This window comes from Haliotis rubra, unplaced genomic scaffold, assembly GCF_003918875.1.
Source record: "Haliotis rubra isolate DU_JTF1 unplaced genomic scaffold, ASM391887v1 Scf1432, whole genome shotgun sequence".
NCBI lineage: Eukaryota > Metazoa > Mollusca > Gastropoda > Lepetellida > Haliotidae > Haliotis > Haliotis rubra.
The window spans coordinates 110,981-183,069 of NW_025765373.1; the positions used below are offsets into that span (position 1 = coordinate 110,981).

At 40.9% G+C, this 72,089-nt stretch overlaps 1 protein-coding gene across 1 annotated transcript; it reads right to left on the reverse strand.

The window, feature by feature from the left end:
• Nucleotides 1-12,273: 12,273 nt before the first annotated feature.
• Nucleotides 12,274-37,349, reverse strand: LOC124269277 (sodium-dependent noradrenaline transporter-like). The gene is made up of 12 exons (XM_046704283.1): nucleotides 37,194-37,349; nucleotides 20,943-21,074; nucleotides 20,143-20,434; nucleotides 18,496-18,628; nucleotides 17,669-17,803; nucleotides 17,325-17,428; nucleotides 16,909-17,033; nucleotides 16,180-16,292; nucleotides 15,707-15,835; nucleotides 15,221-15,320; nucleotides 13,647-14,143; nucleotides 12,274-13,128 (listed from the first exon to the last, which is right to left on the reverse strand). Exons 1-11 carry the CDS (start codon nucleotides 37,306-37,308, stop codon nucleotides 14,004-14,006), a joined length of 1,518 nt encoding a protein of 505 aa, XP_046560239.1. The 5' UTR covers nucleotides 37,309-37,349; the 3' UTR covers nucleotides 12,274-13,128; nucleotides 13,647-14,003.
• Between the last annotated feature and the right edge of the window lie 34,740 nt (nucleotides 37,350-72,089).

The window sequence follows — 72,089 nt, forward strand, 5'->3', positions numbered from 1 at the left end:
ATACCGTTTTTCGTCTCTTCTTCAAAAAGTGACGCAGGTTGTTTTGGCATGCAGCCCTTCAAATGTTCATATGCTTTTATCTGTTTTATGGGAGATTGTCGGAATCGCATTGATGAATCTATTGGTGTATGATACATGGATAGTATCTTTGGTTATTTAAATGTTGGCTTGAAGGGGCAATGCTGTTCCTATACATCGTGTTTACGGTCATCAGCGCAATACCCTGTGTGTTTCTGGAGATGGTGATTGGTCAGTTCTCTCAGAGTGGACCAATTAAAGTCTGGAATTTGTGTCCACCCTTTAAAGGTACGATGTCTTTCAACCTGATCTGTTTTTCTGGAATGAATAATAATTGTAAATTTTGTTGATGGTCCAAGCTTAAAATTGTGTCTGGTTACTTTTCTTGGTCCTGACTGGACTGTGTAATCTCATTGCGAGATCGGAAAGAGCACACGAAATGTAAATAGCACCAAGAACAAAACTCGTTTTGAATCAAACACTTGATTGATCGATGAATCGATCATTTGATCAATTAATCGTAGTCCATCATAGTCATCCATATGGGATAGCCTCTCACGTACATGAATCTTCACATGCGTTATATAAACATTATATCTGGTCATGATCGTCGCTTGTGAAAGAATACAAAATATACAAAGCAAGAAGAAATGAACCCGATCAAATATGTGTGTTACATCACAGTTGATCAATTAATCGTATTCCATCATGGTTATCTATATGTGATTCCCTTCCACGGACCTTCATGTGCGTTATATAAACTTAATATCTGATCATGATCACCCGTTGTGAGAGAAAACAAAATATACAAAGCAAGAAGAAACGAACCCGATCAAACATGTGTGTTACATCACAGTTGATCAATTAATCGTATTCCATCATGGTCATCTATATGTGATTCCCTTCCACGGACCTTCATGTGCGTTATATCAACTTAATATCTGATCATGATCTCTCGTTGTGAGAGAATACAAATACACAGAGCAAGAAGAAACGAAACCCGATCAAACACACATTAAACCTGCGTGCTTCCAGAATTCAGACAAGAGCAAGTAACCAGTACCCTTTTGTCCAGGTATCGGCATTGGGCAAGTAATCATCAACCTGCTCTACGGCGCATTCTATTCTACTCTTCTTGCCTGGATATGCTACTACTTCTACTACTCGTTCTCCACCAACATACCCTGGGCTCACTGTGACAATCCATGGAACACCCCCACCTGCATATCCAACGACAACGTCGACGATGCTTCAGCAGTAACCAATGCTTCAAAGATCATTTACAACTCTTCTGCCTTGGCGAATGGTACCAAGCATTTGAACGGGATGACGTCGGCTGAAGAATTCTGGAAGTATTGATGATTTATCATTTTGATCTCATTTAATGTACTGTAAACGTCTGGAACGAACACACTTAAAACCAACTGTCGTAAATATCGAACTTTGCTTGGTCTTGGCCACTGGATGAATATCATTGACAAAACGAATTTAACGAATTTGAGCCAGTAGTCCTTCTGAGGTCGTTATAGTTTCCTGATACTATAATCTGGATTATCTAAAAGGAGATCTCTAGCAATATCTCTCAAACTGTTACCTGCAATTTCAAATGAAATTTTGAAATATTTAGCCTCACGTTTCATTTCCTCAGATTCCGAGTTTTGGAGATTACCGACAGTCTGGAAGATTTCGGTGATATGCGGTGGCCTATTTGTGGCTGTTTGGCTATCGTATATGTCCTGGTGTACTTATTTCTGTTCCAAGGGCTTAAAGTTTCTGGAAAGGTAAGTGAATCATGCATTTATTCCTGAATGCCTCTCTAACCATAAGGCCCAGACAGTTTTGGGAGACATAAACATAAGTTAGACATTTATGTATGTCAGATTCCTTATTAGGAGAAACAAAGGTGAATGATGACAATTAAGCACATATTCACATTCCTCATTAATATAACACTTTCAAATGCAATTCGAAAATAAGAAGACACGGTTTGTATTATAAACAGTACATATGTATGTGCATAACTAATTGCTTGTGTGTTTTTATTTGATCTGACAACTCTTGTTTTAAATTCCAAAGATATATTGGTTTAGCCCGTGTGTCACATTGGAAATAATATTGGGATACTAAAATGTGAAAATGTACCAATTGCTTTGGACTGTTTTTTTTTGTTGAGAATGGAATTGTGTATCTGTGTGAACTTGGTCTCGTCTCTATATAGCTGAACCATTAACAGTATTTTTGCATTCGAAGAATTTTGTGAATTTTGTGAAACTAGGAAACCGACTTGTACATGTGAGCATTGTTTCAATAAAATCTAAATTGTCCTACAACATATAGAATATACGAGGCAATGTCTTGTCACTGTTACTTTGTATGGAACAGGTGGTGTATGTCACAGTAGCCGTTCCCTACATCCTCATCACAGCTCTCCTCATCCGGGGATGTCTACTTCCGGGTTCAGGTGATGGGATATATTACTTCCTTTACCCACACTTTGAGAGGCTATCGGAACCTGAGGTGATCATCATGTTTAAACAAACAGCTCAATAATTATGTTCTGTGGTACTCCATATTCTTGGTGCTCCGTATGATCCTTCTAATAAATACAGTACGGGTTGAATTTCTAACGGCTGACCACAAAAATGAGTTGCTTCACGAAGCTCTTAAAAAGTATCCGCATATTTTTTATCTTTACTTATATGATATCAGTAAGCTCTCGGCGTGACAGTTTCATAGTGAAGGAAAGCCAATGTGTTCAACCCATGAAGATCTAGGTTAGAATTGGTCTTCCGCAACCCATGCTTGTAAGAGGCGACTAACGGGATCGGGTGGTCAGGCTCGCTGACTTGTTTGACACATGTCATCATATGCGTAGATCGATGCTTCTGCTGTTGATCACTGAATTGTCTGGTCCAGACTCGATTATTTGCAGACCGCTGTGATATAGCTGGAATGCTGCGCCGTATAAACAAGAAACAATAAAAAACAAAATCATTGCAAACATATTATTTGTAGATTTGGATTGAGGCTTGTAACCTTTCCATGCTGTCAGTTGGAACTACCTTTGGATGTCTGGTAACAATGGCTGGCCGCAACAAGTTTAACAACAATTGCTTCAGGTCAATAATGTTCTATCATTATGCCTACAAATGTTATTTTGTACCTTCTACATTCCAACTACAATTCAAAATCAGCGGTGATATGTTGTATTATTTATTGCAGAAAATCATTGATGATACCTGATGCTAAGCAAAAGGATGAACTTTTTAAATGCATCCAAAACTTAAAATAATCAAAATTTGTCGAAGCATCAATTGTGATGTCGGTAATACAATACTGTAATACGACCCGTGAAGATTCGGGGAAGAATAGATCTTCAGCAACCCATGCTTGTCGTAAGAGGCGACTAACGGGATCGTGTGTTCAGGCTCGCTGACTTGGTTGACACATGTCATCGGTTCCCAAATGCGCAGATCGATGCTCATGCTATTGATCACTGGATTGTCTGGTCCAGACTCGATTATTTACAGACCGCCGCCATATAGCTGGAATATTGCTGAGTGCGGCGTAAAACTAAACTCACTCACTGACTCTATACTGTAATACATAAAAAGCACATATGGTCGACAAATGGTTTTTACATGATGATCAGTATGTATGGGTTTATCATAAGGTTTAGCTGGTGTACATATGCTATCATCATCAGACATGATATCTTTAATAACATGTCCTGATATGCAATGGTGAGTGCATTGACTTGATCATTTTGTTGGAAGGGATTTAATCTTTGACATTGGGGAAAAGTTTCTGCTAATGCAACCTGGATGTATACGACATTTAAAAATAGTAATGGGTGTTATTATACTGCGCTGTAAGTAGCCATGAACAAGGCGTATGCTCAAAGCGCTAACATTATTACCCCGGTCAAAGGTTCAGTGTGCGCTACAACGCAAGATTTCTGCGAGGCGCTAGAAGCTTAGCAGTCATATGGCGATCTCGTCCCACCGGGGAACCATTCACTGCCGTGTGACCGTCATGCCGAAGACCAGGGTTCGATTCCCGGCATGGAAACAATGTGTAAAGCCTATTGCTGGTGCCCCGCGTCGTGATATTGCTGGAATATTGCTAAAAGCGGCGTAATACTAAACCCACTCACTCACTCTCTCACTGCTGGGTGAACGGAGGCAAGTTTGATTAAAGCCTCTTTCTTCAGGTGAGGCCATATGTGCTATATATGCTTCATTGTGGGGCCGGACAAAAGGCATAGAAGTTCTCTGGTGTTAAGCTGACAAACTGGCCACCAATCCAATCCAACATTGCTTATGTTCACCTGGTTTATCACCTGTCCCGTTTCAACGGGACCACACACCACCACATGATACATGAACAGGGAATTAATTAATATCAAATGTAAAATCACTTCCAACAAAATGATAAAACGTATGCACTGATCATTGCACATATCCAGAAAAATATACATTTCGTTCTTTGTAGGGATGCTTTGAGTGTAGTTGCAGCTGACGTCGTCTCGGCTGTTTATATCGGTCTTTCCTTCTTCGCCGTCATGGGTCACGTTGCTCACCTGCGTGGAGTCACTGTAGAAGCGTTTCAGTCATCAGGTAATGACGTTTGTTGGTCCAGTAATTGCCACGATGAGTGAGTGAGTATGGTTTCCTGCAGCTTTATGTTAATGTCTTATTATGATAATGGTAATAACTAACCTGACAAATTTGTGAAAAGTAGCAAAAACTTTGTCACAAAAATTACTAGTCTTGTATTAAAGGACTTTTTTAAAAATTAAATCGAACACTATTTCTGGAATATTGATGACACTTGTGCAGTGTGTCCATGTGCTTATGTTCACAAAGCTACTCTAATACTATATTTCCAACTCTGTGTGTTCAACACTCTTTCTTACAGCGCCGTTGAGCACCATATAGTGGAAACTAGGCGCTATACAAATCCATTGTTATTATTATTATCTTATATAACTTTGTCATTTATGAAAACTTGTCAGAAATAATATAGTTATTGCTTATGTAGCGGTTATGACGCAATGGTTACATATGCCATGGAGGTTATTAATCAATTTCACAATGTTTGTGAAAAGAAATGAACATCAGCGAGACATCATGCATTGTAGTTCTTTAGGTTAACACCAGTGTTTCGGTATGTATTCTTAAACTATCAAGCTTCAATGATGTTACTATAACAATTTTCTTTTTCCATTTGCTAAGGATTCAACCTAGGTTTCATTGTTTACCCGGAAGCGGTGGCGTCACTTCCCTTACCGCAGCTGTGGTCATCCGTGACTTTTATCATGATGTTAACTCTCGGAATCGACTCGTTGGTAACAAGTGCTTTCCCAGCAAACTTTGGTTACAAAACCTTGTTCCGTTTGACTCATTATATCAATCAGTGGTTTGTAGGATCCATACATAGCAACGACATAGCTGAATGATTATTGACAGCGAAGATGACGGTTATTCATGAAAGATTTATGAGGGTTTTTTATTGCTAGAGAAAGGGTGTTTTGCCTTTCAATTAAATGATTCATCATAACTCTTGTATATGCAGGTACCATGCCTTGAGATCGCAGTCACAGCATTGTCTGATCAGTACCCCTGTCTTGCACGCAGACGTTGGTTAATCATCGTCATGGTAATATTTCCATGCTTCGTCGTTAGCCTGCTTTACATGTCCCAGGTGATTATCATTATATTGATATCTCTTAATTTTCGGTGATCCATTCACTTAATCGTAACTACTATTTAGCTTTTCATGCTAAGTGGATTCTGCTTCTTTTGTACAAGTGAGTGAGTGAGTGAGTGAGTGAGTGAGTGAGTGAGTGAGTATATGCATTGCAAATCCCCCAATCCAAAGTTACAAATAACATGTTTACAATAATTGTGTTTTTTCATTGTTTCACTCAACAATATTCCAGCTATATGACGGCGATCTACGCAACTGGGATACGATGACATGTGTCAACCAAGGCAGCGAGCCTGACCACCCGAGCCCGTTAGTCACCCCGTACGCCAAGCACGGGTTACTGACGATCCATTGAGAATGGATATTCCTGGCGTTGACCTTGAGCATCCCTAATATCACGGTGTAGCACTATTCTTACAGTTCGATAAGTTGGTGACAGGAAAAGCATCTCACCTTCAAGTCAGATGCTTCACTTCAGATGTTCTAGTTTGTAGTCGGATATCCGATATAATCCCCTTTCTTGACAAGTTCCACTTAGTTTCAGATGAACACAATATCATATCCTCACCAACTGATCATTTAACTCGTAGTAATGCTACAGTAGGAATTGTACAATGGACAATGGACTGTTTTCAAGTTTGGATGCTGTTTGGTTTTGTTCATGGTACAAAGGCACATGGTTTCGTCGGACAACAAAGAATGCTACACAAATAATGCAATTGTCACTCTTTCATCTTGTGCTATGCAATATTAACGCTTTTTTATAAAGTATACCTCCACACTAAATAGGCCACATACTGCCTACGATCATCTTATTGTTTGTCTTGTATTTATTTAAATTTCTGCTTGAATGTACTTGTTTGCTTAACATCTGTCAATTTTGATATGAGCTAATACATTTTTAGCTCGTTGGAGAAAGTCAAATGTGCTTATGAGCGTCGTATTGTGTTTCCAGCAATTACAACTGTTTTCAGGGCGGTATCTATGTCCTTACTTTGGTGGACTGGTATGCGTTTTTCCCCTCAATTGCAGTCTTTGGAATGCTGGATTGTTTTGTTGTCAGCTGGATCTATGGTAAGAATATTTTGTTGAAATATTAAGGCAAACCGTGTTTAGGGGCTGTCAGATTTATAGTTACCTTATTCCATGGTGCACAACTACTATCGAAACATCTGTCAACAAAACGAGGCGGTACGAAGACATAGTCTTTGCTACTTGTGATCACCCATTGTTTTGCATGGTAGTATCTTCTTATGGTTCATGCACTTGGTCTGACCTCAGGCAAGTGACTTCGTTCAAAATTGCCTCAGCTGTGAATGAGCAGAGGAATGAGATGACTATGAACCTTCTAGCGTAGCACAGGCAGCTTGGTAACAACGTCTGTTGATGTGACACATCTCCCACCATTTTCAACCTGAGGTCGTGTGGTTGTTGCAGGCACTCACAGACTAGGGAGGATCACCAACATGATGTGGAAGCAGAGTGCTCCTCGGGTCATGATCTTTAGCCTCAAATACATCTGTCCAGGACTCCTTCTGGTAGGTACAGTGATGTGATATGGTTTTTGTTGGTATATAGGTGAGAGCGGGATGACATGTTCATGTTGGTATATAGGTGAGAGTGGTGTGACGTGTCCATGCTGGTATATAGGTGAGAGTGGTGTGACGTGTCCATGCTGGTATATAGGTGACAGTGGTGTGACGTGTCCATGTTGGTATTTAGGTAGCAGTCGTGTTACATGTCCTTGTTGGTATATAGGTGACAGTGGTGTGACGTGTCCATGTTGGTACTCAGTTGACAGTGATATCAGATGTCACAACTGATGTTGTATATTTGTATTTTTGACACTGACGTCAAATGTCCTTGTTGGCATACAAATACTCTGACCCAATGTTTGTGCATTGGTATACAAGTGATAGTGATATGGTGACAGTAATAGTATGTTCTTTATTGGTATACCGGTGACTTCAAACTTAATGAACACTGATTAACACTGACACTAACTGAACTATTGCTAACTACATCAGTTGAGTTTCAAATGTTAAATGTTCATACAGATCATCTTTGGCTATTCCCTATACTCCTACCGACCCCCTAAGTATGGAGACTACGTCTACCCTGCGTGGGCCACAGGAGTTGGCTGGCTGATATCCTGTACATCACTCATCCCTTTGCCCGTTGTCTTCATCTGGACGGTGTACAAAACAGAAGGAAATACAATAAGAAAGGTGAAATGTAATTTGGCATGATATGATTCGGTATGCCTGTTTGAGAATCTAAGACTTCCTGTTTTACATGCCTTTGTATCCTGTTGATGTTCTTCATGCATGCGTGAACTTTGTTATCTGCGTGAGTGAGTGAGTTTAGATTATCCGTCACATCGGCAGTATTTCATGATGAGCCATGTTCTGACGAGAGAAAGCCATACATCAATGACAAATACATATCAACAGTATAAAAGTCTATCGTCGGAGGACAGTATAAGAATCTAGATTATCACAAAAAGTTTCTAAAACTAGTTTGAGTGTAAACAAAATGAAATATCAAATGATCAATCGGCAAACACAATATAAAAAGGGACAGGAGGTTAGGCCACCATACTAGGAACGAGCGGGGACTTACAATACTTCTGTTATCTATGGACAGTTGATAGACTGTCCACAGCTGGTATCACAAGTATGACGAAGTTATAAATACAGTTACACTGATTTGTTGTGTTTTTAATCAATCAATTTCTATCAAAATTAAATAAAGCCATATTGGCGTTTTGTGTATTTTTATACGTGTACATTTTTCATCATTATTCACGTTAATCATCCTATTTTGTAGTTCAATAGCTGTTAAGTATATATCAAATCCTAAATCCTAAATGCGTCAATGTTTATGTCTTCATTCGATTTTTTCCAGAAACTCAAGAAGTCGTTAGAACCCAACGCTTACTGGGGACTCTCTTCATCTGTGTCAGATACTTCCCGTGAGGAGACCATGGAGACAATGCTTTAATTTAATTTACTTTTACACAATTTAAAAAAAAGAAATCGATATTATTATTCTCACATGTGTATAGCGCCGATATCCAGCTCAGCTGTTCAAAGGCGCTTTGTTTTTCACTCGATCACTGGATGTCAGTCTCAACGGCACCACGTATTATCAATCTCAACTCTCGATCTCATACAACTCTTGCAGCCACTAGACGCACCGAGGTAGTGTGGCTTTCCCCATCCTTAAGAGGTACGCATTCACAGCTGGGTTGACTGAGACACATGGTCACAGTATTTTGTCCATGTTTATTGCACGTTGGTGTACCCGCAACTAGGCGTTTGCACGTATTCATGTGTTCCCAATCCTTACGAGATACGCATTCACAGCTGGGTTGACTGAGACACATGGTCACAGTATTTTGTCCATGTTTATTGCACGTTGCAGTACCCGCAACTAGGCGTTTGCACGTATTCATGTGGCCACCATCTGGTCATATACCAACGGATTCGTGAGTTCCTTTAAGTGCACAGGGTCGTGTACTGTAAACTAGGGGGTGTGACAACACTGGAAGAGTCTGCACACAAAGTTGACTTCAAGGTATTTACACCCGGTCACAGGTTCGCTCGATCCCGGCACCTCCAGCTCGCTGGATCACTAGCCTGGCGCTTTAGACAGTTCGCCCACCACGTCCCACTATGCAACATATATAAGTGTTTATGAAGAAAATAGCCGACTCATTACGAGTGTCAGCCAGCTTCTTCAATGCTGCCTCCGAAACGTGTACACTATTGGTCGATTACCAATTTCGATAGTGTTTCTGAGTTACGTACGGCTTCGTGTTTCTTTCTTCCTATAGGAAGGGTATATTTCGTTGCAGTACAGTATTCATTCTAATCTACCTAATCTTAATTAAAAAGCCATGTACATATAGTCGTTATCCCTTATGATATTATTATGGTATTTTGTTGTTTTGCATTTACTTATAAAGTACCCATGAAGATCCGGGTGAGAATTGATCTTCAGTAACCCATGTTTGTCGTAAGAGGTGACTAACGGGATTGGGTGGTCAGGCTCCCTGTCTTGGCTGAAACATGTCATCGTATACCAATTGCGTAGATCAATGCTCATGCTCTTGGTCACTGGGTTGTCTTGTCCAGATTCGATTATTTACAGACCGCCGCCATATCACTGGAATGTTGCTGAGTGTGGCGTAAAACTAAACTCACTCACTCACTGGGTATTGAGAAAAAAAGGAGGCGACAAATAGTAAAAGGATTTTAGCTTTATTGACATAATAAACGCATATATGCAGATGGGTAAAATGCATTCCAGGTTAACTAATGCATACTATCTGTGTGTGTAAGTAAATTGACCGGCAACAGAACCTCTTGTAAATGTGTAGAAACGTTGAGTGGTGCAAATGATTTGTACTAGAATTGAGTTATCTGGCTTTGCTGGATACATGTACGTACAGATTTGGTTGTTTAAGATGTTGCTGGGCGATACAGTTTATCAACGGCTCCTGTGCCTGTACAAGAGCCACGAGAAAACAGCCTAATCTCTCCATACACTGATTACATTGGAATGTTTTTTGGAAGATACGTTGAGAAAGGGAGTTTAATCCCATAAAAACATTTACAGCATAAACGTTATGAATATTCCTCGACAAGTGCCTCAAAAACACTTGCCATGTTACAACTTTTGTAGTTTCTGACAGAATGCATCCACATTACATACTTGTATACGACTAAGTAAAGTAACAAATGTAAATAACTCTGGAGCCGAAATTGTTACTCGTCAATAATATTGTGTAGTTCGTGGTGACACGTATCGCTTGTAAGCACGCATTGTTCCATGGGGTTCCCGGGAAATGTGTCCCCACTGAAGAAAGGGTGCACACTATCGAATTACACGGGACAGAACTCTTAAATTTTTTATGGCACCAATTGTCAAACGCAATCTTGATACGTATACCTCAGAAATGCAGGTACAATCCTTTAATTTTAGAAGCTTCTTTACAACAGGCAAAGTGCATACCACGGATCAATGGCTGTAACCTATATTGCTGTATAGTATATCATATGAATGGCATTGTTCCGGATTTTATATTTCTGTTGTGCACTGAGTTTTGGATTTACCCCTGGGTTCCAAATCGTTGAGTAGCAATATGTATTAATTTTGTTACATATGTGAGAACAGTTAAAACAGTGTCGTTAAAGGTATTTCAGTTAGCGACTAACCAACCATAATTATGGTATTTAGACAAATAAACAAGATATAATTTCAGCTTCTGCTGCAATAAAACACATATTTTCAACAAAGATCTAAAATCCAGGCTTAAATATGTATGCGAAAAAAGCTTTCTATACGAATGATATGAGAAAAAATGATCAAACAAGTGCATTTTATCTCGAGCATGAATTCTTCAAAATTATCTGATTCATTATCATCATATCATTTAACGGATTTCATATACAATACAAGAATATTCGTGGCAATAAAGAACATGCTACATATTTTAAGGCCTTCTTGTTTTTGACTTTTCGAAATGGACACAGTGATAAACTAAATATGTTCAATTTTTGACAAATTTGAAGGCGGGTTATTATTTGTGGCATTGTGTGATACATTGTGTTACAATATGCCTATTGTAATACAGTGTATATGTGCACTTTTAGTAGTGAGCAGTATTGTACTATATTTTGAAAGAGTTCGAGAAGATACTACAAAGTACTGCAACCATATGGGCTATTCTGGATGAATAGGGGGATTTCTAGCATTTAACATCAGGTATATGAAGGGCGCTGACCCATGCCTCTCATCTCACATGACATCGTAAATACAAGAAGACCAGCATTGTGTGGCGATCATTCATACCTGGATAGACAGCCTTGTTTGACCCTTAATGCAGTGAGTTCATTATTGCCATGTGTCAGTAGCTTCTCAAACTGTGCTCACATCAGTTATGATGTTAATGAAGATTTTATGTGGCAGTGGTATTCATTGTGTAACACAATGTAGATTCAGTAAGGGGGGCAGTGGCATGCTATATTTAGACTTGTATTAGATTTAGACGGAAAGATTTGGAGAGGACTGCAGGGTGCTGGTCCCAGGCTCTATTACGTCAGAGAGTACTGTAGCAATTGTATACATAAATTGTAGTATATGTGTTACAGTCAGATTGTGAAATCAGTCATTTCGTGAAATAACTAAAAATGTCAGTCATTTCGTGAAATGACTAAGAGGATCAGCCATTTCGCTATTGGCTATATAAATAACTTTGGACGTTTCCATCAACTGTGCTTGATAACGATTGCCAATGTTCGTGATGCACGAAACAAATCGCCAAAACGTATTTTGTGGCCCCGACTCTCAGAAACATGAAACACATGTCTTAGTCGGATACATTGGAAATATCGTGCGAAACATTAGTATAAATGGCCTGTCCAACACTGCAATATCACTGCACATAAAGAGAGAGAATGTCAAGGTTAACCCAGGAAGAACGAGAACGAGCAGTAGGGATAGTTGAATGGCTGACCCTCTTAGTTATTTCACGAAATGACTGAATTCTTTAGTCATTTCATGAAATGACTGATTTCACAATCTGACTGTAACATATATAAGGGGAGTTGGTTATTGCCTCTCATCTTACATGACACCTCAAATTACAAGATGACGAGTATTGTGTGTGAAGATCATGATACCGTGATTATTCTGCCCAATTACATGTTTGATTACTGTTACTGAGAGGTATATACCATCATATTAATTATTGCTATTATCACTGCCTTTGCAATAGTCTTCCAGTGAATCTATACTGCCATTCTATTTTGTACTGTCACCGTAATACCTTTGAATGAGTTGTATTCATTTCTAAACTGGTTTAATTTTAGAATACAAATGATACCAAATGATTTCAGACAGTGTTTACGAGTCAGTAAAGTCGGTAATTTCACATCGTATCCCAATTGCGTAGATCGATGCTCATGCTGTTGATCACTGTATTGTCTGGTCCAGACTCGATTATTTACAGAATGCTACCATACAGCTGGAATATTGCTGAGTGCAACATTAAACAGGAAACAAACAGATCTTTATTGACTGAATAAATGATTACAAACAATTTATAACCAGCATACGTACATATTGTAAACTTGACTAAATGGTTAATAATACAACTGTTACTTAAACTGCATTGTCTTGTTGTTGTTTTTGTTAATTGTATCATTTCATTTCCGTCAACATCTCCGTCACCATGTACATTCATATTCATAAAAACTCATCCCTGCGTCAACCTCCAAGGAAACATGTTGCTTATCAATCTTCCATAGACTGCATTGGTTGCAAAACATTTCCGTGTCTTTGCGTCGATAGCCTCCACTGAACAGAAGGTAGAAGTGATGACCGCAATTTCTGAAACAGTGGTTCATAATGACATTAAGAGACAGGCGGATTTTGTTGGGTTTTTTTTCTTTTCTTTTGATTGTTGTTTATCGTCGCACTCAGCAATATTCCAGCTATATGGCACCGTCTGTAAATGGTCGAGTCTGGACCAGACAATCCAGTGATCAACAGCAATTAGAATTGCTGCCAAGTCAGAGAGCCTAACTGCCTGATCCCGTTAATCGCCTCTTCCGACAAGCATAGGTTGCTGAATACCACAAAAGAGACGTTAACGAATAAGAAAGCGCAAGTGCGTGATCACCTATTTTCACCGACAGTGCAATACCGAGCACGCAACGAAACCTGGTAAGGCGTAAAGGTAAAGAACACCTGTGCTCTCATGCGTTTCCTTATTTGTGTCCGTCAGTATATATGCATACACTTGAATATTTTGGTATTTCGGTGTGTGTCATATATACCATTCACAGCGCTTTAACAAATTCCAACAATCATCGAGAATTAAACATGAATGTACTTTATCCAGGTACCTCTTTGAGTGTAGACCCAGGCGTGTGGTGCACGGTCCAGATGAAAATGATGGGGACCTGTATTATGGAAATACATGATATCACCCATCCGACTCCAGTAGCCCAGGCAGGGTAGATGTAGTCGCCATACTTAGGGGGTCGGTAGGAGTAGATGGAGTAACTGAAGATGGCCTGATAAAAAAGGCAATATAATGATTTCTGGATAGTTTTCTAATTAGCCTTCGTCTTCTATCGTAATTATCTGAAACGGAACATCCTTACATAATATTAACATTGCATTGATATTTGGGTTAAGATATCTTAAGAACGGATCCAATAAACTAGACAGAAACTCATCCTTTTGTGTGAAGATATCATTCAGTATTGTTTCCTGTTCACCATTGTCTGCAGCCTTACCAACAGTAGAAGTGGACACACATATTTGATGGACAGCATCATGGCTTGAGGAACCTTCTTTCCCCACATAGCTCTGATATCCTGATTCAACCTCTCCAAACCTTAAATACAAAGAACAATAAAATGCCGTAAACGTTTTGTTGTAATGTTCAGTCACCTTTATGGTATAAGAAAGGATGTCTTCAAATCGCAGCTTTGAGTTGCAATGAATGTTAAGATAGTATACAGGTCGATATTATTGTCTCAATGCTACTGAAATGTTGACGTAATTTTCAACACATGAATTAATAGATAGGAGCTACATCACTAAACTTTGAACATATCAGTTCATCATCCATGCTATTTGTGATTAACTATTATTTATGGGTATGAAGTAGAACGGTTTTGAGTCTCAAAAAATGCGTTAAGTCTGATTCTTGTTACATTCAGCGTGTGTTGAAGAGTTCGAGAAAATCGAAAACGTACTGAAACTGTACTACATATCACCTGAAGAAGGGGCAAGAAGTAGCCCAGAAACGTCGTTTCTTACAATAAAGAAGAAGTTGTCATCCATGTAATCGTCTTATACAAACAAAAAGTATGGGAACACCCTAAAATGTTATAGCCATATGTTAACTTAAACGTGGTGAGTTCATTTATTCTTTAAGGTAAATGTAACGTTTATGTGTGCTTAATGGGCACTTTAAACGACTTTAAACGATGCTCTCAGCATTATGCAAACTATGTTATGTTTCAGACACACAAATATAGCTGGAATAGTGCGGAGTAAAACTTAACTCTCTCAATCACATCCTTTGTTCGTAGTACCAAGGCATATGGTTGCGCCGGACAGCAAAAATGGTACACAAACAATGAAATTGTCACTCTTTCATCTTAATGTAACGCCGTTTTTTTCAAAATATACCTCAACACTAAATAGGGCACACATTGCCTACGGTGATCACGTTGTCTTGAATTATGTTTTTGAAATGTAATTGTCTATTTGGATATGAGCTCATAAATTCTTAGCTCGTTGGAGAAGGTCAAATGTGCTCATTGTGCTTCTGGCAATCACATCTGTTAAGCTTAGCATGAAACTGTTGTTTTTCAGGGCAGCATCTATGTTCTTACTTTGGCAGAGTGGAATAATGTTCCCTCATACGTACGGCGTAAAACAACAAAACAACCAACTTACGTACCATAACACCAACTAACAGCAACACATTCCAACATTGCGAAGACAGCTACGGCAGGAAAGTAGGTGTACCAGTCCATAAGAGTGACAACGTAGATTCCGCCCTTAAAATATAACATTCGTGTGCATATTGCAGACTGATTAGAGATGTCAACACACTGTATGGTATACACAAAAGCCACCATACAACATGTGTTGCCAATACCTCATTTACGATGTCGTATGAAACACTATCACAGTGAAGAATAGACAGTGATGTCTAGCGTTGTTCAATATTTCACGTTTATGCTGTTGGGCTGATAATCAGGTGATTGATATTATAAACAAAAAGATTCAAACCGTCAACTTCCGATATGACCTGAGGTCCATGTCCAGATTGGAATCCCAAATAGCCATGATAGACAACTTGAAGAGTATTACATTATGTTTGCACTTTTGATAGAATGATCAATGAAGCTTCGGGTTCAAATGGTTCCAAGTTGTTCCCTACCTGTGTCGTGCAGGGAAGGGCAAACAGGAAGTTGGTCAACAGGATCGTGGAAATGACAGCCCATCGATGCTTTGCTAGCCCACGAAACATATCTTCAACGGCTGCAAGTATGATCTCTAACCCGGGTAACTGTGAAGCGAATAGGAAAATTTGATCTTTGGTCTTTTCCATTTCAATGAGATCCACCAGGTGATGACCTCCGCTAAAATATATACGACCTTAGGACGAATGTTACATTGTGTAGACTTATTCAGCCATGGTTTCTGTAATGCAACCAAACCATGTTCTTAGCTGGTGGTTTCAACTGTGACACTTTATTGTTCAAGGTCACAATTCTTTCAGCGTGTTTCCTTATTTATCTTCAAATTACCCCCCAAATTCAAAATATAGTAAACATGCTGACTTGCAGTATTAGCCCAACAATAGCGATATTCTTGACACAAAACCTAAATCGGTCTTGAGATAATATTTACCATCGAGTCGACTTCAAGGGTCATTAGAGCAAGGAAGGTCAACGCGGACCAAACATGTGGCAGTGGGAGATACGTCATCACTTCCGGGTAGATAATGAAGGCAAGGTTGAAGCCTGAAATGCATAGGTAATGCATGTTACAGAAACAAGGTATATTATGGTACCCACAGATGCTTTTGAAATTGAACCAGGGCAAACATACAGGAGAATGAAGGCTTGGTTGCAGCCTGAAAACAGATGAATAATGTATGGTACCGAAAAAAAATGTGTAATATGATAAAAACGTGCATATGAATTTTTGTCCTGAGCGGATGCCTGCGATCTAAATTATTGCTACAATGAATGAATTAAACGCATTTGTACAGAAAAACTGTAATATGCCTACAAAAGGATTATGATCAGTATTCCGTCATTATAACATCAGATAATTATGTGACTTGGCTTCAAATTTATGGACCCCCTTGTTGTAGTATAAAACAGCAAGGCGGAAAAATTGCAGTTTCAAATATGATTGTCTACACCAAACTCCAATGCAGATTCGCGGTTTATCAATGGCGTTCCACCTTGAGAATCACTTTCTTTCCTGATATGTTCCACTGGTAATACGGTTTAAGCAGCCGACTGTCTGTCTTCGGCAAAATGTATCATGATAGGAAAAGTGTAGATGTGATGATTACATGTTTCTAAAATATGTAGATGGAGACAGGAAACGCATCTCACGAAAACGTACCTGATGATTCGTAAGCTTCTACCGGAACTCCACGTAGGTAGGCAACATGTCCAATTATAGCAAAGAAAGCAAACCCAACTAAGATAAGGCAGAGCATGTCGGCAATGCTGACTATCAGAACATCCCTGAAACAGAAGGAGCTAATTTGCTTCAGTGAAGTGTAGTTGGCAACTGACCATACAATAGCATGATTGGTGGTTGGACTTCCATATAGGAAGTAATCAGTGATATCAGACAAGTACTGGAAGTGCTGAGGCCATCAGATTAGGACATCTTCGCGCTATACTGCTGGATAGTCAAATCAGTTTTAGAAATTATTTGTTATTTACATATATCAGCTGGTACAACGGGCTAAATAGGGCTACTGTGGTGTCAGTGGGGAAACTATCTATTTACCATGTTCTATATTTACGTACCTGAAGCAGTTGTTGGTTACTCTGTTGTGTCCGGCCATAGTGATGATGTTTCCCATGGCTATATTTAAAGAGTATAGTGCCAGACTACATGCCTCGATCCACATCTGCAAACAGACAAAAAAGTCTTTTGCCGTGTGCATTTGCGAATGATCACAGTTTGAATTACATATCCATTCCATAAAACTTTGCAAGAGTACTATCACGTGTACAGCAAGAGTCATTTAACTTAAACAGTGAAATCAAAAGAAAAGTTGAAGGTAAATTAGTTGATGGGTGTCCATTTACTTTTACTTTGTCAAAAAAGCTGACTTGCATTTTCATTGCATATGAATCCATAAACGTACCCCTGGTTCAAGAAGTTTCTCAAACTTAGGATGTACATAGAAATAAATTCCATCTGCTGAACCCGGAAGTAGACAGCCTTGGATGAGGAAGACGAAAACGAGGATGATGGGAACGCCCACTGTGACGTACACCACCTGCACAAAATGAGGAAATGGACAGGTTAATTTATTGACACCATTTGTTAAGATCAGGTATGGTGATTCTGGTTTCAGAGCCTTGTCCCATTGATGATATTTTGATTTAACACCGCACTAAGCAATTCCCCAGCTATATGCCGACGGTCTGTAAATAATCGAGTCTCTGGACCAGACCTAAATAGCAGGGGTATCATCTGTTGAAGAACCGCCTCCGTTGAAGCGGAAGTTCGCGGGTTCGATGCCCGGCCGCGTCATACCAAAAGACCTTAATCATGATACTTATTGGTCCCTGCCTGGCGCTCGGCATTAATGGGTACAACAAGGACTGGTCGGCTCTGAGTCAGTATAATGTGTCTGAGTGGGGTATTCATGCTTAAATGCGGCGTGTTATCTCAGTTGGCTAGCGCTATAAAACCAGCTCAAGTCTTTGCTAGGACAAGCAGCGGCACTTACACATACACATGCTTGCACGTCGTCAAGTGAGGGAAATATTCCTAAGTACGACGTTAAACCCCATTTCACCTCACCTCTACTGTTGAAGAAAATTTTGAAAAGGTCAGTGACTTCAGGTACCCCTTTAACAGGACATTTACGTGGAAACAGAGTGGTCGTGACGAACTGATGACAATTATGCCACGATGCACAGCATTAAATTCATGCATTCAGAATTCACGATGATAGTAACTTGCCTTCCCCGACACTCTGATCCCTTGAAAGGTAACCAAGAACATGACCACACAGGTAACTGCCATTAACCCAACAAAGGGCAATCGTATTCCCCCAAGGTCTTCCAATCCATCAGTCATCTGTAAAGCCTGCAATCTGGAAACAAACAGGGACATTGGGGACACACTTTGATTCGACAGTGACAAAGAATAAAGTTCTTCTAGAAGAGTGCGTGAATTAGTTTCATGCCTGTTGTTATTCCCCAAATATTGTAATGTCGGGATGTATCAGACGTGGATCTTACAAATGTTAGCCATTTTGGGAGCATGCTCAAACAAGGTCTGACAGGCGAATGCTTCAACCTGGTCTACACCTGTGTTTGATTGTGTAATAGGCATGCCTTGTAACTGCAAAATGTACCAGCTGCAAAAGTATATACATCGTAAACAAATCTCATTGAAATTGCCATGAAAGTTTCAGAACCATGAAGGATAATAGGATTTACAAACTGTTATGACCATGTTTACCCTGAAAATGCACTGGCATTTTGTCACTGCATGCAATAAGGCCTACAAATATGAAATGCATAATACAAATGGGATCAAGTACCAATAAGAGTATTTTGTTGAACTGTGAAATGTTACTTTGTTGCGGCCAAACCCTGTAAACCTCTGTAAATGCGCAGTTGAAATGCTGAAAACCAAAATTACGAAAAAGGTTTTGCTTGGCTTTCAGTCTTCCAACTTTCAAATTGACATCCCGTAGTATCTCTCACGATGAACCGATTAATGCAAGAGTGAGTGAGTGAGTTAAAATTTAAAGTCATTTTGGCAATATTTCGGCCATATCGTGATTAAAACAGTAAACACTGTATAGTTTTATTTCATAAAATCTGTCGTCAAAGTACAGTAAAACAACTAGTAGTATATCACGGTTAGAGATTTAAAACTAGCATGTAACATAACATTATATACTATTTAGGACATTACAACATAAAAATGGGCTATAGATCGCCAACAACTGAAGGTAGATCACCATACTAGAGACCATGGGGACTTACAGTGCCTTTGCTACCTACATGGACCCTAGCTGGAGAATATGTGAGAAAGTAGCACGTTACACAAGTGGCCATGAGCCTACTTGAACAGCAGAACATAGCAACACCACTATGATATGATGTGTCAACCACAGAACACCCACTGAACAAAGAGTGTACGCATTTTCCAAACCATTTGCTGAAGTTTGTTCAACTTCAACAGACCTCAAATAGTAACCCACAAGCTGTCCCCATGCATGTTGTGTCGTAAATGAAGTGCCGTGTTCACGCTTAAGACATTGCTATTTGTGATCATACCTGAACTGACAAGTAGTCTCCAGCAACACAATGTCATGCTTAGCAAACAAACAAACAAAACCAAGCAAGTTGAGATGACGTGTTTAGGGAACATATGTAAAAACTCTCATAATGATCTTTCATCGACGTCAACAAAGTAAATGTAGTGTGTGTCAACACGAAATGTCGTTTGTTTGCATATGTATAACTTCCTTTGATATTCAGTGATGCCTGTCCACTGGAGTATATTTCAGCTTCTAGCCTCCTGTCAACCATTGAAGGTGTATGTTTTCCAAGGTGAAGGTGTAAACCTAAACATGTAATTAACTTTACTTACTTCCAAAACTCTTCTGCTGCTGTCATAACCGTGTCGGTAACGTTGGTGTAGTTACCAGTAGTCGTGGTATTAACAACAATGAGAGTGAGGTTGGTAACATTAGCTGATGTACTGTTCAGGATGCTGCTGTCGATGTTTGTTATACATGCGGGGGTGTTCCAGGAGTTGTCACAAGTGGCCCAAGGAAGCTTGGCAATGAACGAGTGGTAGAAGTAGTACATGAACCAGGCGAATATGGCCATGTAGTAGGTCACATACAGCCACATCACTGTAGCAATCCCGAAACCAATTCCTGTAAAGGTAGAGATTGAGAATCGGAAGTTTTTTTACATTGTATTTAACAATTACAAAGCCTTGATGCCTGTGACACGAGAAACAATGAGTTTAGCCTTAAACCAGTTTGAATAAAATATCAATGTCATCTGATGCATAAGTAACGCACAACATAAACTTGCTAAACGGGCTAATTTTAATTGTTATTACCGATGGATTTCTATGCTGAATGGTAACATGACAAGTAACTATATGACTTGGGAATCATAAGACATGGAGTTATGGAAAATGTTTGGCGGATACGAGAACGTGAATAGTGTACAAATTACATCTGAATCATTCATCCATGTGTAGACGCGCCTATATCATATCCAACAATAGAAAACAGAGCGTTGTCTGGCATGTGGTCAGGTCATTGTGCTCACTGTGCCGTTGATTGAAGCAGTACTCAATGGAATTACTTTCAGATCAAATTTAATAACGCGATAGCCCGTCACACATTCCTATATGATATAATGTTAGATTACCTTTAAATGGTGGACATAAGTTCCAGACGTTGATAGGTCCACTTTGAGAGAGTTGGCCAATCACCATCTCCAAAAAGACACAAGGAATAGCGCCGAGGAATGTGAAGATAGCGTAAGGTATCAGGAATGCCCCTGTGATGATATAACTCTGATTTCAAACGAACCATGGCGATTTGATACACTAAGATATATATTGAACAAAACGAAGGCTAACGTCAGATATATGTCAAAATAACGAACATATGTTTTCTTCCTGACGCTAAAAAGTTTGTATGTGTCATGAACACAACTTAATATACTGATTCAAACTAGAAACTTCACAATTATATATTAAATGATATATGACTGACTGACTGACTGACTGAGTTTGGTTTTACACCGCTTTTAGCAATATTCCAGCAACATCACGGCGGGGACACCAGAAATGAGCTTCACACATTGTACCCATGTGGGGATTCGAACCCGGACTTCGGCGTGACGAGCCAACGCTTTAACCATTAGGCTACCCCACCGCCCCAAATGATATATGAAAGAAAGGACACACGGATGTGGTATAGAGGTTATCATTTATAAGGTTAAGGTGGATAGGATGAACTGAGAATAATCACAATGCCAAAAATCGGTTCCATGTGGTTACAGAATTTATCAATAAAAGCCGTAAACAAAGTATCAAGTCACAAGAAATTAAATCTAATGTTCCAAACGTTCAGAAGCGTGTATGGCCACCCCGTGCGTTTACAACTGCCAAGCAACGCCTCTTCATGGACTCTCTGATTCGTGTAAACACATTATTGGATTACAAATATGAATTGTGAAGGTTTTTTTTAACTCCGTATACATTTGCAAACAACCCTCTGGTGGACTTACCTTTCACTCCAGCAGCATAAATATATCATAAAAATATAAAATAACTTTTAAAGGTAAGATAACAAGCAAAAAGTATGCCATCATAAACAAGGGAGATAATTATCTAAATATGCAACTTCCTTATTGGAGACCGCCTTAGGCTGTTGACAGGGTCGGACGTGCTTGTCAGCCGCTCCGCTGTAAGGGCCTGTGTTGGGCCTGTGAATTTCATATTCAGTTCTACGTTTGGCTTATATTTCTGTATTATCATTAAGGTAAGTGATTGTAGGCTATCGAGGGTCAAATATTGGCTTATTTTGCCATATTTGTGTGTTTTGTTGGCTCGCGGTGACTTACCGCACCACGTGGCCTCGGTTTTCGCGCATTGTGTCTGCGTGGAATTTTTCATTTCGACTTGGTCATAGGACTATTTGGGTATGGAGAGCGACACTGATGGGGATGGGGATGATAATATTCACGCTACCTCATTTGAGGAAACCTCGACAGATGCTGAATTTGCAGAGAAATACGTGTCAATGATTTCCAAACGTTTGAAACGAAAACATGAGGATGACCGAGTTGTAAGTGATACGACTTCGTCATTACCTATCAAATTTGTTGTCATTCTTACTTCTGTTGACCCAAGATTACGTTTGACAAACTTGAGTCCAATTGCTTTGGCTCGGGATATCCATAAAAACATTGGCGATGTGGAGTATATGAAAAAACTGGAAAAGGGAGATTTAGTGATACACTGCAGGTCTGCTGAGCAACAACCTTGCACTGAATGTAGCGTGTGTCTGTGACGTTCGTGTCAAGAGTTCTGTCCCAAAGAGTCTTAGTGAATCTAAGGGGAGTTATTTACAATGTTGACACAGATGTAAATGAGGATGAGATAGTTGAGCAATTGAAAAGTCAAAAGGTTAAAAGTGCCCAAAGACTTTTGCGTGGAAAAGAAAAGGAACTTACTACTTCCATTCTTCTTACTTTCTCAACCCCACATTTGCCTGAACGTGTTAGGATGTATTATCAGTCCTTTCCAGTGCGTCTGTATATCCCACCAGCTATTAGATGCTACAATTGCCAGAAATGTGGCCATGTTTCAACCCGATGTAAAAAAGTAAAAGCCTGTATGTCCCAGGTGCAGTGGTGAGCACAAAGTAGAAAATTGTTCGGAAACAGTATCGAAGTGTTGCAATTGTGGTGGTAGCCACAGTGCTGCGCCTACAAGGGATGTGAGAAATACAAAGGAGGCAGTATCTGTGCAAAGGGTACGAGTAGAGAGTAAACTGTCTTATGCTGAAGCAACTCGTATAGTCAAGTCCACTCCAACTCCATCTTATGCAGCTACTGTAACCGCCGCTCAGAAATCACGATCTGTGTCGGTACAAGCCTCACAATCAACAGTTGGAACCCGTCCTGTTCCTCTTGCAGCTACATCTGGGTCTAACCCTACCTGTATTTGTAAATGTCAGTCACGAGAGTCAAATTTAAGCCAGAGTGTATCAAATCCATCTGTTACAGCTCAAGTCAGCTCTCAACAGGTAGCCAATCCATTTCTTAGTACTTCTCCTCAAACCTTTTTAACGTTCTTGTTTGAGGTGATTTCAGGATGGTTTAATGCAACAACCAAAGAGGAACAGATTAATCGTCTTGTGTCGGCGGCAAAAATACATCTTCACATCGATGTTCCTAGTGATCTGTTGACTGAGGTACATGTGGAGATGAATGATGGATAAAGCTTTAGTATTCCTGACCATAATGCAATGGAATGCACAAAGTCTTGTTGCACATGGAGATAATTTCAAGCATTTTCTATCAAATAAGTCACCACTGCCAGATACTATTTGTGTACAGGAAACTTTTCTTTGGCCAGAGAGTCATTTTAGAATTAATGGCTATTTTGGTCTACGTCAGGACAGACTAACCAGCAATCCGAATACTAAAAATCCTCGGAGAGGTGGTTGTGCTATATTTATTAAGACTGATTTGTCGTATCAGGTTCAAGAATTACCAAATACAGTGTATGAGGCTAACGCAGTAAAACTTCATTATGAGGAAGATAAAGCCATTACTATTGTTAATATTTATAATACAGGTAAGCCAAACGTAGATGAATATCTGAAATTAATTGATCCCAATGGAGGCCAATAATTTATATGTGGGGACTTCAACAGCCATAATATGTTTTGGGGAAGCAACAAGACGGATTATATAATTTTGAATTGTTGAATTTTTTTTAGATGAAGCAGATCTTGTCCTTTTAAACGATGGTAAAATGACCCGCATGGATCTTGGCAAATGGACTTTTTCTCCTTTAGATCTATCAATGATATCATCACACATAGCCAGTAAGTGTAACTGGGATGTATTTCAGGAAGATGCGTTAGGTAGTGACCACTTTCCTGTTTTTACTGAAATTCAGGTTCAACCATATCGTGATTCTTGTGATAAAGTCCCTCGGTGGAAATTCAAGAAGGCTAATTGGGCACTTTTTTCTAGTCTGTGTACTGAACATATCACATCCGATCTTATAAATGGTGATGTTAATATGTCTAATGAAAATATCACAACACAATTAATAAGAATTGCAGAAGAGTCCTTTGGAAAATCGCCTGTTAAGAAAGCGGCATTCCCGCCAAAGTCCTGGTGGAATGACAGCTGTGAAAAAGCCAATATCGCAAGGAAAAAAGCATATAATAAGGTTCGCCACTCGTCATTGCCATGTGATTTGGCTGATTTTCGTAAGAAACAAACTACGTTCCAACGTATTGTACGGAGTACAAAACGGTTGAGCTGGAGGGAATATATTTCTAATATTAATAGATTTACATCATTAACTAGTATATGGTCCAAGGTGAAAACGATCGGTGGAAATAATATTCGTTCACCTATACCGGTAATGGGAGAAGCTGGAGAACTCGTATCAAAAAGTCAGAAAGTAGATGCTCTTGTTAAGCAATTTAAATCTGTTAGCAGTTCTGAAAATTATTGTCATGAATTCAGAGAATATAAACAAGTTTTTGAAACAAACTTTATGCCTGAAATGTCTTCTGCCATGTTGGAAAGTAGCTTGGAAATCAATACAGCTATCACTCATGATGAACTTAAGGCAGCCATATCAAGAACACATAATTCGGCACCAGGCGCGGATGAGTTGTGTTATGAAATGTTTAAGCATATGCCAGATTCTTCTCTAGCTGTTATTCGGAAACTGTTGAACTTAAGTTGGTGTTCTGGATCCTTGCCTAGGACATGGAGACATGCAATAATAGTTCCAGTGCCCAAACCAGGAAAAGATCCACCGCTTCCTGCATCATATAGACCGATTGCTCTCACTTCTAATTTATGTAAAATCATGGAGAGAATAGTTACTAATCGCCTGAACTATTATCTTGAACGAAATGAGCTTCTTACTCACATCCAGTCAGGATTCAGAAAGGGGCGTTCATGTATAGATCAGCATGTTCGTCTGGAAACTGAAGCACAGAAAGCTTTATGCAACCAGGAATACATGTTGTGTGTATTCCTTGATATCGAAAAGGCTTATGACATGATTTGGAGAAATGGTTTGCTTTTTAAATTGTGGAAACTTGGAATTAGAGGCAACATGTTCAAGTGGATATGGTCATTTTTGTCCGAAAGAACCATTCAAGTTCGCATATGTCAAGAACTGTCAGGCGTGCATATGACTGAAAATGGTACCCCACAAGGAAGTGTAATAAGTCCAGTTTTATTTAATATTATGATCAATGACATTTTCGAGGACCTGCGTCTAAACATAAATGCAGCACAGTTTGCTGATGACGGATCATTTTGGAGACGCTTTGGTAATTTTCAGTTTGTCATAGAATCTATACAAAACTGCTTAAGTAAAGTCAGTACATGGTGTTCAAAATGGGGGTTTAAGATTTCAAAATCAAAATCAGTGGCAATGATGATCACAAGACGTAAGATCCCTCATGATATCAGTTTAACTCTTGGACACCATAAACTGGAAATGGTGTCAGTGTTCAAATTTCGTGGTGTGTATTTTGATCAAAGATTAACATAGTCTCATCACATCACACATTTGTATAACACATGTAACAAGATCATCAATCTATTAAAGTGTATTTCAAAAACAAAGTGGGGCGCTGATAAGTCAACTATGTTATTGCTGTACAAGGCCCTTATCTTGTCCAGACTTGACTATGGTTGTCAGGTGTATATGTCGGCGGCTAAATGTCATCTTAATAAGCTTGATAGAATTCAGTCTAAAGCTTTGAGAATATGCACTGGTGCATATTGTACAACTCCAACCTCAGCCATTCAAGTTAAGTGTTCAGAAATGCCCCTTCACCTTCGAAGACAACAGGTATCTTTGAAATATTTCTTGAAAATGAAAACCAAGAACAAACACCATGCAGTCACTGAGATTGTTAATGACTGTGTGGAATATGTCGTGTGTGACTGGACTCATGGCAAATTACCCTTTGGCTTGAATATTCAGAGATTAGCTGATCAACATGGTATTTACAACTGTAACCCAGTTGATCCTTCTGCTCCGCCTGTCACACCTCCTCGGGTTCTGCTGAAGCCTGGATTGAATTCTGAACTCAATTTAATCGTGAATAAGAGAATGGACCAAAACATAATAACAGTGATAACTCAAGACTTTCTGTCTGAAAATTATTCTAATTTCACACATATATACACTGATGAATCGAAAGAACCATCCAATAATCGTACTGCTGGGGCTTTTTGGATACCCAATTTATCGATCGCTAAGGTGTTCAGATTCCCTGATTATCTTTCTGTTTTTGCAGCTGAACTTTTGTCCATTTTGCAAGCATTGAGATGGGTAGATGAACATGACCATGAAGCAATTATCTTTACAGATTCTATGGCAGCAATCAAAGCTATAGAAGCTGGTGCAAATGGATCTAGAGATGACATTGTGCATGAGATATTAAAGTTGGATACATCTTTAAACATGAAGTACATTGCACGCGACATTGTGTGGGTCCCAGCACATGTTGGAATACATGGAAATGAGATTGCAGATAATTTGGCCAAATCCGGGTTACAGTTTCCTGAAGTTGATTTATTTAAATTTCAACCAATCCCCAAAGATTATGAAAATGTTTTATCGAAATCTGTTACAAGGAGTTGGCAACAGTTGTGGGATACAGGTACTACCGGCCGACATATGTACAAACTTAGACCATCACTAAAATCTGGTCATAAAATTCGTTGTCGTAAAAGGCGTGATGAGGTTATTCTTTCACGTCTAAGACTTGGACACTGTGGGCTAAATGCCTACAGGAGTATTATAGATAAGACGGTCTCTTCTAAATGTGGCCATTGCAATTTGGAGACGCCTGAAAACATCGAACATTATCTAATTACATGCCCTGGGCATAACAACATAAGACAAAATCTCAGAAGTGCTGTACTTGAGGTTGATGACGTATTCTCATTAGAAACAGTTTTGGGCCCCAATATCATGTATGGGTCTGTGCAACGGGCAGTTTTAGATTTTGTCTCGTCATCTGGAAAATATGATGTAATCTAGACAGGCTCTCGAATGGCTTAGACAGATTTAGTTCTGTGGTTTTAAATCATTTTAACACTCTGTCATCTGAACCTACTGCTTTTTTATTGAATGAGTATTTCATGTTTTAGAAATGGAAGTGATTACTTAAGGTTTTTAATCCGTAACACGAAGCAGAGGTTATTCCATATATGTATACATCTATCCAAATTAATAGTGTTGTCGTTTCTTTTATCTTAGCTAAACGATTCCTTTTGGCAATGAAATTACGTATGATTGTATATTAAATCAAGTCAATGTGTTGGGCGCAAATAGGCCTCTTATTGGCCCACGTCGCCCTAAAACAATAAAACCAACCAACCAACCAACTTCCTTATTGTATTGTGCGACGTCGTCTCCATATCCTTAGTGCGACGTTTCCATATCCCATCGTTATCTCTTTAGCTCTCTGACCAACATGCATATATATATATATACACACACACACACACACACACACACACACAAGGGGTCTTTATATATGGCGTCATATATCAATTAACTCAGTTTTCTTCATCAGGAATATTATTTTCATTGGTACAGTTTTATGATTTACAAGGTGATTTATGGTGGCTTCGGCCTCGTTTGGATGCGAGTCAAAACCTAACCAATGGTGTAAGTGAGTTCAAATTAAATAACATAACAAATATTTTAAGTACATAGTGACTAGGCTATGTTCACACCTATACAAAAGACCCTAATAAACACTAAGTCACACCGAAAGACATCTTTATAAACATAGTTTAGCATTACAGTGTCAATTACAAGTTATAACCCGGCCTGTAAAAATATTATATAGGAGCCCATGTTAAATAACAAGCACATACACAAACTTTACACACGACAGATTAAAATGCAGGTCCAATTGTTTCAAGTAATTTAGTTTGAGACATCTGTCACTTGATTGAGAATCTGGGTCGCCCTGTCAATGCCATGCTTTCAACCGACTCCAGCACCAGCTTCACGTCCGCCTGTATCAACTACACCTACTTTAACTGAGGTGATGAGATCTATGAAACAAGCCATGGACTCCTTTGGACTACCCCTTTGATTTGTGCATCTCTGGCTTCCACCTCTTTTTCCTTTATTAACACACCACTTCGCCTCTTACTTCGCAATTCACCTAGACGGGTGGTTGAATGGGCCTGGTTCAACCAATCGGCTGGTCAGGCCAAGCCCTGTGCATGTATATTTTGCTGCGCAAATGCAATAAAATATGTACTGATGAAAGTACACCTGATAGCTGTAGACCATCTAAGCAAGTAGAATACTGGCCAAGATTCGCCAGAGTCGCCAGATAAAAGACCAATTAAACTCAACCCGTTTGCTGTTTCTAGCAGGTGACGTCAAAAATATCAAACGAATGACATCTGGATCGTTACTCATAGAATGTAGCAAACGACAACAAGCGTTTAATCTGCTGTCAATTGATACATTGGCTGGATTCCCTGTTTCAGTGTCAATCCATCGGACCCTCAGTTCTAGTAAAGGCATTGTCAGGGATGGAGATCATCTTTTAGAAGGCATGACAGAACTTGATATCATGCTGGAACTCAAAGATCAAGGTGTCACGTTTGTGAAACGATTTACGGGGCGTCAGAACTCAGAAGTGGTTCCAACCAACACGTATCTGTTCTCATTTGTGTCTCCATCGGCGCCAATATCAATAAATGCAGGAGATTGTAATCTTCAAGTTGAACTGTATATTCCTAATCCGTTGAGGGGTTTTAAATGCAAAGAAATTGTTCATGGGATAAATTCAGGCACAAACCCAATAACTTGTGCTCATTGTGGGGAGCAATCACACGTCACAGAAGACTGTAAAACAACTTTACAAAATGTGTCAACTGTTCAGGTAAGCATTCCTCATCGTCAAAAGATTGCCCAGTTGGAAAAGGGAAATGGAGGTGAATAAGATAAAGCATAGTCAAAACATCAGTTATGTTGAAGATAAGAAACTTGTACCAACTGTCCACCCAGGTGAATCTTATGCTTCTATTACCAAAAGACCATCCACGATCACAGTCTCAATCGAATGTCAGACAGAACTGACGTGGACAAAGTCTACATCTCCTGTACTTGTCCCAAATCAGGAACTGTTAGTGCGAGGAGAATCAGTTACACAGACTGCTGACGTGTTACCAACTACAGTGACGACATCTCAATATATGTCTTCTTCGCAAAAGAGTCCCGCACGTCCAAAGACACAACCAGACAAAAGAAGGTCCTACAGTCCCAAACCCAGGCAAGATTCCTGTCCATCAAAAACTGTACAAGAACCTCAGATTAAACAAATTGTGAAAGGAAACCCCAAAATAAATAGTCAACCAAAGCGATAGACTCGCTAAGGATTCAAATGATGAGATCCAGCTCTATAATAAGTTTGGATCCCTGGAGGACATGGATGTGTCCGACCATAGCTCTGGTAGGACGCATAGCTTGTCACCCTCAAGGAAAGCGAGGGATAGATCTCCTGTACATCCTCCGCGGAAGAAATAATGCCTTCGCCAACAATTCAGTGGAATTGTAGAGGACTCAGAACTAATTTTAACGACTTACAGCTATTAGTCCAAGATCTTAATCCGTCAGTATTCTGCACTCAAGAAACCTATCTAAAGCAGACTGATAATTTGACCTACGTCAGTTTAATGCACACCACTATTTTTCTCCCTCAGGTGACCAGTCTACTGGTGGATCATCTATCCTGGTGAGGAATAATGTTATCCATAGCCTAGTCACACTCAAAACAAATCTCCAGGCTGTGGCAGTGTGACTTACATTACAAGTTGCATTTACTCTCTGTTCATTGTATCTTTCACCTTCATCTGCTATCTAGTTCACTAATCTACAAGCTCTTTATGATCAACTACCTAAACCCGGTTTGATCGTGGGTGATTTAAATGGCCACAACCCACTCTGGGGTGGTATTAATACAAACACCAAAGGTAAATTACTGGAGGATTTCATCTCAAATAATGATCTATGTATTTATTATAACGGTTCAAAGATATATTTACATCCTGGCACAGGAACATATTCGGCTCTTGATTTGTCAATTACTGACTCCAACCTGTTGAGTGAATTCGAATGGTCAGTCCGCGATGAAAATATTTAAACCCGTGAACCCATCTGATGTTCCTCCATCGTCAAGTTGGAATTTTAAAAAGGCCAACCGGCCTTTATATAAAAACCTCTGTACTGATAAACTTAAACTTGAACGTTGTATTAATGTTCCTTATGCTATAAAAGATTTCTCTGACATAGTAAACACTATAGCTGATGAGTGTATCCCAAAGTCCTCTACAATTCCACACATACGGAAACCATGGTTTAATGCTGATTGCAAACAGCTAGGAAGACATATTATTTCTGTCGTCGTCCTATGGTCTGCAATTTGAACAAATTTAAAATCTTAAAGAACAAATAAACTTTTTTTTGTGGTAAGCCTTATGCGGAACACCAAATTCATTCTTAAAATTAAAAAATTGTGGTTAATTAATACCGAGCGATTTAAAGTTGCCAAATAGTCGCCTGCTTCACTCTCGCCCACCAACGAAACCACAGACATGTTACGTAACTCTGTCGTCAGAGCACTGCAGTGACGTCATATGAGGAAGAATTTTCAGTTAGTTGTATATAAAGTGTGTAGCAAGATCGTCATTTTGATGACTTCTCGACATCAACAAAGACATGCCGAATCGTTGCTTTGTCGTCAATTGCTCGTAGGGATCGGGCGATGGTGTCATCATGCACAGATTTCCACGGTACCCCTCAGTTCGTGCTAAATGGGTTATGTTTGTGAGTGCGAAGCGAGCGTTGTGGAAGCCTGAAACAATATCTTACTTGCGTTCAGATCGCTTCACGAAAGTTAAAGAATCAGAACTACTTTCTAGTTGTAGCAAAATATGTATATGATGACTGTAAAGATTTTCCATGACACAACTTGTAACATAACGAGTTCTTCCTCGGAAGGTGGTCGAAGTAACAATAATATTGTAAGTAGTATTATATTGACACCCACCTCGCTTCCACGAGAGAAACTGTTATGTTATAAGCTATGTCATGCAAAATCCTATTGGCCATGAATAAAATACATATTTTACTACCAGTAGAAAGTAGTTTTGATTTGTAACTCGGTGAAAACAAACCTAAATAGCATTTATCTTCAGACTGGCGGATGTTCGCGACAGGGTGCCGCCCTTTTTGAAAATCGTAAAGTCACGGGCTAAAGTCTGTTAAAATTAATGAGATTATGGTTTGTTTTCATCAAGTTAGAAAACTACTTTCTACTCGTAGTTAAATATGTATTTGAATCATGACCAAAAGGATTTTGCTTGACACAACTTATAACAACGATTTCTTCCACGGAAGCGAGGTGGGGGTCGATGTGACAATACTACGCGATAAATTTCTTGCTTTATTCACGTGGTTAACGTCCACTCACCAGTATGTAGATACTAGTCAATGTACGTCTTTATATTTGGTCTTATAATCCTAATTAGTTTATTATCATTCTTGTATGCATTTTGAAACTCAATAAAAAGCAGACTGTCTGCTGATACTTATGGTGAATTTATAACAGGACTGTAATATCTAGACATTTTATAGTTTGCCAATGTGAATCATAATTCGCACACACGCCCTTGTGTATGTTGTCTGCCTCATTACACTTCACGGCGAAAAAAATGATTCTGTTGAATGCTACGACAAATGAATAAAAACAAAATGCAAATACTAAAATTAAGACAGATTAAAGTTATAGGAACAATGTCAGGCTATTAGCTTGTTCGAGGAATGTATCCATCAATATCCACAAAAACGAGTGATATGCCATTCATCTGCAGCTGTTCCAAGTGATGTGTCTTTTAACAGTCTAATATACGAAAAAGTGATACATCGTTTCAGGTATTTCACATTGGTGTATAGTCTCATTGGTCACCCAAGATAGGACACCTGGCAACTGATTGCATAATGTCCGCCATTCTTTAAAAAAAAGTAATTTAGTTAGCCAATAATGAGCAATCAAATCAATGTATTGGCGGTTAATCCTTTAAAAGAAGGACGTTGTTTTTACGCAGACACAGACACGACAGAGTGTATTCATTATAGATTAGTAAATCTACATACATAAACACTACCTTTTGACAAACCCGCTGTGCAAGATACAAGTAATTAATCAATCAGCGTGTTATCGGTTAAATCCTTTGATCGATGTTTATAATGTTGAGTATTTACTCCAGACACAGGAAATGCCAAATGAGAACATTTGTCGGGTAATCTAAGTGGTGTTTCCACTAATTATACCTGTTATAAATTCATTAACTAACCATCAAGTGAATGATAACAAATAACATGTGTAGGTTTATACAAGGGAGTATTAATTGCGGTATTGCATGTGAAAACTTATGGGCCGACACTGTTTTGAGAATACGAACAGAACTTCATTGTTGCAAAAGAAATACATATAAGCATTTGCTGTGTGCTAAAACTGTATGTACCTATTTACCTAAGTAAATTTTCACATTCTTCTAGAAATGGCAAAGTAGGGTTGTTTAGTTTACGGATTAAAATAAATCAAATGTCAATGTTTAATATCATACGTAATGGACGTCATATTTTTACATGACATGATTAAATATCGAGGTAATAAAACACAGAAATAGGATCAATGTGGATCAGTCATTATGCCATCCAGGCATTAGAAAACCTGAAAACCACACACTGCTTTATACTTTATTACAATCAGACAAGAACTCCCGGGGATATTTTCAAATAACTGCATCTGATGGGCATCCAACCTTCTTAATGTCGCACTGTTTAGGTTGAAGAAATTAACCGTAACCGTGATGAGCGAGGCTGATCATCGTTTTCGGTATCACTAGCGTCTGGCTCGAACAAATAAGGCCAAGCGACACCAAGCGATTTTGACAGAATCGTCTATGAAAACAAGTTGCAACTCCGAAACTAGGCAAAGCAGGAGACAAACTTAAATGACAGTAGATTGTGAGAACATATAGTTTTCATTTTTCACAGCAGTTGTCACGAGTTCAGGTTTATACAATCCTGTAAACAAGATAATTTACCCCCTGAAATGTACATGAATTCTGCATCGGCCCTCATATCTATTCCTCATATGATGTCACAGGGACGCGCCGCTCTGATTGTTTGAAATTTTGTTCTCGGGTGAGAATTGTGCTTTGCTGTCAAAAAGGTCGATTTAAGTTAATTAAAGATCGAAATGAGTAGTTTAAATGACAGGGCTTCATTTATAACGATGCCAATTAGTGATTTATGTATTTGTACCCCCCTAGAGTATATGTGACCTTTAAACCCTAAAGCACGACGTACATTCAAACAAAATAAACGCCAATCTTGGCGAAACTATGTATCTAATATCAATTCCAGAACGCCTATTTCTAAGGTATGGAATATGATCCAGAGGTAAGGTTTCTAGATCCAGCATTCACCATCTCAAAGACGGAAACCAGTTATAAACTAATAAATCCGATATTGCTAATAAACTTGGCGAAACACTGGCACCACAATCTTCTTCCTCAAATTATGTACCTCAATTACTAAAGTATCAAAAACAGCAATAAAAAAGTCTATTAATTATACTTCAGATAATGGGGAAGATTACAACGAGATATTTTCGTCTCATGAGCTCCATACTGCTCTTGACCAGGCCCACGATACTGCTACAGGAGCTGATAACATCCATTATCAACTTCTGAAGCATTTACCGGCATCATGTTTAGATACCCTTTTGAATATTTTGATGATATTTGGACATCTGGAAAGTTTCCTTCTTCATGGCGTGATGCTATTACTGTACCCATCCCTAAACCTGGACGTGACCATACTGATCCTTCGAATTATCGACCGAACTCACTAACTAGCTGCGTTTGCAAAACCATGGAACGCATGATCAATAATCGACTTGTGTGGTACTTGGAAAGTAATAACCTTATAACAGATATTCAATGTGGTTTCAGTTAAAAAACAAGTACCATTGGTCATTTAGTGCGTTTAGAGTCCTTTGTAAAAGAAATGCCAGTATTCAAAAACTACATGCAGTGTCGATCCTTTTCGATTTAGAAAAAGCATATGACACTACCTGGAAACATGGTATTTTAAGAGATTTACACGATTTTGGATTGCGAGGCCGTTTGCCTCAATTTATATCCAACTGTTTAAATGACAGGCAATTTCAAGTCCGCGTGGGTTCTACCCTGTCTGATCATTACAATCAGGACCAGGGTGTCCCACAAGACAGTATTTTGTCTGTCATTCTATTTAATATTAAAACAAATAGTCTTTCAAAGGTTTTAAGTGATTCCATCGTTTGATCCCTTTTTGTGGATGATTTTAAGATTTCTTGCTGTGGTAAAAATATGCGAACTATTGAGAGACAATTGCAAGTTTGTCTCAACAAAAGTCATAGATGATGTCTGGAAAACGGGTTTAAATTTTCAAAATCCAAAACCCACTGTATACATTTCTGTAGGAAATACAAACCCCATAAAGATCCTAAACTATCATTAAATGGCACACCCATCAAGGTTGTCAAGGAAGCTAAATTTCTTGGTCTCATCTTTGAGTCGCATTTAACCTTTCTGCCACATATCAAACATCTAAAAGCCAAATGCCCGAAGGCACTCGACTTGTTAAAGTCGTTAACAATTCAAAGTGGGAGGGGACCTAATTACCCTTCTTCACTTATATTGATCACTGGTCCGATCTAAACTTGACTATGGATCCGTCGTATATGGAGGAGCCTGCAAAAGTAACCTTAAACTACTTGATTCTGTCCACCACCAAGGTCTAAGACTTTGTCTTGGATCAGGGGCGGTGGGGTAGCCTAGTGGTTAAAGCATTTGCTCGTCACGCCGAAGGCCCGGGTTCGATTCCCCACATGGGTACAATTTGTGAAGCCCATTTCTGGTGTCCCCCGCCGTGATATTGCTGGAATATTGCTAAAAGCGGCGTAAACCCATACTCAGTCAGCCAGTCAGTTGTCTTGGATCATTTAGAACTTCTCCAGTTGATAGTCTCTACGTCGAGGCATATAAGCCTTCTCTTACCCAACGCCGTATAATAGTATCTTTACAATATATTACCAAACTATATTCTAACCCTGCATTTAACTGTGTTTTCAGCCCTCTTTATGAGGATCAGTACAACAAAAAGTCATCTCTTGTTCCGCATATGAGACTAAGAGTCATTTTTTCCTTTCTGCTGCTGGCACTGAGCTAGAAAATATAGCTCCTTCCCGTCTTCTTTCTTCTACTCCTTGGCCATTGGTAGGCCACAAGTTAACCTAATTACACTGACAAAGTTTAAAAAATTAAAAACTAATGAATTACACTATAAACAAGAATTTAATCAATTAATAAGTAAATACATATAAATCCTTATTTACAGATGAGTCCAAGGATGGTGGCGCATTGGCTTGTGCCACTGTCATTGGGTCCAAAAGAATACAGTTCAATTTTAACAGCAGAAGCAAACGCCATATTAACAGCTCTTACATATATAAATAGTCACCCTAAATATAAACAATATATCATATTTTCAGATGCTCTTTCTTGCCTTCAGGCTGTAAAAAATGTTTGTTGTAAACATCCACTTTTAATCGAAATAACTGAGTTATATAAGGATCTTGCAACTGGTCAATACGACATCGTCCTCTGTTGCTTACCAAGCCACGTTGGAATTTCTGGGAACACAATGGCTGATCTTGCTGCTTAGGCAGCACTCAACAAATCTGTGACACCAATTCTTATTCCATTACAAAGCTGCTATTAGATCTTATATGCGTGATCTAATGCAAAAAAAGTGGGACACCCAAGTAGGTATTAATAAATTACATGAAATTAAACGAACTATCGGTTACACCTACTTGGGTTGTCAGTCTAGATTTGAAGAGGTCATCGTGCGACGATATCGCATTGGCCACAGCAGGTATACACATGCATATTTATTAGAAGCTGACGATCCTCCATTTTGCATCCCTTATGATGAGGGAATCAAGGTCAAACATGTCCTGCTTGACTGTATTGATTTTTCCATCACAATGATTAAATATGTCTGTGTAAAAACAGTTAAACATCCTTTTAGCAGGATTAACTTAATTATTGAATTTTTAAAGAAATTGAGCTAATTGATACATTTTGATGGATATGTTTAAAATTCGTATATAGATATATATTTTATCACTGGTGGTTAAATTAGCAACTTAGATTGTTAGTGGCGGTATCCTCAAAGTAGGTTGAAGTACCGTAAAATCATTGTCCTCCTGAGAGGATACGTAAGTCCTAAAACATTCGAAGTAAAATTTTAATCTTCCACTTGTCATTTTAATTTGTGGCTAAATTTGCCTACAATCACCAGCGGCTGAAGGGATGGTGTAAATCCAGCTAGGGTCCATGCAGGTAGCAAAGGCACTGTAAGTCCCCATGGTCCCGAGTATGGCGATCTACCTTCGGTCGTTGGCGACAACAAGCCCCATTTTTACATTGCAATGTCTAACATAGTTTTCTACATTTAAAACTAATACTAGCTAGTTTTAACTCTCTTTTTTTAACTAGTTATTTTACAGTCCGTCGATGACTGGTTATTTAATTACTTGTAGCTATTGTGTATGTACAACATTTCTCGTCACTATATGGCTGAAATATTTCCGGGGTGACCTTAAATTTTAACTCACACACTCATGTTCTATAACAGGATATTGTTATCATGGTCTAAAAGAATGACCTTCCTTAAAACAGAAACAGCAGTTGAGAATTCCATTCTTACAAAACGTTCACTGTTCAGATGGCACTTACCTCCGCCATTTCGCATGCATAAGTATGGGAATTTGATGAGCGACCCAGAACCAATGCTGCCACCGAGGAGGGTGATGAGGTAGTCCAAGTGATGCCGCCATCGTTCAGGTGCCATTGTCAGAACGAGATGAAGACAGAAATATAGAACAATCGAGAAATCCTGTGTTGATCCCCTGCTAGCTCAGCTGGTATTCTCAGTTGGACAATTGCACATGTCAAACTTATATCATTTAGAGTTAATGATAGTCATAAAAGTGTGATTGACAATTTAGTGGATGATCACGTTCAAAAAAATAATTATGTGAAAGAAATCCTAAACAAAAAATCAATCTGCGTCAAATAGACTTAATGTGAAGCTATTATCACTACTAACAGTAATCATGCTTGACTTCGATTCTTCTACCACAATGTATACTGCGTTCAGGTACAAAGCTAATTTAATCTCTCTTCGTTTTTATCTCGAATGCTCCAAAATCAATATAGACAGGTTACTGTAATGTTAAGATGATAGCCCATCCAAATCAGCTTAGCCTAATTCTCAAGTAATATTTTTGATAACCACATGTCTTTCTAGCCACATATAAATAACACTTAAAGCTAAAAGTCAGAAACCACTCAATTTGTTGACAGTCGTTCCTAAATCAAAGTGGACAGGCGATCATTCACCGTTCTTATACATATACAGTTTATTGATCCGCTCAACACTTGATCACAACTCCCGCGTGTATGGTGGAGCATAAGTGCATAAGTAATTAACCAAAACAAATGTTATCCATCATCAAGGCCTAAGGCCATGGAGAGTTCGTGATATCACTTATCCATAGTTGGCATGTGGAGGCGGATGACCCACCCTTAAACAACGCCGTCAGAAATTATTTTTTACAATACATCACACAATTATATTCTGATCAATAAATTCCTGCTTTTGACTGCGTGTTTAGTTTTTTATGAAAATATTTACAATAAGAAGTCATCTCTTATTCAACCACCTTCAAGATAAGGCTCCAATCCAACTTTTGTAATCGACTCCTTGGCAAATGGTAAAACAAGGAAGGAGGTAGATCTGACATTAACAAAACTATCAGCAAGAATATAACCAGTTAAGAAACACATATGCTCGTTACAAATTTATATTTACAACATTTTCAAGATTACCAGAAAACAGAATCATTTCTACGTCGGTCATATACAACAGGAAATAGTATTGTTTCATAAAATGTGTCTTCCAGAAGATGTGTAAACACGGGAAACGTAAAACATATGCTTCGTTCGCTTTAGAAAAACATCGAAAAAACAACCAAGACACAGACACTGTTGAGGTAACATAAGTCATGATAATGAAGGGAACATACAAACTCTATTATTGTAATTCCCAAAAATATAATCAAATAAAATAGTCAAAAGATCAAAAGACCTCTTAAATAAGCCTGCTGATCTGATTTACCTCCTCTTTGGGGGCACCCGTGAAGTGCCACCTCCTCGCGGTGGGTGCTGGGTAACGCTAAGAGCTCTTCAACCCCCCGACCCCCCCCCCGTGTGTACCCGGGGGCATATTTGGTCCACAGCACCCCACTGCCACTCGTAAGACCGAACTGGGCAACCTGTTTGCCGAGGGTTGCGCCCCTGTGTCGGTAGAGGAAGGGAGTCTGGTGGTTGAGGGCAATAGGATCCTTGGACCGTGTTCCTTTTGCCCAACACACTACTTCGGCCCTAACTTCACCTAGACGGGTGGTAGAATTGGCCCGATTCTATCAATCGGCTGCTCACGTCAGGCCCTTGCACATTTAACCTTTTAAATTGGTCTTGGTCATTTCTATTTGTAATGTAGAAACTATTGATATATTTAATTGCCTAGAGTCCTATGCCAGGAGGCGGTGGCTCATGGGCCAATCTAGTGATGTTGACCTCCAAATTCAGCATGTATCCTATTTCTCGCCATGGGCAGAACCACCCTGACATTTAATCAGGTATACAAATACTGCTTTTTGTGTAATATTCTCTGGAGTATAACACCCCTGTATCTCTGGTCTCAGCATCTCTGAGATCCGGTGCTACATGACACTGTCCTTGTTGACACTCCGTGGTGGGTTGGGAGCAGAGGTGGTGAAACATTTTTCCTTTCATCATGAAACAACAAATGCCTGGTTCAAATCGAAATGAAAAGAAGCGAAGAATTGAAACTGTCGATCAAAGATATGTCTACAAATGATGATTCCTGGGCTCGTTTTCTGGTAATAGAAGCATTGGATTATCTCCCCATAAACTCAAATCCTTTTGCTATTTCCAAAGCTGTATATGGGATTTGTAGGGATGTAAAAAACGTTGCCCGTCTCCGTAGTGGCTCGCTTCTAGTGGAATGTGCAAGGAGACAGCAATCGCTCAATCTTTTGTCAATCCGAACATTTGCAAATATTGATGTTACTGTGTCCGTGCACAGAACATTAAACACGTGTAGAGGCATCATACGTGACAGGACTCGTTGTCTGCCCGACATGTCAGTGGAGGACATTGCAGCAGAGCAACAAGATTAAAGTATTACAGCTGTTAAACGTTTCACAATTAAAAAGATGGCGTCTTCACAAACAGTAACACCTATCTCTTGACTTTTGCACGAACTTCGCTTCCGCAATCCAATATCGGAGTGGAAACATATGTGCCAAGTACACTCCGATGCTTCAAATGCCAGAAATTTGGGCATGGCTCGAATTCTTGTCGCGAATCAATGATCTGTTATCGATGCAATGATAGTCATGAAACCACAGATTGCGATAAAGAATTTAAGTGTGCAAATTGTCATGGCCCACATGGTGCTTCCTGTAAGTCCTGCCCAGTGTGGCAAAAGGAGTCACAAATAATGAAACTAAAGTGTGAAAAAAATATTTCCTACCTTGACGTCAAAAGGTTACTATCAACTGAGGTCTCCACTCGATCAAACATTACATACTCTGCGCAGTATCTCCCTCTGTAGTAGCAGTCTCCATGACATGCCAGACTGACCTGCTGTTGGTCAAATCAGAAAAATCATGAATTCAACTTCAATGAAACCATCGACTTCCACATTAACTACAGCATCATCTGGATCTCAGACTGAGACACAATCAAAAACGTCTGACAAACAGAACGACACACTTTACTTGTCGAAAACGAAAGGAAAAACAAATGAATAAGAAACAGACACCAACCATCCCTTCACCTTTAGTGGTTCCTCTTGAGAACCCATTTGGACCTCTAGACATGGAGGTTACCCTATCTTCACAGGACACCTCCTCCTCACATTCACGAGGGCGATCACCAATTGAGGCACCATGATTCAATTGCCCATATCTGTGGAATTGTCCATATCTGTGGAATTGCAGATGTCTTAAAAATAACTTTAATTAAATACAATTATTGATACAGGACTTGCATCCATCAGCATTTTGTCTTCAAGAAACCTTTCTTAAAAACACAGATACCTTCAACAATACAGTGATTATCATTTCTTCTTCCCTCCACGAGATAGAGCAACTGGAGGTGTTTGTATTTTAGTACGGCAGGGTATTATACATAGCCCTGTCCCTCTTAATACCAATCTCCAAGCTGTAGCTGTTCGTATCACTTTACACACTGCGTTAACGCTGTGCAGGTTGTATATCTCACCGCTTTCTGATATCCGACTGTAAGATCTGCAAAATCTGTATGATCAGATTCCAAAACCATGTATTATCATGGGTGATCTGAAAGGACACAACCCGCTTTGGGGAAGTGTCCATACTTATAATAAAGGTAAAATCCTCGAAGAATTCATTTCTGATAATAATTTATGTATTTTCAATGGTGATTCATCCACTTATCTACATCCAGCTACGGGAACATATTCTTACCTGGATCTATTACTTGCTGACTCCATTTTATATAATGAATTTGAATGGATGGTCCATGATGACCTATGTGGGAGTGATCACTTCCCCACCATTCTCAAAACAATAAGCCCTGGTGATGATCCACCTATATCAAGAAGGAACTTCGCCAGGGCTGATTGGTCATTATATAAAACACTATGTATTGATCACTTAAAACATGATGCTTTTCCGAACAGCGAAGATCCTATACAGCCGTTTTCAGATATACTCAATGACATTGCTGGCCAAAGTATGCCCAAGTCCTCTGCAATTCCACATACTCGTAAACCATGGCTTAATAATGAATGTACACAGGCCATAAAAAAGTAGGAAGAAAGCAGAAACATATTTTCGCCAACATCCTACAGTCCATAATTTAGATAAAGTTAAAATTTTAAAAGTATGTTTCCAAGATAAATTCCCGTACACCGATTTCAAAGGTGTGGAACATGATTCAAAGAATTAAGGGCAAAGGTTCCAAATCTACTGTTCACCAACTGCAGGATGGTGACAATCTATTAACTGGTAAGTCTAACATTGCCTATAAGCTTGGTGAAACTCTCGCCAAACACTCTTCTTCGTCAAATTACGTCCCAGAAATTCAACAATACCAGAAACAACAGGAGAAGAAGAGAATAAATTGTAACTCAGACAATGGCGAAAACTATAAATAACTATTTTCATTACATGAGCTCCACACTGCCCTTGAGCAAGCTCATGATACAGTAACAGGAGCTGATAATATACACTATCAGCTCTTGAAGTATTTACCTGAATCTTTTTTGAAAACACTTCTAAATATTTTTGATATAATATGGACTTCAGGGAATTTAGCAACTTCGTGGCGTAATGCCATTGTAGTCCCCATTCCAAAACCTGGTCGGGATCATACTGATCCGTCTAATTATAGACCAATCTATTTGACGAGTTGAGTCTGTAAAACCATGGAACAAATGGTGAACAATAGGTTAACATGGTATCTTGAAACCAATAACCTTATAACAAATATTCAATGTGGTTTCAGGAAAAATCGTAGTACCATTGATCATTTGGTACGTTAAGAATCCTTTGTCAAAAATGCAATAGTACATAAACAACATGCAGTATCGATATTCTTTGATACCACCTGGAAGCAAGCCATTTTAAAGGATTTACATGATTTTGGTTTAAGGGGTCGTTTACCTCTCTTTATATCACAGTTTGTATCAGACAGGCAATGTCATGTCCGAGTGGGTTCAACCCTGTCTGACCATTATAATCAGGATAAGGGTGTCCCACAAGGCAGTATTTTATCTGTAACATTGTTTAGTATTAAGATCAACAGTTTATCCCAGATTTTAAATGATTCAATCGATGGATCACTGTTTGTGGATGATTGTAACATTTCTTGTCGCGGTAAGAATATGCATACTATTGAACGGCAACTGCAGTTGTGCTTAAACAAAATACATATATGGTGAAGCCTGCAAAACCAACCTAAAACTATTAGATTCTGTCAATCACCAAGGTATGAGACTTTGTCTTGGGTCATTCAGAACCTCCCCTGTTGACAGTCTCTACGTCGAGGCAGATGAGCCTTCTCTTACTCAACGTCGTATAAAATTATCATTACAATATATTACCAAACTATATTCTAACGAGTCTAATCCTGCATTTCACTGTGTCTTTAATCCTCTTTATGAGGATTTGTACAATAATAAATCTTCTCTTGTTCCGCCTCTTGGGCGCAGTATTAAACCATTCATTACTGCTGCCGGCATTGAGCTGGAAAATATATCACCTTCCCGTCTTCTTTCCTCTCCTCCTTGGCAATTGGTTAGGCCACAAGTCGACCTAACGCTCACTACATTGAGTATAATCAATTAAAAACTAAATAGAATACATATAAATCCTTATTTACAGATGGGTCCAAGGATGGCGGCGCAGTGGTTTGTGCCACTGTCATTGGATCCAGAACAATATCTTCTTGATTACCAGATCACAGCTCAATTTTCACAGCAGAATCTAACACCATATTAACAGCCTTAAAATATATTCAAAAACACCCTAAATACAAACAATATATCATCTATTCAGACTCTCTTTCATGCCTTCAGGCTATTAAAAACCTTGCAAACATCCACTTTTAATTCAAATTATTGAATTATATAACGATCTTGGCCAATATGACATCGTCTTTTGTTGGTTACCTAGCCACGTTTGCATGTCTGGGAACACAATGGCCGATCTTGCTGCCAAGGCAGCACTCAACAAATCTGTGACACCATTTCTTATTCCATACTCTGATTATAAAGTTAACATCAGCTCTTATGTTCGTGATCTGATGCAGAAGACGTGGGACACCCAATTAGGTAGAAATAAATTACACGAAATAAAACCCTATATTGGTTACACCTACTTTGGTTGTCAGTCCAGATTTGAAGAGGTCATCATACGACGATGTCGTATTGGCCACACAAGATATACACATGAATATTTGCTTAAAGGTGAAGATCCTCCGTTTCGCTTCCCTTGTGATGAAAGAATCACGGTCAAGCATGTCCTGCTTGACTTTATTGATTCTCTCTCTCACAAGGGATAACTATTTCAATGTCAAAACATTGAAGGATCTTTTTAGTAATGTTAATTATCATTTAATAATTGATTTTTTAAAGGAAATAGAATTATCAGATACATTTTGAAAAATATGTTTTGCAAATAGATAAATGGTATTTTAGACATGGTAGTATAAATTAGTAACTGCGATTGTTTGTGTCTGTACCCTCAAAGGGGGGTAAAGTATCTTAAAATTAAAAAAGTAAGTCCCAAAACTTTCAAAGTTAAATTTAAGCTTACCAGATTTTTAAACGTAGTATTTTTGTTCTTTTTAAGTTTGGCTAAATATTTCCTACAATCGGCTGAAGGGACTGAGTAAATCCAACTAGGGTCCATGCAGGTAGCAAAGGCACTGTAAGTCCCCATGGTCCCTGGTATAGTGATCTACCTTCAGTTGTTGGCGATCTATAGCCTGTTTTTATATTGTATCGTCCTCTATAGTTAAAGTATTATAGATTTAATTGCTAGTTTTAAATATACATCTGTGATAGTCTAGTTGGTTTTACTGTCCTTTGTCGACAGATATTTTAAATTGATTACCTTGGTTTCATCGCTATATGGCTGTAATATTGCCGATGCGATGTACAAATTTAACTCACTCACTCACTACATCCTCTTTGGGTCGAAATTCGTCCTAACACGTAAAACGTGGTATATCGATCTGTGTTTACAAGTTCCGTTTTTTATTCTTTATCATAAATTTCAATCAAACATAAAGAGTGCACGAAGTAGTTTCTAGATCTAGTTACATCTCATTACTTATACACGGTTTGTAAATAACATCTCTCGACGTGTCTTGGCAAGTTGGCTGTCGATATTTAAAACTTGTTAAGTGTAATGGGAGTAATTAAATGCAGCACCATAAAGTAATTTAATTATTTTGATCAGCATATGGTTGCATGAACCTTATGTGTTCGAAAAAATCATTGCTTATACAGGATTTGTGAATAACAACTGTTGACTTGTGTAGTGCCGTGTGAGTAATTAAATACAGTACCATGAAAGTAAATTCAAAATTATCCATATAAACTTCATTTACTGTCATTTTCAGCTATCACTGAGTATATGACATATTGCTTCAGTCTCATGGTCATTAACTATGCTCGGCATCAATGAACACATTGATGTTGACTGGGAAACAGCACACCACTGCGCTAAATGGTCGTAAATACATGACATATTTAACTGCTTCTGTCTCGGATGATTACCACAAAACTATGCACTGCATCATTTAACATAGACATGACGAGACATCCTCGTACTGCTTTTGCATCAGGATATGCATGCATGGACCTATGGTTTTCGAAAAGTAATGTTAATCGCTGGGTTCATTTGGTTTGAATGTTGCTGCACAAGGTGATAACCATCATGATGCTTCCTGGGGCTTAGAGGCCCGGCACTTCGAAGGTCCTTAGAAATAGTTCTTTCGTGTCCCCAAAATATGGTTCTATGTATCCCTCAAAATCAGTCATGTCAATGATTTGTAGCTCTAAAAATATATCAAATAGTTTTAAAATATTGATTTTAAAATCCCCAGACGTTAAGTGCTTCTCATCGTTTGCGATATCTGCCTACCACGAAAATTGTTGATATGCCATATAACAAACTGGCAGGAGTTTCGCGCCCAAGACTGTCCCAATGATGTTCGATTGAATTCTTATCGAGGCTTCTTGCGGGCGATGGAAATACTTCGATGGCGTTGTTCTGCAAATGGGAGATGCCGACTCTAGATCGGTGAGGTTTAGCGTTGTCGTCCATGAATATCGGACGACTGGTAAGGGGGTGGTTATCAACTACGTACTTCCTGTTGGTAACGTTGGAAAGTCCCGGTACTGTAATGAGATCCCACTTGCAGGCATACGAAATTCAACCTCACACCATCACTATATCACCACACAAAAGACGTGCATGGGTCATCTCAGCTGTACGAGTACTCAATAGGACTCAGAACTCGTCCTGCTGTCAATCGCTTTTCGATGTGATTCGCCGAGTGGCCCTCAAGGATCAAAATCTTTATGACTCTTATGTGATTGTCTGACGTCCACTCTCTAATGCGGGTGCTGTTCGTCGGCATGGTCTTAGAAATGATGAGATGGATTAGATCTTGGTCATCAAGGTCATTGGTCTTCATCGGTCTTCGTCGGTCTTCCAGGTCTTGGACGATCTTTTCTTTCACCGTTGGCCGGTGATTTCCTACAAGTCTACAAATATCCGTGTGGTTCTTGTTCGATTTCGAACCCATGTTGCGACAGGACGAGCCACTGTCTCGCATGCCATCGTGTATTTTCTGAAGTCTACGTATTGGCAAGAAAGGTTACCTATTATTATTGTCTTTTTATTACTAAAGAAAATTGTGCATACTGTCATTATGGATGTTATTCCCCGATGTTCCCTGCGTTCAATCCTTACAGTTTGAGTGAGTGAAGAGTTTTGCGCCGCACTCAGCAATTTTCCATTATGGCAGCGATCTGTAAATAATCGAGCCTTCAGATTAGGCGTTCTGGGCAGCTATATAAAACCCGATTCACCTGCCCATATCTTTGAAAACAGAAGAGTTCCCGGTAACTCTTGCATATATGATCTCAGATGAGTTTGTCTTATTCTTATTTGAATCAATACTAGGAGTGAGTGAGTATGGTTATATGCCGCTTTTATCAATATTCCAGCAATACCACGGCGGGGGACACCAGAAATGGCCTTCACACATGATTGTAACCAATGGGGAGTGAACGATTTACCCACGAAACTACCTCACTGCCCCAACACTACTAGTTGATACGTCTTGCTGTCAAATCGACAGCTGCAGGAACAAATGAATGCAGATTAACAGTCTGAAAACATCTGAAGAGATAGACACAGGCAGGGGACAACATCTAAATCATAAAAACACTTTCACAATACGTCGGGGACAACATTTATTGATATAAATTGATGTCATTTCTGTTTATTGTTCCATATGTTGAAATATTGTATCAAGTATTTTTAAAAAGAAAAACAAGGTCCATCAAAGTATATAGCTATGATTTCGCGATCCATATCGGTAAGAGTGACACTTTTTAAGTCAAAGATCTGACACAGCAGTTATTGGATCTAAATCTGTCACAGCAGTTATGTGACTACAGTCATGTGACCATCCGATCGGGTTAGAATTGGTCTTCCGCAACCCATGCATGTCGTAAAGAGGCGACTAACGGGATCGGGTGGTCAGGTTCGCTAACTTGATGTATGCCACCGTATCCCAATTGGGTAGAAATACACAATACATTTACTGTTGGATATTGTTGGTTAGAATGACAGCCAAATGCAATATTTCATACCTATGCTTGAACGGTTTAAGTAACGCGGTGAACATCACTTAGAGCTCTGCCCAACATCAAAATGACACACCTTGGTATACCTGGGATATTGATCAGAGCGGCGGTGTTGATCTCACGATAGCTCAGGCAAAGCAAATCAACTAATATGGCTGTTGCAAACACATCGCATTCCGTGAAGTGGCTGTAAAATGATAGACATTACCTTTTTGTGACTGCTAGAAGTGACAATTCTAACTTGCTTTGATTTACCTTCTGCACAAAGACCCTACTCATTTGGTGTAAAACGCTTCTGAAGCATATTCAAGGATTATATGCTTCTAGACTTCATATTTCTGCTAGTATGTCCTTTAACATTTAAAAGATACATATAAATTGCAATGACATTAATTGTCTCATCCAAATGCAAGTGACATCAACTAATACCACAATAATGTTAACACATATATAAACCGAGGACAATTAGTATTCCTCGGAAAAGTCCCAGTGAGCAAAGCAATTAACGCTGATAAAGTATAATGCATATTCTATTGGATTTAACTTCCGTGTAACAATACCAATAACAGATACAATGCAATGCAATGCAGTGCAGTGAAATGCAATTAATTTAAATCAAATTAAATTAAATTAAATTAAATTGAAATGCAATGTCTGTTTCTTTATACTCATTTTGGGTAAGAAACCCATGCGATTATGATTATGAGAGCCTAATTTCAAATGCAATTCATGCATTTTATTTATAATGTTTTTGTTGTACTTAACATTTTATTTCTGAGTCCCTGTTACATGCAGAACCACACACCCAGGGTAGTGCTTGGCCCAAATCAGATGTGAAAAGATAGGCGTCTTTAAAAGAAACAAGCAAGATTATACCAGAGTTGAAAAGGCAGTTATTACACATATCAGTTCTGTTACTGTGATTCATATTAGGGTATGATGTTAAAAATTTAACACTGGCATAGACACTCATTTACAGTCAGATTCACTCACATTCTTCACAAATCAGAAGATTAGGCACCTCAAAACATAGATTTAAGTCGTCAAGAATGGTTGTACTCATAAGAACGGTTGCAATTTATTAACACATTACTCGCGCATCCGTCGAAATCACATTCGTCTGTGTCCTTTATGGTATTGAAATGATAATACCTGTCCATAGGCCGTATGTAGTTTCATTGTCATCTTTGCCTTTATCGACACATATGATGTAACCGCTCAAAGTCCAAATGGGCATGAGCAGTTACGCCGAAAGACGTAACTAAAGAACATTATGTTATATTTTTTTGGCACAAATGTGATGATGATAATAGATGAAATCCTGAAAAAAGGCTATTTTGGATCTGTGTAAGAAACATATTACTGCAGATTATTTTCGCTCATTAGTTACCTCCTCGAAGCTTTATTCTGTAAGATAAATGGTTTCTGACAGACAGAGTGCAGTAATCTGGTTCTTTCTGGTTTGATAGATATCTTTAAAACAACTTGTTGTTAGATAAATGGGAAATGAGAGGCACCCCAAGTGACCACTGAATGTTGTTTTGGCAGGTTTGGTAATAAAGTGTACGGTGTAATGAGACACAACCTGTTTTATTGGATGACACTAACTTTGGCACACTTTCTGTACTTCTTGGGTGGTATTATACTAAACATTATCCAACTGGACTTTCTCATCCATCTATCACTTGACAGTCTGGTTTGTTTCTATAACCGATCGCATAAAAAAGAGTAATGCTGTGTATAGTCAAGCAAACACTACTTCCATTTGTTGGCAAATTTTGGGAATGGAGGGTGCTACGGGTAGGGCAGGACATGCCTCTACTATATGGCGTGTGCTACGGGTAGTGCAGGACATGCTTACCATATGGCGGGTGCAACGGGTAGGGCAGGACATACCTTACGCTATATGGCGGGTACCACGGGTAGGGCAGGACATACTTAATCTATATGGCGGTGCTACGGGTAAGGCAGGACATGCTTAATGTACATGGCGGGTGGTACGGGTATGGCAGGACATACTTTATATGGCGTGTGCTACGGGTAAGGCAGGACATGCTTAATGTACATGGCGGGTGCTACGGGTAGGGCAGGACATGCTTACTCTATATGGCGTGTGCTACGGGTAGTGCAGGACATGCTTACTCTATATGCGCGTGCCACGGTAGGGCAGGACATGCTTAATGTACATGGCGGGTGCTACGGATAGGGAAGGACACGCTTACGCCATATGGCGTGTGCCACGGGTAAATGGCGCAGGACATGCTTAACGTACATGGCGGGTGCCACGGTAGGGCAGGAACATGCTTAATTCTATATGGCGTGTGCAACGGGCAGTGCAGGACATGCCACTCTATATGGCGGTGGTACGGGTAGGGCAGGACATACTTACTCTATATGGCGTGTGCTACGGGTAAGGCAGGACATGCTTAATGTACGTGGCGTGTGCTACGGGTAGGGCAGGAACATGCTTACTCTATATGGCGTGTGCAACGGGTAGTGCAGGACATGCTTACTTTATATGGCGGGTGGTACGGGTAGGGCAGGACATACTTAATGTACATGGCGGGTGGTACGGGTATGGCAGGACATACTTACTTTATATGGCGTGTGCTACGGGTAGGGCAGGACATATTACTCTATATGGAGGGTGCTACGTGTAGGGCGGGGCATGTTTACTCTATATGGAGGGTACTACGTCTAGGGCAGGGCATGTTTACTTTATATGGAAGGTGCTACGGATAGGGCAGGACATGTTTACTCTATATGACGGGTGCTATGGGTAGGGCAGGACATACTTAATGTACATGGCGGGTGCTACAGGTAGGCCAGGACATACTTACTCTATATGGCGGGTGCTATGGGTAGGACAGGAAATGCTTACTCTATATAGCTGGTGCTACGGGTAGGGCAGGACATACTTACGCTATATGGCGGTTGCATTGGGTAGGGCAGGACATACTTCCTCTATATAGCGGGTGCTATGGGTAGGGCAGGAAATGCTTACTCTATATGGCGGGTGCTACGGGTAAGGCAGGACATGCTAAATGTATATGGCGGGTACTACGTGTAGGGCAGGACATATGCTATAAAGGCGGGTGCTACGGGTAGGGCAGGACATACTTACTCTATATAGCGGGTGCTACGGGTAGGGCAGGACATGCTTACTCTATATGGCGGGTGCAACGGGTAGGGCAGGACATGCTTACTCTATATGTCGGGTACTACGGGTAGGGCAGGACATGCTTACTCTATATGGCGGGTGCTACGGGTAAGGCAGGACATGCTAAATGTATATGGCGGGTGCTACGGGTAGGGCAGGACATACTTACAATATATGGAGGGTGCTACGTGTAGGGCAGGAGATGCTTACTCTATATAGCGGGTACTACGGGTAGGGCAGGACATGCTTACTCTATATGTCGGGTACTGCGGGTAGTGCAGGACATGCTTACTCTATATGGCGTGTGCTACGGGTAAGGCAGGACATGCTAAATGTATATGATGGGTGCTACGGGTAGGGCAGGACATACTTCCTCTATATGGAGGGTGCTACGTGTAGGGCAGGAGATGCTTACTCTATATAGCGGGTACTACGGGTAGGGCAGGATATGCTTACTCTATATACCGGGTACTACGGATAGGGCAGGTCATACTTACGCTATATGGCAGGTGCAACGGGTAGGGCAGGACATACTTACGCTATATGGCAGGTGCTACGGGTAAGGCAGGACATACTTCCTCTATGTGTCGGGGGCTACGGGTAGTGCAGGACATACTTCCTCCTGTATATGGCGGGTGCTACGTGTAGGGCAGGAGATGCTTACTCTATATAGCGGGTACTACGGGTAGGGCAGGATATGCTTACTCTATATACCGGGTACTACGGATAGGGCAGGACATACTTACGCTATATGGCAGGTGCAACGGGTAGGGCAGGACATACTTACGCTATATGGCAGGGGCTACGGGTAAGGCAGGACATACTTCCTCTGTGTGGCGGGGGCTTATGGGTAAGGCAGGACATACTTACTCTGTATGGCGGGTGCTATGGGTAGGGCAAAACATATTTACGCAATATGACGGGTGCTACAGGTAGGGTAGGACATACTTACGGTATATGGCGGGTGCTTCGGGTAGGGCAGTACATACTTCCTGTATATGGAGGGTGCTATGGGTAGGGCAGGACATACTTTCGCAATATGACGGGTGCTACGGGTAGGGCAGGACATGCTTACTCTATATGGAGGTTGCTACGGGTAAGGCAGGACATAATTTACGTTATAATGGCGGGGTGCTACGGGTAGGACAGGACATGATTACTTTATTCCCGAACACCTAGTGTCATTACTGATTCAAATATACTTCTGAAATGTTTCATCTTTACGCAAACTGAATTGGTTGCTGAAGATAGTCAAGCCTGAGTATTCTTTTGCACTGATGTCCTATGTTTGCGAACGCCCAATGTACAATTAACGTCAACTCTTTCCTTGCAAAAGTGCTTGCATTTCCTATGTATCATGTACCTCGTTATAAGTAAATCCCTATATAATGACAGCAGAGAGTGAGTGACTTGGGTTTGCACAGAGTACAAGTTACATAGCGTGTCAGCTTCAAATGTGTAGAATAACGGTGTGCAATCTTCACGTTGGAGAATAACGGTGTGCCAGCTTGACAAGGGAAGAGTAAGTGAAGTTTGGTTTTACGCCACTTTTAGCAATATTCCAGCAATGTCACGGCGGGGGACACCAGATATGGGCGTCACACATTGTACCCATGTGGAGTGGCGAGCGAACGCTAGGCTACCCCACCGTTCCTCGCATGGGAAGAAAAATACCACTTTATGAAAACGCATGATATTGTGCTGGTATACTTGGGACGAAAGGGATTCGAAAGTGCGAACATATGGTCCTGCCCAAGGGAAGCAACCCTGCACGAACTGACAACTGCCACTTTCTGTTATTTGTATTTTCTACAGGCTTTGAACATGAGGCGAAAACAACACCGAACAATGAGCAAGACCATGATGCAAATGACCACACCATAAATTACCAAATAGTGTATTCTCAGCAATGTCTTTTCAAACTACTCTTGCTGGGCCTTTATCGAAAATATTTCTGAGAAAATAGATTTGTTTTAATGCATCAAAATGTTGAATCTATAGATAATGCTATGCGCAAAAACGTACATAGTTTACAAGACACTTTTTCACAAACATGTATGAAAGCTCACGGTGTATATTAATAATTTGTTTTTATAGCTATAGCTGAAAATATTTAGCCTCCATATGTTTTTGCCTGTATCTATAATATAAACAGCTGCATGTTGTACAATATCTGTAAGTTAATACCTTGATTATGGCAAACCTCATAATAGCTGAAATATATACAGTCAGCTCTCGTTAATCCGACACTCGTTAATCCGACAATCACGTTAATCCGACAAAAACTTAGGGAACCATTTAAAACAGTGATAATTACTCTCGTTAATCCGACATTCTCGCATTCCGACTCCGACACACAAATCTAGCAACCGATCATTGTAAACACATTGTAAAAACATTCGTTAATCCGACAATCAACACAGCCGGTCGGATGATCCGACCGTATACAAACATCACACATGAAAGGTGATTAGCGCGTGCCATACTGGCTGCTTGACACCCACGTCGGTGAACATCACACTTGTTAATTAGAAACACAAGATAATTAATTGAGGCGATTTAATCAAGAAATAACAATAGAGCGAGCTGTATAAAACGTTTACAACCGACCTGAGCATTCATCACGACAAGATGTCTGTCACGAGTACACCACCTGCTAAGCGAGCCCGAGTAGAAGTTACGCCATTGATCAAGAAAGAAATCTGCCTTTTGAAGAAGGACAAACCCCAGACAACACAACAACAAGTCATCACTTTTGCTGCGCAGAAGTTTGATGTGAAGATTGGACGATCAACCGTATCTGACATCCTGAAGCAGTCTGCTAAGTGGTTGAGCGTCTCTACGACTGATTCCAATACTTCAAGAGCTAGAAAACCCCAGCAGGAGGATCTTGAAAAGGCCTTGTTTTTATGGTTTACCGATGTTAGAAGTAGGTTCATTAATGTGAATGATGGACTGTTAAGAGAGCAGGCTAAGATTCTAGGGGAGAAATTAGGGGTTACTGACTTTGCCTACAGTAGTGGATGGGTGACCAGATTTAAGCAGCGACATGGACTTAAGACGCGCAAAATTCATGGTGAATCAGCCTCAGCCCCACAGAGTTCTGTAGACGCAGGTAGAGAAGAATTGCAGCAAATCCTGGCTGAATACAATCCGTGTGACGTCTACAACTGTGATGAAACTGGCTCGTTTCACCATCTAAATGTCCAATAAATTATAACAAATCAAGCATAGTGAGCGATACAGTATTAGTCGGATACCTTATTTTTACTGTTATTACCTATACAGAAAGCCTTATTTCCTAAATAATGCTTTAGTTGGATCAAGCTATGAAAATGTTTATTTGATCAAATATCCTCTATGTCGTGTTGACGGGAGGTAACACTGTGTCATACGGTACGATCAATAATTCTTCTCTCACAAACCCCCTCCCTGGCCCATCCATCAAGTAGTTCGTTTTATCTATGTCCACGTGCCGCTATGTCACGTTGGCCTCGATGAAACAGTTTAATGTGAATCGCCTATGATCTCTTTGGTGTTCGTTATAAAGGCTTGCCGGGCTTTTTGTATCCCCTGTTCTATATACTTTTTTTTCTCGTCCTCGCTGATAGCAGACTTACGAGACTTGGATCGAATCTCTTGTTTCATTTTGTCATATTTTGTGAGTTCAGAGAGGATTGAACGAAACTCCTCCTCCGAGATCTTACTGTCAGTGAGTGCCGTGGAAATACGCTCACTCACCGTGTTCAGCTTTTGCTTCAGCCAGAACCCTGATTTCATCGTGTTTCAATGCTTTACGATGCAGTCTGCGGGATACAAGCTTAAGCCCCAACCCCAACACCCCTGTCACCCCAGCCTGTTATTTCGAGCCCCATCACTATAGGTGCGGCCACGATGGTAGCTAACAACCCAACACCTGCCACCCCTAGGCCCATGCTGGCTGCCATAAGGGTAGTATCAGTCCCGTCCACGGCATTGAAAGCTCTATGGTACTTCTTATAAAGTGCTTTCCGCTTATCGCGGTCTTGTTCTAGTTGGCGTCTTACATCGCATAATTGTCTCAAGCGGAACCCGTCTACGGTTTCCAGAGTCTTCGCTACTTCATCTACGCCTGGGTACAGTCCCATCCTATAATATATATTACAAAAGATATTTTAATTGGGTTTCATTTAACCTTCGATCAACGTACTTGAGACTTATAAGGTGTGAATCCTCATGTAGGAGAATAGTGGAGAAGTTAATAGGTAACTTTGCATCCACACTATCCCCCTCGGAGGGTATTATTGAGGGGGTTATAGAACCCGTTGAGGGGTCCGGTTGTATGACGATGGTGCTGTGACGTTTACTACTGTTCTGGGGATTCCAGTGTACTATCACCCCGGGTACAAGTTGTTGGTCTAGATTATTACTATTAACTCTAGTGATATAGACTTCTATGATGAGTGTGGAGCCTGGTGACACAACTGGAATATTCGATCGGGTTCTGTAGCATTTATACTGTAACTCACCCCCGATGAATGATAGTAACATATTAGGTAAAACCGGTCTTAGTATCATCGTTGTATTTGGTCCCGGAACGAAACACCCTAGCGCGGTACCGCTATTCTTAATTTCAGAGATATAACCGTGTTCCTTTAATGTGATATAAGGTGAGGTGAGGGTTAAGTTGACTATCCATTTGGGCTCTTTAAAATCTGATAACGACACCCGCCTATACACGTTGTCTTTCAAGTGTAGGATGTATAAGGTGTCTTCCTCACCAGGTTGATCGAATCCCTCCGTGTCCCCTAAATCGCTAAGTGTAGTGTTGGGGTGAAGCCAAGACATTGCTATAATATTATTACGATATAATTTCCAACTGGTTTTCTGATAATAGTTCAGGGGTGCACTTCACCCCCATGAAGTGTATGTTGTCGGGTAGGAAGATCTTGGTTAGTGATATAGTGTCTTCCACGACCACGGTGACACCCTGCAGACTGGTTTTGGAGTCGACACCCACCCGCACGTAAACGGTGCAAACGTGATACTGTTGTTGTTTCCCCCACCGGAGTTTGACCCCTTCACGATCTCTACATCATCCCGCCGATGGTTCCCCTAGGTAGACTTGGATGATCAGTGTTGAGTTCGCCGGTAGACTCTCCAGGATCCTGACCACGCCTTCGAATTCAGACACCAACTGCAATACCACGTTTTGCATGCCCGCTTTACTCGATAGCATGTGGGCTGCCATACTGGCGAGTGGGCTGATGACTACGCTACGTCTCTGAGTCGGGATGTAAGCCACGAGCAGGGTTCCGTTGTTCACGACTTTGTTTAGGTGGTTGTCTTTGTTATCCGTGAACACGTAGGGGGAGCCGAGCCTAATATTGAGAAACCAGTCGACTTTACCCGGTAATAACACCCACTTGTCATCATCGGTGAAGACGAGCGTATATGGTTTAGTTTTGGTGATAGCCGTCACGTTGCTCTCAACATCGTCTAAGTCGAACAGTTTGCCCCCGAACGATGGGTATATCATCCAATTATCACCGGTGTTGACAAGGGTGTACTTAGTGTTGATTGCCGCTCTTGAGGTATCTACTATATCACTTAGGTTGCTAGTACCACCGGAGGGGACTTCAACGCGTTTGTAAATGCTGTTTTTAAGTTGCAAGGCGTACACTTTACCATCTACTCCGGGGTCGTCGAATCCGCGTGTGTCCCCGAGATCGGAGATCCCCACATTGATGCATTTTTTCAACTTCATTCCGGGACCTTGTGCGCTGGTCATTTTATGTGCAGCGTTACGCTGAGGTATCCTATATTCACGAGATTATGATTTATATCTAACACCGATATTATCAGCTCAGGGATGTTGCCCTGGGTTAACCTCTTATACTGCCGCGGTGAAAACGACTCGGTTCTGCCGTCGTTGTATTTCTCCGCTTTCACCGCACGGCTCTCAGTATAGTGGAAGGGTGACCCCCTTGAATGTTGTCCGTTGTGCTAACCTGGCTGAGATGAATGCACAGCTCTCGGTACGGTACTAGGTCGGGTAACTTAGTGCCTGTGACGGTAGTCGTTGGTTTTATCTCGTCAGGTGATATACCGAGTGTCCTCGCCAATGGTCGGCTGAGTCTTAAGGGGTTTCTTCCGTTGTTGATTAACACCACTGTACCGCTTTGAGTCGTTCATCTTGAGTTCGCTCCCAATGGTTTGAAGACCTCGTCGCTTAGTGAACACACGCTGTAGTAGCCTTCAGTTATCTGATTGCGGGTGCCACTAACGGTCAGTTTATTGTTGCTAGCGCTGATGTTAGTCCATCGTGGTAGGTAGGTGATATCGCACAGTGCGACTTCGAGTTGACCCCGACGTGTTATCGATCGCGTGTCAGCTGAACGGCCTCGCCGCTCGTTATTCCTGGAAGTGTTATGTACATGTTATATAAACTCATTATATAATAGTTTTAAAACATGAAGATCGTGGTCGCTGATGGATTGTATTTCGACGCCCAGTTCATAGATGTATTCGATAAGTATAAGTTTTCGTGACTAACGTTAAGACAGTGCACGCTTGGTTCAACAACCCGATGCAGTTCTGGCAGAATCAACTCAACTTCGCAGTGTGGTGCGCTACAACGGGGTGTGGTGTATCCGACACTCGGCGTGGACCGCTGAGTCAGTCTGTGTTCACGTTTCACGTGTACTACCAGGTCAGGCGTATCCTCAAAGAGATCAGCGCTCCACTCTCACAAGAAAAGGCGTGGAATGCAGTAAACAACCAATACGATAGACGGGCCTACGAACGTATTTGCAACGAATTCGGAATCGACACTAAAACGGATTGGCGTTTGCCGGGACCGAACCACGGATTGGGTATTCCTATCGTTCACAACATGCCTCTCGTGGAAGCCAGCGAGAAGTTGCAAGATTGGGGATACAAGTCGTATCATCATATCACAACAAACGAGTGGGATGACCGTTACATGGCATTCGACGACAGTAAGGATTACCGAGTTTGGAGGTTCGAGCAGGGGGGTGATTGGAAAAAATTCATGTTGGAATCGAAAGGGTATACTCGTGCCGGCACCGAACGCTTGAATGACTCGATTCGAACGTACGTGTGGGCACTGTTGGGTGCGCAGACGCAAACGCGTTCAAATATCCTAGGCAAAGGGACTGCTTACGACGCACAGAAACAATTCGTTGTCAACGTAGAGGATGCTATCAATGCTCCAGTTGATCTCCCGAGTGCCATCAAACGCTACCAAGACGTGTTGGAATATGCCAGGTCGAAAGTCGACTACGTGTTCGACGTGGGACTGTACATGGCTCCGAGTGATATGCAACTGAGAGTAAAAAAAGTGGTGGGCTACAACAACGAAATAGTTATAGCCACGGCGGGTCAAAAGTTGGGCGTCAACCTCGATGTCAACGTCCCCCACGTCCCACCACCCACGACCGGTGAAACGGGTATAGTGGCGCCACCCCCGGAGCCTAGGGTTCAACACACACACCTACAGCCCCAGCCTGCAGCCTCCAATCAACAGCACATCGATCGTAAAACAGCCATGGTGGTTGGTGGGGTAGCTTTGGGGCTCATTTGGTTAAAAATTCCTTAGCCGCTACGTACACCAGACCCGCCACGGCGACGATGGCTGCCCACAGGTTTTGACTAAGCCACGTGGCAGTTTTAGCCAGAGCGCTCAGCAACCACGAGACGATGCTACCCAGGATGCCGGGTAGGGCTTCGGCGGCCTTACCAGCCAGTTTAGCCAGAGTTTCCCCTAGTTTTTTAATCCACTCTCTGACACCACCACCACTTGGTGCATGCGTGGGTGTACCCCCACCGCCGCCGGCAGGCGTCAGTGACACCACCAGGGTTGATATGATGAAGCCCAGTGCAGTCAGAATGCTGGCGATGGTGATGCCTTTGTTCCCGGAACAGGGTCCGAATCCTGTCAGCTAGCGTGGTGTCTTCATTTAGAACTCGATCGATGGTTTCCGCATGACTCGACTGATCTGGCGATCGGAGGGCTTCCCGGTTTGAGGAAGCGGATTCCAACCGAGTCCGCCTCGCCTTCCAAGTTTTTATTCTCTCCTCGACACGGCGCTTCATATCATCGCCTGCTTCGGGCGAGTTTTATTTTCTCGCGAGCGATATGCGCTTCGTCGACTTCGCTCAGTTTCCCCATGTTGTTAACGAAGTTCTCCACGCACATGTTTCTGCTGCTTTCGTCTAAGCCTCGCAGTTCCCTCAGGGGAAATTCGAGCCCAGGCAAGGGTTTGTCATGGTACGTAGCCAATATTTTTCGATACTGTCCGATGTTTCTTTAGCATCCCCAGTATTGGCCCTGGCTACTTGCAGATCTTGGACGACCTTTGGGGGAAGCTTAGACCGTGCGCCACCGTAATCTATGAAGCCTAGTTCCCCACGGAGCAGTTGACTCCCACCAGGGCGACTTGTGAGTGTTGACAAAGCATATGGTTTCCCGTCTTTTTTTATGATATCAGCCCACGGGTAAGCCTTCAATCGCAGCGTGCCCTTCTTATCGACCATAAACTTGGAATAGTCCCTCCCCAACGGCTTGATGTTGTCTTTATTTTCAACTGCGTCGTAATAATCATCGACGGCCGACTGTACAAGTTCAGTACTTAAGGGGGCAGTGAATGAGGTCTCCTGCTCATCGAATGTCTGGGCATTATCATCCCACATATCCTCCATAGGGATATACTCGGCCATTATTTAGTATTAAAACTTATATATTTCATTTATATAACAATGTACGGTAGAAAACTAGATCCTTTCAGGAGATCGAGAGAGCCACTAGGTGTCAAAGCCGTGCGTCAGTCGGTGACCATCACCAACAATCCCAGCAAGATAGACCAGAATCAAACGCTGCTGGTTAGATTTCCAAACCTTGGCGCGAATGACCTCATTGTACCAGGCACTGTTCGACTGGCGTTCAACATCACGTTGACCTCCGACAACGACAAACGCGAGCTAGTGCGGAACGTAGGTCGAGCCATTATCAAGAAAACCACCATCAAGATCACCGGTAACGAGGTGCTGAGTATCGACGACAGCGACGTCTTTCACTGCTACAAGGACCTCTGGAAAAGCGAGGGAGAACGCGTCAATGACGTGTACCAGGGCATCAGCAAATCGACCAGGTCGCGCATTGGGTATGCCTTCACGGCAGACCAGTTAGACAAGCTATCGGACGGTGAAAAGGCCATCGCTCAAGCGTACGGGAACCGGTTCTGCGTACCGCTCGACTTCGAGTTGCTCACGGAACACGCGCCGTTTTACCAAGCCGCGCTGGGTGATAGGCTTGAATACGAGCTCACGTTTAACGACTACAGCAAAGTAGTGCGTACGCCGAACGGCGATGAGGCTAGTTATACCATAGACAACATCTCTCTGGAGTTCGACATGGTCACTAGTCCAGAGCTGGCAAGGCAGGTTCGAACCCAGTACTCGGGTAATGTGGCCATCCTGTACGATCGCGTGCTGAGACATAGATCCATCGTGCGGGATAAGAGCGACACTGTGTGGAATATCAACCTGAACGTGCCGGCGCGATCGATGAAAGGCATCCTGGTCGTCCCCGTGGAGGATTACGAACCGTTCCGGAGGGACAGCGAGAAGTTTTTCAATCCCGAGATCGAAAAGGTGGAAGTGACCATCGAGGGCGTGCCCAACCAGCTGTTTAGTCATGGTATGCGTGCGTACCAGCAGTGGGATGAGATAAAAAAGCTGCCGAGCAAACATCCATATATAGCCAAAGACCTGGACCTATCCTCCGTGCAAATCGGCGAATACTTAACTAACAAGTACGCGCTGTGGTTGGACATGCGATCCACGGATGACGATAAACTACACGGTAGCGGCCGTGAGAATAGACAATGGTAGCCGAAGGGATTACTATCCAGATTACCAAGAAGGCTCAACCCGCTGGCAAGTTGAAATTATATCTGTACGTTATTATGGACGCCGCAACTTAATATAGACAATGGGAGATTCGTGCAAGCCATTTACTGATTTAGCCATTACTGATTTGCCCCATGACCCACACTGCGCCATAGTGTGCGGGCAGACTGGCTGTGGGAAGACCGTTTTCGTGTTGGATATGTTGAGGGGTACTACAGGGATGTGTTCGATCACATCGTTATCATGTGCCCTACTCTGAGCATGAATAAAACGTACACGGAAAGACCTTTGGGTGATGACGGACCCTGACGTACACAGAGTCGATCCGGGGCCACGTCTACAGGACTGGTTGAAAGCTTACCATATGAAATTTAAAGGGGAGTCGACGCTGTTCATACTGGACGACTGCAGATTTAATCGCGAGATAACAAAAAGAGAGATATGCTATCGTACCTGGCCTTCTCTGGCCGACACGCAAAGCACAGCGTCTGGGTGCTAACGCAGAAGTTCAACTCGGTGTTGAAAGACCTCAGGGAGCAGACGCGATGGGTTGCCTTATTTCACTGCAAGGACAGGGATTCGTTCGAGGAGTGTTTGAGAGAGAACGATGTGATGAGCAAATTAGAACGGGAACGGGTGAAGAAACAGCTAGCTGAAACTAAACACGCTAAGCTCGTGCTCAAGACCGACCAACCCGTGGATTATAGTGTGTTTTAGCTTAGCAATGCTTAGCAATGCTTAGCAAATGCTTAGCAATGCTTAGTAAATTCTTAGCAAAGCTTAGCAATGCTTAGTATAAATACTTAGCATTTAGTTATAGTTATGGTATTTGAAGTGCTCGTCGTGTGCAACTTAACCTTTATTTCTCTGTGTTTCGCTTATATCGTATATTATATAGTTAAAACTAAAACTTACTTGTTACATTATAGGATGGAGTGTGAGGAATTGTTAGAGCAACTGTTGGTACCCCAATCACCACAGGTGGATGATGATAAGCGAGAGAAACTGGTGGCTGTTGGTGGCAAAGCCAAACATTACTTTGGGGAGTACACTCCGGATAAAATTCACAAAATGTCAGCCGAAGAAATCGATAAACTGTACGCTAAATACGAGACTAGACTAGGTTCAGAGATGACAAAAACAATAGGATCGGCTATGACCCAGATATACACTGGTATTGCGTCATACTTCCTTCCCATCCCCCCGGAGCGCCGACTTTACCTGTGGGAAGACCTCGAGAAAGACCCTTTTATCGAACACGCCTTGAGCTCTATTAGCTGCGAGCTGTATCACAAATACGGTATGTTGTTAGCCCCGGTTACGGCGGCGATTATCACGGCAAAGCATTGTCAATTTGAGAGGAAAAATAATAATAATAGTATAGATGGATGCTGCACAGGAGACCCCACAACTGGCGGAGACCCCACCCCAACAACTGGAGGAGACCCCTTCAGAGGAGACCCCACAACTGGAGGTGACCCTTCACAGGTGACCAGGCAGAAGAATCCTAAGAGAGTAGCTGCCGGTAAAAACGGTGGTGTAACCAACATAAAATTATCAGGGTGACTCACCCGAGCGACTCTTGTTAGTTGTATGCGCAACTGCTGCCGTGGCTATCTCGTGGTTATATACACGACGCAGTGAGTCCCTCACCCGGAATTAAAGGTCAACCCGCATATCATGCAATAAAATATATATTTTATATCATATACATAATGTCTGAGGGGAAAACGTTCGTCAACGACGCATACCACGCCACCGTGGTCGCCAGTCTAGCCGTAGGATACGCTCGGTTGACCAAAATGGTGCTTTAAACAACCAACTATCAAGCTAGATTTCAACCTGCAGGATATGGGTATGCTAATAATGAACCTTGGTATGGCGATGGCCACAAAAGACATCCTAGTAAAACAAGGAATAATACCTGAAGATATTATGAAATAAATATAAGGATGGCTACGATTGCTATGATGGTCGGTGGTGCGTTAGTGAATGCCCTGGCATTTTCCGGGAGTAATTTCCTCTTCTCTAAACTACGAGAGTCACACGCGGCTGAAATACAGGCGGAGAGGAAGCGGCACGATCTCGCTATTGAGAACTTACAAATAGCACAGGCCGAGTACGCTAAACAACGCCTCCAGCGGATCGATTACATTAACGAACAACTCAGGCGTGAAAACCATGCCGTTCAAACATTCCACGATGTCGACGACGCAGCGAGACAATACTACTTATTAACTGGTAAACGATTGGAGCCACTACAGAAGCCAACACTCGCTCAGTACTACACACCATCCAAGGGACAAATGGACCGTGAACTGACCTTCATAGCGCTGGGTATAGCGGCGACTGCTTTGGTTGTGAAACAATTAGACTAATACACATATAAATATGTTAACATGTACCGATGTGAATATATACTTATGGGGAAGACCGAGACCTGTGGTAGGGGATGCGGTACTCATGGGTACTGTTATTCCCACATGGGAAGTCCCAACTACTCGTGTTCTGTGTGTGGTATAGGAGTCAAAGGACACTATTGTTTATGTAAAGCTCACGGGGCGAACGTAGTCAGACATCACCTCATCTACGAGAATAAAAAGGCCTACATAAAAGAACGTAGGCGATTTCTCAAGATAGCAGTGTGAACTATGCCCCAATTAGAGATTATTACACACTTACATATAGATATGTTTGTGGAACTTGATCCCAGTGAAGACATCGAATCTCAGGTAAAAAACATACTCAAAGATAAACTAAACTTCAGATTTCAGGTAATATTGAAAATGGTATGGATTAAAGATGGTGTTAAGTATACTCGTCCCTTCGTATGTGTGGGGAACATCACGACTCAATATCAGATAGATTGTTTTACAAGTATATCGGAATACCTGCTAAACTTCAAGGAATACTATATCAAACAGTGTGAGCACTGGATCGAAACAGCCCATCTAAATATAATTGGTTGGGGTGACGGAGAGGATATATAACACCTTATGATTTTTTTTACATTTACGGCGGCCCAATTAGACATTAATTCCTTAGGTGTGTACGCAATTATGAATACTATACAGTTCGTACGCACTGAGCGCGCTGTAGGTAAGTATTTAAGAGGCTGGCGCATGCATGTTAATAGGAATATAGATGTCTCAGATATTAAGCCCCTGATAGATGATAAAATAAAACAGGAACTAGCCAGTCTTGGAAGTATTAAATTTCAAATCACAATTAAAATGACACTCGAGAAGAACGTAGGGGATGTTACCGAGTACGTTCAGCCTTACTTCCGAGGTGTACAAGAGGTCGTGACCCAGATAGAGACTATAAACACATCGATCGATACTAGTTTTCAGCAGATACAGGAACACCTAGAACGCTACACACACTTGGGATCCGGGTGGGCTGTAGATAAAATCGATATTGTCTATCTAGACATAGCTAACTACGTGCCGTTCAGAGGCGGGTCATACCTAGACTTGCCTCCCTACTATAAGAAAAAACAGGCCATAGTAAACGTTAAGAATAGAGGAAACGATTGCTTGAGATTAGCTATCAGATCAGCCTTGTTTCCAGCTGACACTAATTCGAACAGGCCTTCTAGTTATCCCCAAGACGATGGACTCAACTGGGATGGTATAGATGAACCAACCACCATATCTCAGATCACTAAAGTAGAAAAAACAGAATAATCTAGCTATAAATGTCTTTGGACACGAAGACGACACAACAATAATACACAGGCTCAGCTCGTTGGTGGGGAAACGTGTTATCAATATATTCATGATCCAACGAGGTGAAAAGTATCACTACACGTGGATAAAACATTTCAGTCGGTTGTTGCACGACCAGTCGAAACACAATGGGAAAAAACACTTTTTGTATGCGATGTCTGCACGGTTTCAGCCGAGCTGATTTATTAGAATCCCACCAGGAGTATTGTCAAGGTGTGGGACAGACGGCTATACGCATCGACATGCCCGAGGAAGGTGACAATATCCTAAAATTCTACAACCACAAGCACCAAATGTCTGTGCCTTATATCATATACGCCGACTTTGAAGCCTTGGTCAAACCTGTTACGGCTCCCACAGGTGGGGTTGTTGGGGGGACCCCAACCACACTCAAAACACAAGAGCATGAAGCATGTGGATTTGGATACATAGTCGTCCGTTGTGACGGGGAAACGAAAGCTCCCGTGGTGTACAGGGGTCCTGACGCGGTTGAAAGGTTTCTAAAGTGTTTGAAGGAGGAAGAAGAAATTATTAGGGAAAAGTTGCATAGAATCGCTCCCATGCGTATGACCCGAGCCGACAGGCTAGCTCACACCCCGTAGCATTAACTGTCACGTGTGTGACTCACCACTGAACGGTGATTCGGTGAGAGATCACTGTCACATAACCGTAAGTATAGAGGCGCCGCTCATAACGAATGTAAACCCTCAAGCTTAGAATCAACCCTAAGACAATAAACATTCCCGTTGTCTTTCACAACTTGAGAGGGTACGACTCTCACTTAATCATGCAGGCCATCGCGAAAATCGATGGTAATATAACGTGCATCCCCAACAACATGGAGAAATATCTCTCTTTCAGCTTAGACGGACTTAGGTTCATTGACTCGTGTCAATTTCTATTGTCGTCATTAGCCAGCCTGATTAAAGCCAACGATACCTTCCCTATCACCGATCGATACACAGACGCCGAGACTAGATCTCTGCTTATGAGGAAAGGTGTGTATCCCTATGAGTACATGGATAGTTGGACTAAGTTCGCCGAGACCAGACTACCCCCCATCAGAGAATTTTACAGCAATCTGACCGACTCGGAAATATCCGAAGACGATTACTCGTACGCTATTAATGTATGGAATAAACTTGGTTGTAAAAACCTGGGTGACTATCACGATCTGTACTTGAAGATGGATGTACTACTATTAGCCGACGTATTTGAGACATTTAGACGGACATGTATCAAGCAGTATAAACTAGATCCGGCATGGTATTACACCAGCCCAGGCCTGTCGTGGGATGCCTTGCTTAAAAAGACCGGAGTTAAGTTGGAATTGCTTACTGATTATGACATGCACCTGTTCATTGAGAAAGGCTTTGCGAGGTGGGATCTCCATGGCAACCAAACGATACGCTAAAGCAAATAATCAATACGTGAATGGCTACGACCCTAGCAAACCAACCAATCACATTCTCTACCTCGACGCAAATAACCTGTACGGATGGGCTATGAGTCAGTATCTACCCACAGGGGGATTCGAATGGGCGTCACATGAGGTCGATGTTATGAGCATCGCGCCGGATTCGAACAAAGGTTATATCCTCGAAGTTGACTTGGAGTATCCCAAAGCATTACACAATCACACAACAGCTACCCCCTAGCCCCCGAACGTATGAGGGTTAACCCAGACTGGATGTCTGAATACCAACATAACTTGTTAGATAGGCGGGTGACGGGCGTTGAAAAACTCGTGCCTAACTTAATGAATAAGACCAGTACATCGTTCACTATCGCAACCTGCAGCTGTACCTGTCGTTGGGTATGAGGCTGACCAAAATACATAGAGTGCTGAAGTTCGATCAGAGCCCCTGGATGGAGCCTTACATCAGAATGAACACGGACCTGCGAAAGCTGGCCACCAGTGACTTTGAGAAAAACTTGTATAAGCTCATGAACAACTCGGTATTCGGTAAGACGATGGAGAACCTGAGGAAACGCGTGGACGTGAAGCTGGTTCGGTCGAATGAGGAGGAAAAACTCAGGAAGCTGATCGCTAACCCTGCATTCAACCGTAGTAAGATATTCGATAACGACCTGGCTGCCATACACATGAAGAAAAGTCACATAAAATTCAACCGGCCTGTTTACGTTGGGATGAGCATCCTCGATTTATCCAAACACCTGATGTATGACTTTTATTACAACGAGCTGAAGAAACAGTACGATGACAGGTGTGAAGTGCTATACACTGACACAGATTCCCTGCTGATGGAGATTCGAACCGAGGACGTGTACGATGACATGAAAAAAAACACCTCGATTTGTACGACACCAGCGATTACCCCAAGGACCATGCTATACACAGCACGGTGAATAAAAAGGTCTTAGGTAAGATGAAGGACGAGTGTGCTGGCACGCCCATAGCCGAGTACATAGGGTTGAGGCCTAAGATGTACTCTATACTGAAGGCTGACAATGGTGAGATCCGGAAAGCTAAGGGTGTTAAGAAGTACGTGGTGAAACAACACATCAAACACACCAGATTCAAGGAAGCCCTGTTCAAGACCCGTACCTTTAAACATAAAATAAACACACTTAGAAGTGATGGGCATAGGATATACGGGTTGACTATAAATAAAACATCATTATCACCTATGGACACTAAACGTTGGATAGCCATTGATGGGATAAACACGTACGCGTATGGACATGAGAAAATTGAACCAAGAACATAGGTATAAATATCGGAACGACATGTCACGGAGCCAGAAAAAATTTGAGGCTATTTACTATAGTCCTCGTGGGTATTGGAAAGGAGCTAGCGCTGTAGATAAGCTAGCTAAAATAACTCGAGTATCCCCGGAGGAGGTCAAAACATGGCTTGAAAAAACAAGCACTTTGGCAGATATATTTACCACCACCACGCTATGTGCCTAGAAGGAAGTTTGGTATTAATATACCTAATAACGTTCACCAAGCAGACCTGCTGTTCCTACCCCACGATAAAAGGTACAAGTATGCTCTGACTATCGTGGATGTAGCCAGCCGGTATAAGGAAGCTGAACCATTGACCACGAAAGATTCTGCCCAGGTAGCCAGAGGATTCGAACGCATATACAAACGCAGTCCGTTGACATGGCCAACAGAGCTCCAAGTTGACCCCGGACGTGAGTTTATGGGTACCGTGTCACAACTGCTAGCTAAACACGATACAAAGGTCAGGCGTGGTACGGCTGGAGCTCATCGCAGCCAAGCCATAGTTGAGAGATTCAATAGGACTTTGGCTGAGCGTTTATTTGGACACCAGTATGCTAGAGAGATGGCCACCCCTGGAAAACGATCGACTGAATGGGTCACGAGGTTACCTAAGGTGGTGTCGGCAATAAACCATGAGGTCACCCGTCTCACCGGTAAAAAGCCGGCAGACGCTATCAAATTAAAATCAATAATGTCAGAGTCGGCTGCTCCATTGCGTGGGAAGGAGAAACAGATACCAGACAGGGTCCTAGTTAGGTATCTATACCAGCCGGGGGAACACGAGGGTGATAGCCGTAAGCGAGCCACCGATCCTATATGGTCAGTCAAAACTTACAACATAGATAAAGTTGACATCAAAGCCGGAGAGCCTAACTTATACTACTTGAGGGATGGGCCAGGGAGGGGGTTTGTGAGAGAAGAATTATTGATCGTACCGTATGACACAGTATTACCTCCCGTCAACACGACATAGAGGATATTTGATCAAATAAACATTTTCATAGCTTGATCCAACTAAAGCATTATTTAGGAAATAAGGCTTTCTGTATAGGTAATAACAGTAAAAATAAGGTATCCGACTAAAGCTTCATCTATGTAATGAAGCTTTAGCTACCTTGATCCCGGACTCTCATCCTGTCTACTACTAATAAACATGGAAAAACATTACATTCCAACACTTAGAATGCATCCACACCCTATTGGCACTTTTACCGGTTCTCTATCCACAGAGCGCATTGTCATGGTGCATTCAGGTGTCTAGTAACAAACCAATTTATGCCAAACATTTTCCTCCGGAGCTGTTGTTTTAACCAAAGTGTTTTGAATGAATACCAAGTCACCATCTGTTCACGTCAATCGATTAAATGTATACTTGCGTTTGTCGCTTCGGTGTTGGAATAACGCTGATGAAAAACATCTTTGTTTGCATAGTGGATAAAGGAAGGATTGGAAGTGACAAATACGTAGTGGTGGAAAACAGTTAAAGAAGGTTCAAAGGAATGTCCAGAAAACGACGTGGACTAGTTAGTTTTACATCTTTAAGGATGGCTGCACTGGCTTCTCTTAATGGGAATTCGACGCATTTTGTTCTCCCATTAGCTGACTGTTTTTGAGTTAGAGCCCGCAATGGACGTATATTGCCCACAGTTGATTACTTGCAAATGTTTTTTTTAAAACGGTAGGGTGAGGATAAAGAGTAAAAGCATAAAACGTCACTGTCAAAGGATAATCAGTCTCGATTTTCCACCCAAATAGATTCCGTTGAGCATGTAAAACAACATAGTGATGATTATTAATATATGAGTGGATCACCCAACATTTGTGGTGACACCGTGTGTTTATGACAAGGGTAGGGGCGGTGGGGTAGCCTAGTGGTTAAAGCGTTCGCTCGTCACGCCGAAGACCCGGGTTCGATTCCCCACATGGGTACAATATGTGAAGCCCATTTCTGGTGTTCCCCGCCGTGATATTGATGTAATATTGCTAAAAGCGGCGTAAAACTAAACTCACTCACTCATGACGTTCGAAATAAGTACTGGCCTGCTAGCCAAATGCTTGCTGATTGTGAATCGGGCCGGTACTACATTGTTACAGCTATCAAGAGTGCTTCGCTGAAAATCTCAGATAATTTGTTCTGTATTTGATGCACGTGAATATAATGAAGTCAATTATTAAGGTCAAAGTCCGTCTGCAAAGGTTTCGTGATATATAGATGTCTCAGATCGCTATAGCGTTGCATAAAAGAGGTTAGGAGCCATAACAATACAAATGTAACTTTTTACATCTCCTGTTACCAAACATCACACCAATTCTGACCTATGTGCATTTTGACATTGATATTTAGCAGGCCCAGTGAAGTGTGATGTGAGCTAGCAGCATTTTTACTCAACTAGCCCTCCTGGCCAGTGACTTTTCAAAATTAATTCACACACTGAGGTTAAGCAATCCCTGCCCTGCCCTGCCCTGCCCTGCCCTGCCCTGCCCTGTCCTGCCCTTGCCTCTGCGATTGACAGACACATGTTTTACGTACAGTCGGAAGCGGACGGTTGTTACACTGTCTTGAAACGCTCATAGCGAATTCTTCGGCTTTACGACGTCAATTTAAAACTGAGAATTTAAAGCAGCATGAGAATCATTCACGAATATTTCAGGTCGTTTTCATAAATGTGTGTGTGTCTGCAGTAACAATTCGTATGTTATTATATAAATAAGATAACAACACTCTGGTGTTAGGCATTTGCCTTCCGTCACCCCCACTGTGCAACCTCGCTCGTTACTGTTGCAGCTGCAGGCACACGCTAAAAGCCGAAGATCGGGCAGAGTTAATTCAAATTGTCCCCATTTGCGAACACTTAACAAATTGCCATTTCATTAACTACGTTCCCCATAACAGTTGTTTGTTTTACATATCAAGAAATTCGATAGATATATCTTAGGTAGTATACAAAAGAAACTATGTTAAATAAAATAAGGGTATATTTTGTTTCCAAAATTGATTTTACCTACATCACAATTTATAGCATACATGTTGTTGATCATTTAGTATTCGATGAAAATGTATTTAATTTCTATTATTTTTAGATTAATTCTATGATCTATTATCACATTATACGATAGTAACACTGATCGATTTCAAAAGTCGACTCCAAACTTCTACTCAGTGACATATTTGACTACGGGCGCAGCTTTACCCTTTGGAGTTAACAATAATGTGTTCCACGTTAGAGTATTGGGCGAATTGCCAACGTGGATGTCTCACCAAAGGGAAAAGTACGTTTCCATGACATATGGTGAGATTAACTCCGATGATGAATACGCGCAAGTAACCGTAGTCATATCATGACACCGATGTCAGTATATCACATTTGTAAATTGGTCCCAGTGTCTCCAAGCTTGTATCATGAGTCAGGAAATGGCAAGAATGGTCAGTCATTGTGACTTAATTGTGTGTCATCTGAACGTGGCTCATTTCAGTTTTCTTTGGGCTCGTAGTCGATTATTGACTTGACATTGTTCGCTTGAAAAACGTCTTAAGTCTCTCAATTCAGCTTTACACTCGAATCATCCCACAGTCAAGTTTAAGCATTCTAGGACTGACATTTTCTGCTTGAAAAACGTCTTAAGTCTCACATTGAGCTTTTACGCTCTAGTCAAGGACAGTCAAGTTCAAGCAAGAACTTTAATGTGATCTAGAAGGTTCATGTTTGAAATCAATGGACACGTGTCCGATGCGTATGTTTCACTGTTGTTGTTATGCTTTCCAATAGTTGTTGCCAATGTTTAATAACTACTTTTGCGAGGGCGGGTAGCCTAGTGGTTAAAGCGTGCCTCGCCACAATCAAGACCCTGGTTCGATTCTCCACATGGTCAAAAAATTCTGGTGTTCCCGCCTTGATATTGCTGGAATATTGCTAAAAAGCGGCGTAAAACCCAACTTACTTTACTTAATAACTGCTCTTAGCAAATATTTGTTATGATTTAGGATTCTGTGGTTATATTTATTTGTCATACCTACATTACTATACAGGTACGGTATAGTTTCCTTGTAGGTTATGTCTAATAGTTAATTTAACCCCATCTTTATAGAATAACAAGAGGAAGGTGCGTAGGTCCATTGGTTGTAGTTTTAAAGGCTTAGTCAAAAATATGATTGAAATATTGTCGAACGTAATTTTAATTTTTAACTCACCTTATTAGGGTTGAACAATGGACAATAAATGAAGAATTTACTATGTCCTTGAATCATTGTATGCATCACATATAAACAACAGATGATATTCGATTTGGAAACTGACAGACAAAAATTGCAAAATATTCAATGAATTGCCATTGACTGGTTACGACCAGTACATTGTATAACCAATTACCACGTCTTATCACTGTATTTCTAAATATTTTGCTTGTAATGTTTGCTAATGTTATTGAGGCGGAGCAAGAGACAAACAGCTGTTATAGGGCAATATAACAGGGCAATAATATAGAATTGATGTTTTATAAATTGATTTGTATTATGAGCTAATTTCCACGTTGAAACACGAAGGTTACCTCAGAAATCGGTACGAACAGAACTAAATTGAAATGAAGCTAATAAATACACTCACAAGATCAATGCTATTTCAATAAATGGAAGCACATAGGTTATATGAATTTGGCTAACATTCAAAAAGACAATACAAGTGGTCGACATGGCCTTCGAGTTTTTGTGATGCCTTGTAGCCGTGTTTCAAACAGCCGAAAATATTTATGGTTAGCCATGTACAATACATTTTCCCTTGAATTATATGTTGTATTTGTGATTACCTTGAGTTTCAGTGTGTCTTGTTGCTGTATGTCTGAAGCATATTCGATTCAAAGTAATGCTTTACCTCCTTCAAAAGTGACGTGAAGATTACTTATTTGATTTGCCTTCAGCAACCTTTTTGCTTGTCGTAATAGGCGACTATCGTAATCGGGTGGTCAGGCTCGCTGACATGGTTCACACATGTCACTGTATCCCAATTGCGTAGATCGATGCTCATGCTATTGACCACTGTATTGTCTGGTCCAGACGGATTATTTACAGGTCAACGCCATATAGTTGGAATATTGCTGAGTGCGGCGTAAAACAACAAAGAAACAAAACAAAACGCACTGGATTGAGCTGACGCACCTCTTTTAAGTCGAGGATCTGATTACCATCTTGGACGGAGGTGTTCATTGTTTTCATCACCGTCATATTCGAGAAACATTGCTAGATTGGTGTTCAACAACATCTATCACTTAGTTCAGTAGGCACTGGTAATTACGATTTTCGTTATCACGCAAGGGATGTCCCCAGTGCACGGAGCTTCTTCTATGTCAACATACACAAAGACATTATCAGGTCGGCAATGAACACATTTGTCAATAGCATATTCGGTTAGCGTTGTGATAAATAAAGTACGTAGACGTATCATACATCCTTTGTGCTGAAGTTTCTATTTGTGTATAAAACACCACTAACAGCTGGAGGATCATGCTGACAGGACCAACGTATCGGTACCATTAACTTACCGTTACATACGAAAACAATC

Excerpts from the sequence above, each read along its gene's own strand:
- LOC124269277 (XM_046704283.1), bottom strand. The coding sequence starts at position 37,308 with ATGGCACCTGAACGATGGCGGCATCACTTGGACTACCTCATCACCCTC. Across the intron at positions 17,034-17,324 it reads GTAACCAACAACTGCTTCAG|GGATGTTCTGATAGTCAGCA; the intron begins GTACGTAAATAT and ends CTTCTGTTTCAG. Across the intron at positions 14,144-15,220 it reads TGCTGTTAGTTGGTGTTATG|GTTTGGAGAGGTTGAATCAG; the intron begins GTACGTAAGTTG and ends TTTGTATTTAAG.